The 68,070-nt window shown below is 42.6% G+C and overlaps 6 protein-coding genes across 11 annotated transcripts; 2 read left to right on the top strand and 4 right to left on the bottom strand.

Annotated features, from left to right (window-relative positions):
* Nucleotides 1-8,601: 8,601 nt before the first annotated feature.
* fmn1 (formin 1) lies at nucleotides 8,602-34,237 on the top strand. 2 transcript variants are annotated; one of them, XM_015947674.3, is made up of 17 exons: nucleotides 8,602-9,859; nucleotides 10,042-10,150; nucleotides 12,296-12,357; nucleotides 12,517-13,160; nucleotides 13,507-13,648; nucleotides 15,172-15,259; nucleotides 15,660-15,721; nucleotides 15,795-15,883; nucleotides 15,970-16,099; nucleotides 16,176-16,322; nucleotides 17,200-17,259; nucleotides 17,400-17,520; nucleotides 24,772-24,864; nucleotides 25,466-25,517; nucleotides 26,471-26,620; nucleotides 26,694-26,775; nucleotides 26,952-27,197. In XM_015947674.3, exons 1-17 carry the CDS (start codon nucleotides 8,822-8,824, stop codon nucleotides 26,988-26,990), a joined length of 3,108 nt encoding a protein of 1,035 aa, XP_015803160.3. In that variant the 5' UTR covers nucleotides 8,602-8,821; the 3' UTR covers nucleotides 26,991-27,197. The 2 variants fall into 2 exon arrangements, with proteins under 2 accessions (XP_015803160.3, XP_070400157.1); XM_070544056.1 differs by lacking the exon at nucleotides 26,952-27,197 and adding an exon at nucleotides 34,103-34,237 and having other exon boundaries at nucleotides 8,646-9,859.
* grem1a (gremlin 1a, DAN family BMP antagonist) lies at nucleotides 27,306-28,242 on the bottom strand. Its single transcript, XM_015947677.3, has 2 exons — nucleotides 28,155-28,242; nucleotides 27,306-27,987 (listed from the first exon to the last, which is right to left on the bottom strand). The coding sequence occupies exon 2, from the start codon at nucleotides 27,980-27,982 to the stop codon at nucleotides 27,437-27,439; it is 546 nt and encodes a 181-aa protein (XP_015803163.1). The 5' UTR covers nucleotides 27,983-27,987; nucleotides 28,155-28,242; the 3' UTR covers nucleotides 27,306-27,436.
* Nucleotides 28,742-30,945, bottom strand: scg5 (secretogranin V). Of its 3 annotated transcripts, none has more exons than XM_015947675.3 (6): nucleotides 30,876-30,945; nucleotides 30,267-30,489; nucleotides 30,034-30,183; nucleotides 29,713-29,825; nucleotides 29,116-29,169; nucleotides 28,742-29,017 (listed from the first exon to the last, which is right to left on the bottom strand). In XM_015947675.3, exons 2-6 carry the CDS (start codon nucleotides 30,487-30,489, stop codon nucleotides 28,895-28,897), a joined length of 663 nt encoding a protein of 220 aa, XP_015803161.1. In that variant the 5' UTR covers nucleotides 30,876-30,945; the 3' UTR covers nucleotides 28,742-28,894. The 3 variants fall into 3 exon arrangements, with proteins under 3 accessions (XP_015803161.1, XP_070400186.1, XP_070400185.1); XM_070544085.1 differs by having other exon boundaries at nucleotides 29,713-29,822; nucleotides 30,814-30,878; XM_070544084.1 differs by lacking the exon at nucleotides 30,876-30,945 and adding an exon at nucleotides 30,814-30,835.
* On the bottom strand, nucleotides 31,434-33,129 carry LOC107377970 (inactive Rho GTPase-activating protein 11B). Its single transcript, XM_015947955.2, has 7 exons — nucleotides 32,954-33,129; nucleotides 32,770-32,866; nucleotides 32,361-32,617; nucleotides 32,054-32,205; nucleotides 31,879-31,980; nucleotides 31,642-31,812; nucleotides 31,434-31,567 (listed from the first exon to the last, which is right to left on the bottom strand). Exons 1-7 carry the CDS (start codon nucleotides 33,127-33,129, stop codon nucleotides 31,467-31,469), a joined length of 1,056 nt encoding a protein of 351 aa, XP_015803441.1. The 3' UTR covers nucleotides 31,434-31,466.
* A 3,655-nt stretch (nucleotides 34,238-37,892) lies between the features above and the next one.
* On the bottom strand, nucleotides 37,893-41,112 carry actc1a (actin alpha cardiac muscle 1a). Of its 2 annotated transcripts, none has more exons than XM_015947673.3 (8): nucleotides 40,985-41,112; nucleotides 39,617-39,770; nucleotides 39,408-39,536; nucleotides 39,128-39,323; nucleotides 38,881-39,042; nucleotides 38,565-38,756; nucleotides 38,250-38,431; nucleotides 37,893-38,162 (listed from the first exon to the last, which is right to left on the bottom strand). In XM_015947673.3, the coding sequence occupies exons 2-8, from the start codon at nucleotides 39,743-39,745 to the stop codon at nucleotides 38,019-38,021; spliced, it is 1,134 nt and encodes a 377-aa protein (XP_015803159.1). In that variant the 5' UTR covers nucleotides 39,746-39,770; nucleotides 40,985-41,112; the 3' UTR covers nucleotides 37,893-38,018. The 2 variants fall into 2 exon arrangements, with proteins under 2 accessions (XP_015803159.1, XP_015803158.1); XM_015947672.3 differs by having other exon boundaries at nucleotides 39,617-39,797; nucleotides 40,985-41,090.
* Nucleotides 41,113-44,543: 3,431 nt separating this feature from the next.
* Nucleotides 44,544-52,071, top strand: ak7a (adenylate kinase 7a). Of its 2 annotated transcripts, XM_015947669.3 has the most exons (19): nucleotides 44,544-44,627; nucleotides 44,734-44,824; nucleotides 44,905-45,054; nucleotides 47,832-47,946; nucleotides 48,043-48,137; nucleotides 48,227-48,340; nucleotides 48,427-48,510; nucleotides 48,606-48,694; nucleotides 48,780-48,870; nucleotides 49,540-49,617; nucleotides 49,770-49,919; nucleotides 50,042-50,161; nucleotides 50,240-50,324; nucleotides 50,516-50,644; nucleotides 50,727-50,798; nucleotides 50,902-51,099; nucleotides 51,298-51,515; nucleotides 51,596-51,754; nucleotides 51,835-52,071. In XM_015947669.3, exons 2-19 carry the CDS (start codon nucleotides 44,756-44,758, stop codon nucleotides 51,868-51,870), a joined length of 2,052 nt encoding a protein of 683 aa, XP_015803155.3. In that variant the 5' UTR covers nucleotides 44,544-44,627; nucleotides 44,734-44,755; the 3' UTR covers nucleotides 51,871-52,071. The 2 variants fall into 2 exon arrangements, with proteins under 2 accessions (XP_015803155.3, XP_054604849.2); XM_054748874.2 differs by having other exon boundaries at nucleotides 44,621-44,824.
* Nucleotides 52,072-68,070: the final 15,999 nt, after the last annotated feature.

The following is a 68,070-nucleotide window of genomic DNA, read 5'->3' as shown; positions in this document are numbered from 1 at the left end:
ATGATTTATCCGTACCGGATACTCGTCTGAAATTGGACGAGAAAGGCGGGATCTTCCTTGGACATCCTAGAATTCCAAATGACGCGAGCGGCTTTACTCTAAATAAAGTTAATTAAGTTATTAAGTTATTATACAATAAATATATTTAAAGTATAAAATACGCATACATTTATAGTAGCTAATCAATAACGTCAGATACGAAACTATTACTTCTTAGTTCAATGGCCAATAAATACCCATGCACATCACAATCGGACACTGCCACACTGACACAGACAATGAAAAAAATAAAAGGTCTATATTTTGTTTCAAATGGGAAAAGCATTATTGTATTTTGATTTCACATTAAATATATAAACTATGCAAATAAATAAAACAAACAAATACAAATAAAAAAACACACAAAGTCTTCTGAAAAACCGAGTAAATGTTTGATCACAACAGCTGATTTTATTTGATAAACTGGTTTAATCAGATAAACATTGAAATTGTATGCTGTATATATAAATTGACGATAGTGCTGTCATTGTTGTGGTTTCAGTCACATGAACAGTGTTTTTGTAAATGCTGGGTGATCCATCTGGTCTGTGGCCAGATTAGCTCAGTGCAGCTCAGCGTGGTGCAGATGACCTAAATAGAGTCAACGTTTGACGAGTTCCAGCTTAACAGAAGTGATGTACAAAAATAACAAGCCTAATTTCTGTGAGTTCAACTAACTGTCGGATTAGTCATAACTTTACACAGATTGCAAGAACACATCCTGACAAATTTCCTCCAGAGATACCCGGTTTGACGCTGGCATCGACTGAAGTCCAGAAGATTAGACCAATTAGCCCAAATCCCCGTCTGTTCATTTCTTTGCTCCCCTTGATGCCCATCAGCCCTCAGGAGCACGGCGACAGCCGATGAGCCAATGGGAGCCGTTCCAGGTTGTAACTGGTAGGAAACTTAAAGGCATCGTTACATTTGTCCTCGGTTACCTGAGAATCGCAGCTGGGTACAAGGAAGGACCAACCTGCGTCTAAATGGAGCAATGCTACAGTTTGTTGCCAGTAAGTGAATTTAGGTTTTTGTGATACACGTGGCATCGTTTCAGAAGAAAATATATTAGAACTGATTCTTTGTGAGGCTACATTTAGATTAAAGTGATCAAATGTTAGAAAAACAGCATAAACTTAGACTTTTGTGCTGTTTTGTGCTAATATATGCATTTGATTTAATTAGGAAATGTTATACTTATTAAATGACAAACTCTACAAGTAAAAACATCTCATTCATGTGATGAAGATTGTGTCTGGATTGTTTCAGTTAAAGGAACATCGCCTACAAACGTCATGGAGAGCACTTACTCTTCTGTAAACCTTTATGAACTCCTTAACCAGAAGACCTGCAGGAGTCCACCCCTCTCCATCAGCAGGAGCTCACCTACCCCCGCCGGAGCTCCTCTCGGCACTCCAATACCAGCCTCAAAGGAGGAGGGTTCAGCCAGCCAGACAGACAATTTCAGCCTTGCAGATCTTCGAGAAACCCTCAAAGCACTGGATGACTCCTCTGAGATCCACAGGTTAGCGGGTTTGTTTACCTTCTGTTCAGCGTGCCGGGCTTTTACGAATATGGGAAACCAACAGGTCACAAAACCGAAGCCAAGCTGTTACGGAGAAAGCTGGGATGCGTCACCCAGAGTCTACATCCCTCAGAAGAGGAGGAGGAGAGAGGTGACACCTCTGAGACAGAACTCTTCATTGCTTGGAGAGGATTTCCCTGCAAGAAGACAAACGGCTACTAAGAAGGAAAGAGAGGACAAGTCGTCTCGGGCGTTAAAACAAAATTGGAACCAGAAACTTCCCGATGCTTCACCTGCAAGTCTGCAGAAAACACTCAGCAAGAAAGGTCAACTCTCTCCCAAAAAGAAGAATTCTGCAGACTCCGACAGCGACCTTTCTGAATACGACAATGAAGCGTTTTCGTTCTTCTATCCAAACATGGAGGTAAAGAGCGGCGCCGGTGAGAGCGAGAGAACAAACACTAAAGATGTCGACGCGAAAGCCTCTCAGGAGGATGCAGCACAAAGACTGATGAGCAAGATCGAGGAGGTTGAAGGAATTATACGGCGGGTCAGCCTCAGCAGCTCAGACTGGATGAGAGAAGATGAACCCCAAATGGATTCATCGGGGGGGACGCAGCAGATCATGGAGCAAAGATGCCAAACCGAATTCAGCATCCAGTCCCGGTTGGAGTCCAGCGAAGACAGGAATTGGCTGGGTGAAAGTCTCGACCGGAGTCTTCACCGGGACTTGACGATGGAGGGAGACAAATCAGACATGGAGGAGCTGAGCAACAGGCTGCCTCTAAATTCACACCTTCACCCCTTCATCCCTTCATCCCCAGCACACTCACCCACCCCGTCTGAATCCAGCAGCTCGGAGCGTTTGTCCCCCATCCTGTCGTCTCCTCTCACATCCAGCCTGACCGATGTCACTAAACCAAACGAGACGCTCGGAGTTTGGACTAACTCAGGAAAAGACGCACAGATCCTTAAAGAGGACGGAGGCTGTGAAAGTGGAACCAGAAGCTATGGAGAAACAGGAAGTGGTTGGGGGGAAACCCAGGAGCAGCTTCCACGGTCAACGCTGAAGCTGAAGGAGGAATATCTGCTCTCTTCAGGTAAAAGTGCAAAACTCCCAGTCTGTCAGTGGGATTTTATCATCATGAAAGAAAATATTAAAGATGCATAAGGGCAGTTTTACTACTTAAAATCAGACTTCACTGCAAAATAACTGTTTTTTTTTAGTGCTACAGAGAATTAAAAAGTCTGAAATGTCTCATTTACCAGATCAAACAGCCACCTGGCACCGTTAACCACACTGAAACATGACCTTTTAAAGCTCACCAACAAAACGGAGCTTTACTAAACTTTTCTGAAACACTTCCTAAATGTAGATCAGTTGAATCATGTCATAAATGTAAAAATAAAGAGTTTGTGCATCAGTTAAAGTCGATAAGTCAATAATGATTCATATGTCCTACCAAGTCCTCCAAACACACCCACATCACCCCGCTTCTCCTCCAGCTTCACTGGCTGCCAGTCAACTTCAGGGTTCATTTCAAGATCCTGGTTCTGGTCTATAGGGCCTTACATGGACAAGCACCATCTTACATTGGTGATCTTCTTAGTCCCTACACCCCCAGCAGGTCCCTGAGGTCCAGTGACCAAAGCCTACTGGTTGTGCAGCACCAGGCTAAAGGTCAAAGGTGACAGATCATTTGCTGCTGTGGCCCCCCAGACTCTGGACCTCTCTCCCCATGAGACTGAGATCAGTGGACTGAGTGATCTCCTTTAAAAGCAGCTGAAGACTCACCTGTTCAAGCTTTTGTATGACCTTCTTCACCCCTTTCTCTTTATTCTGCTCTCCCCACCTATTCCACCTTCCTCAGGATCCACTGATTTCCCTCTTTCCTATTCACTCTTTCTCTTTCTTTACATTTTTAAATTACAATTGTCTATTTTTGGCTCATTTTAAATATATTTTTAATCATTTTCTAAATCATTTTTTTATATTTTTACATTTTTTGTTTTTGTGAAGCGCCTCGTGATTTTTATCTTGAGAGGCGCTACAGAAAAGATCTTTTCTTCTTCTTCTATGCACACTGATAATTATCTTAACCAACTGCTCTTTTAGCTTCAGTTGAGATTCACTTCCTGTCCGTGAAAAATTTCTCTTTATGTGCTTCAGATATTCTGCAGGATTAAAGAGGGAGCCAGGAACAAAAAACACCCTCAGAAAGCCGTCAGACAAAAGTGTGTGTAGAAAAAACGTGACTGTGCTTTTCAGTGGATGTTCAGTCAAGTGAACATGAGAAGCAGCTCCCTGCTGAGTTCTGACCGTCTGATTTACACACACACACACACACACACACACACACACACACACACACACACACACACACACACACACACACACACACACACACACACACACACACACACACACACACAGAGACCTGCAGGATGTGAAGCAGTCTGAACATAATCACCACCTTACTGAGTTCACTCAGTCATGAATGGCTCAAGTTGTCCTCCTCATGCAGAAACTGTGAGTTTATTTCTGTAAATAAAAACAACAAACGTAATAAACAAAGAGGATTTAGAATGAATGATTACAACAGTAATGGTTTCCTGCAGATGAAGCCCTGCAGCAGCAGCAGGAGGTCTGGCAGCAGGAGGTGGAGGACTCTCTGTCTCGCTGCAGGTCTCTCTTTCACCCGACCAGACCAAAACACATCGACTTCCTGTGCATCACCGCTGCTGCTGATGACATCACTGACACACCCACGGACACGCCTGTCCTCCAACTCAGGGTAAGACAAATTAACGTCTAAACTGGTGGACTTGAGAACATTTTCATGATTTGAAAGTATGGATATCTTTGAGCTGGAGCTGAAAAAAAAACATTGCACAGAGCTAATCTGTAAATTATAATCCAAAGAGTTTAAATAGAGAAATGGAAAGTTTTGGGTACCACACGAGCATCGTCTGAGCTGCTGACATTTCTGGAGGACACACACAAACCATCCATCCATTTTGTTGCTACTAAGATGTGATGGTAACAGATCCAGGAGGAAAATCCAGAGACACTATCCAACTCATCCTGGACGATCCCAGGGTGTTGTCAGGTCTCTGGGGTAGCCAGATTGAGGGAAACCCCCTGAATGTTTCCTAATCACAACCACCTCAGCTCATTTCTTTTGATGCTGAGGAGCAGCGGGATGCGTCCGACCATACCACACAGAATAATCCTTTTAGATTCTTGTATCTGGGATCTTTTTTTCTTTACATCAGGGACCAACTAGGTGGGCCTTAGAGGAACCTCCGACACAGCTCAGGTCCTTCTTTACCTCAAAAAAGCAGATCAACACCTTCATCACTGCAGATGACTCTGGTCCTTTAGACAATGGCACCTGAGAAGCAGACCAAATAACCAGAACCCAACTCAGAGAAGAAGTTTCCACCTTTTTCTAGCCAAGAACCTCAGCCTCTAACTGAATCTTACCCTGGCTATACTCTGGAGAAGGTCAGGGCTTAAGAACCACTCATTCCTTTTCCCAAGGAGCCAAATACTCACTCAAACCTACGAACATTTCAATAAACCCTACATGCATGTTTTTGGTTGGTGGGCGGAAACCAGAGTGCCCGGAGAAACCCCACACATGCATGAGAACATGCTAACTCCACCCAAGGTTGAGCCGGGGTTTGAACCATCGACATAAATATATGGACAATGGGTTTCCACAGACTCCAGTAACACGTTTTTGAGGCCAAATGGGAGGTGGCCACCACCGCCATTTTGACCGTGTCACAGGTTCCATCAAGCCCAGACAATTCCATAAAAGGGAAGAGAGGTGGAGCTGAGGGTGGGGCTGTAAGGCTGGGATCGACTGACGACACCCGTTCGAACTAGCTACAAGCTAACCTGAAGCTAACCCAAAGCTAATGTGGAAGTGGGAGCTAAGCTAAAGGAGGTAGCAACCTAGCTACAACCGGAGTTAACTGTGCACAACACCAGAGCTTCTGAGTCAGAGATACGCCGGGCTGACCGCTGGGTAAAACCGGGTGGAACACAGAGGTCTCTGAGACCTCTGTGGAGGTCTCGGAGAGCGCCACAAGCTGGCAGCCACACAGCAGACAAGCGCCGCTGCGATCTGAGATGCGCAAAGCTGCCGCTGGGGAGAACCAGGTGAGAAAGGTTTCCATCCCAGACCTCCACAAGCCGTCAGCCCGTGCAGCAGACAGAGATGCACCAAGCTGCTGGGAGACGTGGTGTATTTTGGCGGTTCTGGCTTGCCATAAGAACCAGCCGTCAGCCCACGCACAGCAAACAAGCCGCGATCAGACAGAGATGGACCGGGCTGCGGGGAGGGGATAAGGGTGGAAAACGTCGGTCTCCCGAGAGCTCCACAAGCCGACAGTCGGAACCCAGCTCCACCAACATGTTATATTTCAACCCATTTTCTAAAGTGCAGCATTATGTTAAATGCACTGGGTTTTACCCTATTACATTTAAATTTCATGGTTAAACAGTACATGTTAAAATCTAAGCTCAGCTCGGCAGTGACCTAAAATACATAAATATAATATTACTTACCGAAAAAAATGAAGTGGAGACTCCTTGGACGCTCTATTAGTGCATTTAATGCCACAGCAAGTCATTTTGTCCAACAATTGCACAAATAATATCCAAAAAAGAATACACAAACACAGAGACTCAAAATCCCGGAGCAGTTTCCAAGCCAGGCCGAGGCTCTACTGAGGCCTTTCCACGGAGCTAGCTCTGTGGTCACGTGGGTCTGATGATCATTAATTATACAGAATTTAAGGCTTTTAATACACTTAAACAGAAGAGTGAGAAAAAAATTCACCCCCCTCAGAGTTGTCATGAGTATAAACTAGATCATTTAAACAAAAAACATGTTTTGGTACCAGGCTGTAAACATGTTTATTTCTGCTGTGAAATTGGTGTTTTTAACATGGGAGTCAATGAGGATTTGCTCGCTTCTGACACCAGCCCCCAGTGGATGAGGGTGGAACTGCAATTTTTGTCACTTCCGGGTTTGACTCAATTTCAGAGTTGCATTGTGGGGGCCTGGTTTGAACCTTCTTGCAGCCCAAACAGAATCACATCGTCTGCTATAGTAAAAAGCAGACATGGGACCCTGGGTTCCCAGACCAGACTTCCCTCCAACCTAAATAAACACACGACCTGGTGCATAAAGGCCAAAGCACCTTAAAGGTTTAATAATCTACAGCGAAGACGATCTGGAGCTCACTGAAGCGCTGCAGAAGCAAGAGAAACGCAAACAGTGTAATAAAATACAAACTTATCTTTGTTGCTTCATGAGAGCAAACAAGGGAGGAACCATCCCGAACATGAAGAATAATGCAAACACAAGTGAGAGGATGTTTAAAAATCACTTTAGCGACCCCTACAACCCTGCTACTCTCAGGCAGCGTTTATTTAGATCTTTGACTTGTAGATTAATGCTCAAAATTGATGAATTTTGTACATTTTCTTCTAGTTTTGCTTCAAGGTTTGACAGCCTTTTGTTTTTATTATGATGCAATTTAATTTAAACTGACTTTTAAATATATCTTAAAGCATCTTTCCGGAGAATTTCTCTTATCCGACGGTCACACAAAGTCTCTGGAACCATTTTTTAAGATGGCGACTTCACGTTTCTAGTTTATGTCCTTCTGTAGCCGACAAACAGCTAAAACGCGTAGTTTTACGAGTATTATTCTCATGTCATGTTGTGTTCTCATATATTTATATTTTAGAGACTTACTGTCCGTGAAAAGTTCATCAGCTCTGCAGCCGAAGCGTGTAAGCGGTGGTTAAATTGTGTGTTTTTATTGTTTCATGTACTTGTTGGTCTTTTCAGTCACAATCTTCTGACTTTTTCATCGGTTGCACACTTATTTCATTAAGCTAGTGTATTTATTTAAAATGCTAAAGGAAAAGTTTGCTTTCAACTAGGGCTGAACGAACGTGCCAAATTATTACATTTGGAGTCTAATAAAAAGTTAAAACTGCCATTAATCAAATAAGTACAGACAGATATTTTAGTAAAGCTAGAAAACCATAAGAGACTTCAACTCCACTGAGTTTTGGCTAGCAGCTGTGAACGTAACTGAACTACGGAAGCTCTGCATGGACAAGAGACGTCAAAAACTCTAAACACAAAAGACTTGAATAAATGGGACACACTTCTTTCCTGCTAATACATTTTCACAGTTGATTCTAATACCTATTCTCCTTCAAGGGATGTGCTCATGGCAGCAAAGCATTGCACCTTCAAATACAAGATGTCGTCTTTACTTGTGTGTGTTCATGAATGTGTAGACAAATAAACTTGTTGATATATGTAGATACACAAACGTGTTTATATTCAGTACAAGTTACATAGATCTTTTTTTGCTTCTGTTAGTTGGAAAATGAGAAAAGCCCCTTGAGAAAATAATTGTGAATTAAATCGCAGTTGCAATATTGAAGTAAAAAAAATTGCAATTAGATTATTTTCCAAAATCGTTCAGCCCTACTTTCAACTTAAATTTAAACAAAAACATTCATATGAACGTGTGAGACGGTGACAGATTGTGGGATATCGAGTCTGACTCTCAGATCCGACAGGAATCGCTCTCCACCTCCTTGGCTGGATATGCAGGACAAATGTTGAACAAGCGATCTGTGCGGTCCTGTGTGCCCTCCTCCAGGGTGTGGTATCCCTCCGCCTGTCCTGCTGGCTCAGGTTGGGATGTCCAGTTGTTGTCAGAGACACCACCCGCTTCCCATCGGAGACAACCTGCAAGAGGACGCCCAGTAGCAGCGCAGGTACAGACTAAAACAGAAATCAGAAGCTGGAACGTGGATCTGACTTTTCCTGCATGTGGCTGAACTGAGTCAACAAGCTGCTGCTGCAGGAAACTTTTCCATTATTTTGTGGATTTTTTTTCCAGCTGTTGCCATGACGAACCGCTGAGAGCTGGTTGGAAAATTAGACCTCTGGTGCAGTTGGAAACATTTGGAACAAAGAATGAATCCCTGGATCACCAACAACTCGGATTTTAAAGCTCGATTCAGACAAAACCTCCTGCGGAGATAAAAGCCTGACGCTGCATGAAGCTGAAAGAGTTTGTTTTTGTTTTTACTGCCAATGCGTTTTCTTTACCTTTAACCCGGAGCAAATATTTTCTGAATCCCCTAGAAGAAGACAGAAACGTAACGATGCTCTTGAGTTTTGTAAAGAATCCTTAAATTCTGCCAAGATGCTCCATGAAAGTCAGAAAGCTCCGGTCAAACTGGGAGGATTAGATTTCGGGAAGGAAGGAGCTGCCTCAGAGGGGGAGAACCAGGATTTAACGTCGCAAGAGCAGAGAAGCGATGCCTTAAATGAGGAAAGGGTCTTGGATAAAAACAGCTGTAGAGCAAATTGTGACGAGGAGGAGGATTCATCTCCGGATGGACGTGTGCTTCTGCAGAAACGTCAGGACGTTTCCTTCGGTAGCAAAACCACACAACGCGATGTTTTATTAACTATTGATGCCAAACAGGATGAGGCCAAAGAAACCAACCAGGAAGTGAAAATCGGCCGTGAGAAAGTTGATTCTGAGGCGTCTGGACAAGCTGGACAACTTCAAACCAAACATCCCATAATAATAGTGAAACATGTTGGTTATGCAGAACAGGACCGGGTGGAGGAGGACACCTCTCATGTCTCTGTCCACCATCCCGTCATCCCTCCACCTCGATCCACCCTCACCAGAGCCACCTTCTCTCCGGGGGACAAGCAGATCCAGCCCCCGGCTCTGTTCAGGGGCCTGAGGGCCCAGAGGGAGGGTGGCGTCAGATCTGAGCACCAAACCGCAGCTCAGACAAAATCATCTCCTCTGGGAGAGAAGAGGTCCGTTTCAGCAGAAAAACGGGACGACATAAAGGCTCAGGTGGGAATCCTGGACCAGATCTCCCAGTTTCTGAGTCGGGAAAAGAGGGCTGATGAGAAACAGGGTGCATCTTTGGGAGATGAACACCTCCAGGATGAGGGTGGAGGAGGATCAGACGGTGAAAGAGAAGAAACAGCAAACGTTTCTGAGCCCGTCGAGCCCATCAGAAACGTCTCCAGTGCAGAGGCGGCCTTCGATGCCTTCAAGGCCTTTTTCTCTCCAAAACCTCTGAAGAAAGACCCAGAAAATGGCGACCTGGAGGCGATGAGGAAGAAGATCAGAACTGATAAAGACGTGCTGAGGGCGCTTTTTGAGAAAAGCTCCAAAAAAACACCCGAGAAGAACGAAACATCTGACAGCAAAGTAAGAGAGCCTCGAACGCGAGACGTTTCAAGTCTGATTGGACCGCTGCTTCTGTCATGCATGAATAAAAACAGATCTCCCAAAACATTAAAGGCAATTAAAATAAATTAAAACCCATTTGGTGCTTTAATAAAAAACCCACGAAAGAGCAGAAAAGCAACAAGTATGTGATCTCTCCTCAGACAGACGCATGGTCTCCAGGAGACGGAGGGGAACGAACTCCTGGTCGTCTTCATGCAGTTTGGCCGCCTTTGAAGGTGGAAAAGGTCGGGCTAAAGTATACTGAAGCAGGTAAACCTCACCTGTAAAGATTCGTGTTTAGCGGTCTCATGATGAAGTGTTTGACCTGTTTAAATCTGATGCACAGAATAAAAACACTTAATAAGGATTATTCTAAATTCTGTTTGCTGAATATTAAAGATCTTTTATGCAGAAACAACGTTTAATGTTTTGTGCGTGCAATTTTAGAATATTTACAGATTATTTTAATTAAATTACACAGAAATAAACTGTTTTGTGCACAATTAAAATTCCAAAATCTAAATAATTTCTCTAAGCTTCAGAATAAAACATACATTTGAATTTCTTTAAATGTTGTGAATAATTAAAAATAATAAAGGTAAGACTATCAAAAATGAAACAGGGATGTATTTAGAAAATTCCATCTGTAATAAAAATGAAATCCATGTAGAAACTGCATTAGTTTGTCATCCTGTCGTCACAGCATTTTTAGTGTTTGTTTATTTATTTAGAATTAGTAAGACCCAGCAGACATAAAAGTCAGTCATTTAAAAAATATATGTATTCAGAATTTTCTTACATTAAAATAAAACTTTTTTTAATTTTAATTACTATCCAGTCAGTCTAAATTACTTTAAAAGTCTAAGCTAAGTAGAATAAAATAAAAAAGGGGACAGATAACATAAAGTTAGGCGTGAGGAGTGTTTGCTTTTGTCTGTCATACGGTGGATGTGGTACACAGAAAGCAAACAAAACTCCTCCCTGTTTGTCATCCTGACTCCACCTGAAGCTGGTGAAAGTTTTCAGATTAGATAGTGGGACTAAGGATTAAACTGTATACTAAAACTATTTCTGTGGCCAGAAGCTGTGAGATGAAACAGAAATGTTTAATAACAAGACACGTTTATAACATCAAACCACTTATGGCTTTAAGGCTTCCAGTCAGAAGATCAGGACTAGTACCTTCATCACAAACCTGCCATATGCAAGCCTGTACATGTGTACTGCACTCTAGTGGAGGATCTACTGGTGGCAAGGCCTCGTTTTATTTCATTATCATCGTTTTACCACCCAGAAACAAGTGTTTTCTGCTCAGACAGAATTATTTACTTTAAAGAGCAAGTCACCCCCAAATCAACTTTTTTTCTGATAAACTATATAAATGTGTGTCTAATCGTGCTGCAGACACATGTAGTCAATAATTTAGCTCTTTAGTGCATTTTAGTTAAAATTTTAATTTTCTGCCTAAAACTGTCAGTGTTGTGCCGTTGTCAGGTAAAAACTCTGCACTGCATTTGAATTTAAATCTGCCATCGCTATTGGCTAAGAGGTACCCTAGAAACGTTAGCTGGTACCATATGATGTCACAATGTCGTTGTGAGCCTGTGTGTGTGTGTATTTGTTAGCAGCTCCGCCCTCTCGGTCTGCTAGGCAAAAGCATTTGTAGCATTTTTCAAACAGGAAGTGGGAGCGGAGTAATACTCTGGTAGGTGGTGACTTGCTCTTTAAGTTTAATAAAGAACACCTTTAAGGTGTACTGAGGAGATACGCCTGGAGCCTGCCTGGTTCATTCAGCAAGAGATTAGCCGCATTGCAAACACAGATTAACAGCAGCCCTCATCCTGGTTGTTGCACCCGTCAGGTGCAAGGATGACTTAGTGACCTCGAGCAGGGCAACCAGTAAGAGCCTTAAACGTCATCAATAAAAAAAATCATAAAACGATATTGATGACATGTTATCTCTTTAATGCTGATGGAATTATCTCATTACTGTTGTGTAATCTGTTCCTCTGTGGGATTATTAATGCTATTTGAACAAGGATTATCTTCTCCAGTACACGCCCACATCTGTGTAAACACTTGTCAGCTGGATGATAGCAAATATACTCCCTATATTTGACCTCAAATGTTTATTTAGATTATTTAAGATGCCAGAAAGATAACCTGTGAGTTATGCTGCCATCTTCTGGTGATACTTGAGAGTTATTTTTAGTTTGACTTTAATTAAAATGTTTTTTCCTTGAGCAGTGCACAGATTTCAGCAGAAGTCAAATGTTTCTTTTAGATAATTACACGAAATTTAATCTAGTGCTAGGTTTTGTTGGTGTAAACGTTAGCATTTGCTTTATTTCCAGCTGCAGGACAAAAAGATGGTGCAGTAAAATAATTTTCTCTTGTTTTTGCCCTGGTGCTCAGAGCACCAGGCTGCACTCCTGCAGCTGAAGAGAGAACGTGAAGAGGAGCTGGAGAAGCTACAGGTCAGTATGAAGGAGAAGTTTAATCTGGTTACTATTTAATTTTAAAATAGTTTAACTAGATCCTACATCCTGCAGAGTTACTGAGGCACAAACTGAACCAAACCTGTAAAATCAGCTTTATATGTATCTTTTACTGACTTTTCCTCTTATGATTTGCAGGAGGATTATGAACTCAAACTCTCCAGACAGAAGCTGGAAAACAAGGAAAAGATATTTCGCCTGGAGTCCGTTTTGAACGACTTACAAGCCAAACTGTCCCAGGTTTGGACCCATCAGCCTGGAGAACAAAAAGACGAAGCTGTTTTCACAACAGACGACTTCCTGCACAAATCTTTCCGCACAGTGGGCATTCAGACAGACCGAGAAGCCTTCATAAGAATTTCCGAGGATGAAGATGTTCCCAGGAGAGCCTGCCGGAGCCCCCTGCTGCAGAAGGTGGCTCCAAATAAACTGGACATGGTGTCCATCCGTCTCAGCCTGGCAGGACAGAATGATGAGAGCTCGTCCTCCTCTTCAGCACCCGAAACTTGCGTTCACCCCCTTCCTCCTGAAGATACTCAGCCTCATTCAGAACCAGCAGGACCTACCAAACAGATCACACCTCCTCTACCACCATCTTTGTGTCCAGCTCCACCCCCACCTCCGCTTCCGCCTCCTCCCCCAGTACCAGGAGCAGCTCCTCCTCCACCACCTCCTCTAGCTGGGGGTCTCACTATTGATAAACCCCCCAGGAAACCAGCGTTGGAGCCTTCCAGACCCATGAAGCCCCTTTACTGGACTAGAATCCAGATCCAGGACGACAAGTAAATAAAATTACATTCAAGTGAATGTTGCTTTCATAAAACTTAGAATGTCAGCTAAAGCATATTTAGAAAAAGTGGGTTAAAGTGACCTTTATTATTACTATAGTTATTCTTTTAATTGTGTCTGCTTACATAATTCAAAGTTAATTAGGTAAATAAAGAAAAATGTAGCAACTTTTTAAACTGTCTTTTAGAAAAATTGGTGTTTTAAGTTACACTTGTGACAGGTTTTGGTACCAAGTCACTGTTTAGTTCCCAAAACGTTACACTTCTAATAAACACTCCAACGCTGTTGCAAACCCTGAAGTTATTTTGACAAGTTGAATAAAAATGTTCTCTCTATCAGCAACAACTCGCTGTGGAACATCCTAGAGGAACACCGCATAATCAACGCCAGCGAGTTTGAGGACCTGTTTGCTAAAACCATCACGAAAACCAAGAGAAAGCCGCTGTCAGAGGCTTACGAGAAAAAAGCCAAAGCAAGAAAGGTAACAAAACAACTTCAGTTTCATTTCAACACAAGCCTCGAACGCAGCTATGCACAAAAAAGTGTTGTTTTGGTCATTTTTAAAGACATTAATTAGGACCCTACCTGCATATGACGTCACTGAAAGCTAGCGGCGTCTCTAGAAAAAGGAAGTAGTTTAAAAAAACAGGAAGTAGTCTTCCAATGAGTCGTTTTCACTTGTCGATGAGCTATACTCATAACTAGCAAGTAACCTTAAAACCGTGTTAAATATTGTTTAACTGGGATGGCTGTGTGGAGTCAAAGTGCTAAACACGGCTAGCTACAGCGCTGCTAACTCAGTTTTTATTCACTTTATATAAACCAAAGGGGGACATTATCGCCTTCCTGTGGCGACAAGCTGGAACTACACTCTGGTTCTAATAAAAACATTAACCTCCACTCTTCAATAAAGATGGAAAACAATTTTTTTTTTGTCTGTTGGGGAGTATTTATTATGGAGTAAAGTTACAATAGTTACTTAGTGGGTTTCCTGTAAATTATTTTATAATAGCTATTTAGTAAAAATTGGGGATATTCGATTATCGGTCTCCCATTAATATTAGCCATATCAGCATTAAAATTTAATATCAGAAAACATTGGTATTGGATTTCAGTCTTTTAATGACACGACCTTTACATACCACACACGTATCTTACATCAAACTCTTTAGCTACATTAGTCTCTCAAAACATGACAGATCTGAGGTTTAATTTTTGAAAAATTTCAGTAAATTTGGCACAACTTGTGAAGTAGAAGTTTGCCCTGTGTAATGAACATAACTGCAATATACGGAAAGTTTCTAAGAATCCATTAATAACTAATACACGCATCTTAGTAACAGGCTCAGGGAGAATGAGATTCAGCTGCTTTAGGAGACAAAATAAAAATGGCCCTTTTCTTATAGCTGTTCACAGAAAATGTTTAAAGTTTAAGCATGATAGGAGATATGTGATGTTAGTGACCTAAATGTTTTAGTTTTCTTTTTTTTTTTGAGAGTGGGACACCGCATATGTCAGTATTGGTTTAAATTGGTATCTGGAAAAAAACAATATTGCGCATCCCTCTGAAAAACCTTTACTGTGAATTCTTTCAAAATAAAACACAATGTCATTTTGGCATGAGCAACAGGGAGCTCTCCGACATGACATATATGTGTGACATCCTTTGTTTTTAAATTTAATTTAATTTTATTTTGACATCAGACCAGATTTAACTGATAACATTTACAAAAGGCACACCCTACTTGTTCCAGCATGGTCACAGATGTAGGATTTGTGTAATTTGACCACCAGGTGTTTGTTTTACTCACGTTCACCTTGCTCTCTCTCACTAATGGTTTCTGGTGGTCATGTAGCCATGATAACTGTGTGTGTGTGTGTGTGTGTGTGTGTGTGTGTGTGTGTGTGTGTGTGTGTGTGTGTGTGTGTGTGTGTGTGTGTGTGTGTGTGTGTGTGTGTGTGTGTGTGTGTGTGTGTGTGTGTGTGTGTGTGTGTGTGTTCTAGATCATTAAGCTATTGGACAGTAAGCGTTCTCAGGCTGTGGGCATCCTCATATCCAGTCTCCACCTGGAGATGAAAGACATTCAGCAAGGTGAGGGAGAGTTTTGTCATGAATCTTGTCATACCGCACCTTTGATTTTAGATTTTGTGTGATTCGTGTGTAAAGTGTATAGTTCATGCAAATTTAACCCCAAAAAACAAACGCTCTAGGGCATTTTTATAAATTGTGCAAGGACTGCGTGCTGACATTTAAAAGTACACTAAGCATTTTGAGGTTAAATAAATAAATTTACCAGGAATAGAAATTATTTTACAAAAATTGCAGCACAGACTTATTACCTGCTAGAAAATGCAACAAAACAAACACAGGAAGTAAGCATCACCTCGCTAAATATTTTTCTAAGTAAATGAGGGAGTGGTTCCCTCCTTCTCTTACTCTGTTTCAGACATGTTCTCCTTATCAGATCTGTCTTATTTATTAACTTTTCCAGCTGTTGTAGCGGTGGATCATTCTGTGGTGGACCTGGAGGCCATTGAGGCGCTGTATGACAACGTAAGTGTTGCACTCACGTTTTATTAACCTGGAGCTTTGGTTGCTGCTTCAACATTTGACTTCACTCTGTCAGAGAGGTCATCCAGAAGAACTGGAGAAGATCAGGAAACACTACGAGACGTCAAAAGAAGAGGATGTTAAACTGCTGGACAAACCTGAGCAGTCTGTATTCCAACCAGCGTTATAACCGTTTATTCTCTCTGCTGTGGTTAAGCCGACTAAAATCAAATCGTGTGAATGCCCTCCAGGTTCCTGTACGAGCTGTCTCAGAGCCCTGCTTTTGCTGGCAGAGCTTGGTGCATCATCTTCAAGTCAACCTTCGTCGATGGGATCACCTCCATTAAACGCAAACTCAACTCTGTCTCCTCTGTGTGTAAGGTAAAAAAAAAATATATAAACTGTGCTGAAACCCAAATCATCGGAGGAAATAAAACAACTATAAATCGGTTTTAAGGTTCTGTTGGAGAGCAGCGGCGTCAGGGAAGTGATGGGGCTGGTGTTGGCCCTGGGAAACCACATGAACGGGGGCAACAGGGTCCGAGGTCAGGCTGACGGCTTTGGTCTGGAAATCCTCCCAAAGCTAAAGGACGTCAAGAGCAAGGTGAGACCTGCCACCTTTCCTCTCAGCATAATGGAGGTGAGGATAAAAGACAATCCTCCAGGGAAACAAACACCATTTAGATCTAGAATAATGCAAAATATCGCAGCAAAATTCAAACTTCTTGCATGTTTGTCACTAATGGACAAGAAGAAGAAGAAAGGAAGGGTTCAATTGGAGGTAATTGAATGAATCATCAGGTTTCCCATAAATAGATTATAAGCATGGACGTAATTTTCACTTTAGAAGTGGGGGGGACGGGGTGTATCTTTACAGTATGCTCTAATGGGAAACAGGCTTCAACACAAACGGTTGTTTTCTGCTTGGTCCTAGAGCTCAACCAGTGTCAATTTAACATAGCGTAATATTGTTTTTGGATGGTAAAAAGTGCAGGGGTCAAAACTTGACTTTGGAAAAAGTGGGGGGGGACATGTCCCCCCTGTCCCCCCCCAAAATTACGTCCATGATTATAAGGGTTCAGTAAGTTTTCACAAATGATGAATTTGAGGTTGTAATAAACACACAAGCAAATGCACAATTTCTTCTATAGAGGTTCAGCTATGCTCAGATTTTTAAGACAATCCAGCAAAATCAAAACATCTGTCCTCGGAACTGTCTCGGATGAATGAAGTCGGACAAAGGGAAGGAAAAAACATCGAGCGTAATAATTTACAGCTAGCTGGGGAATCCAGTTTTACATGTTTCGAGTGTCAATGTGTACAACCACGGTTTATAAAACCTCTGGGTGGTGCTAGCAGCTTCATCTGATAACGACAGAACTTCTCAGAAGATGCTGTGACACAAATATGATCTAACGGTTCATTGTGGTTTCATGACTTTACAGATTTCACATAAAAAGGATGATTTTTGTCTTTCTTAGGATAATCGGATTAGCCTGGTGGACTATGTGGTGTCTTACTACCTGCACAACGTGGACAAGGTATTAAATAATCATTCGTTCTCTTCTGTCGTTGATTTCTTCGTTTTACTCCAGCTTAAACACGTCCGGTAAACTGGTTTACAATTTCACTTTATTGATTTGGGTAGGAGTTGCCATTTTGACATCTTGTGTTCCATCAGAGCTCCGGCACAGACAAGAGTGCGTTTCCTCTGCCTGACCCTCAGGACGTCTTCCTGGCAGCACAGGTCAAATTCGATGACCTCAGCGGAGATCTAAAGCAGCTCCAGCAAGATCTGTCGAGTACGTGACACCCCCCCCCCCACCCCCCCCCCCCACCCCCCCACCCCTTCATTGTTGATGTGGAAACAAGCTCTAGAAACACCCCCCCACCCCCCCACCCCCCTTTTGACTTTAGATGGTTGCACGGCGAGTCTGGACCAGGAGGAGTCTCCACTTGTGGTCATTTTGCTGTGTTTTTGTTTGAAAGCCAAACCCGGTCCGCGTAATTCTATCACTGTTTTTTTCCCACAGAACAAACCTCGGCCCAGTCTAGCATCTTTTTTTTCATTGACGTCCCCCTTCCCCTCTAAAAACTCACCACCCTGGTTTCCCAAAGCCGGCCCCAGTCTGAGTGTTCAAGCCGCAGAACAAAAGATTTCCTCTCGTCTTTCTTATCCCTAAGTGTGCCCTCATGACGCCATTCTGCATGCCAGGGAGCCAGAAGCAACCCTGAAGACAATACGTACAGTACATGAGCAAATGTGCTAGTGTGTGTGTGTGTGCGTGCGTGCGTGCGTGTGTGTGTGTGTGTGTGTGTGTGTGTGTGTGTGCGTGTGTGTGTGTGTGTGTGTGTGTGTGTGTGTGTGTGTGTGTGTGTGTGTGTGTGTGTGTGTGTGTGTGTTGGGCGACTTGCAGGAGTCTAGCTGCTGATATACTTGCCTGGCGCCTTACAGATCCAGCTTCTAATCCCTCTGCCCATCAGATGTCCCATTGTTGTGTTTTTGCGCCCATGTCGCCAGCACAGGGGAGACTGTAGCTTTCTACTTATGTAATCTCCAGACCTCTGGTATCTGTTACATCTCTGCGGAGAAGCGTAGATTCTTAACCTGCTCGCTGGTATCGCCTGGGCACCCGTGTGGCCCCCAGATGTGCCCCACAGATAGATTTCTTTACCTCTCAACACAGCTTCATCTTATCGGCTCATCAACCCAAACTAGCTTGCGATCTAGATCGCCTGTCGCAGCTTCCCTTTGTTCAGTCCGTTTGAAATGCCCTCATGCCTGATTTGAAGCCTCGCTTTTGTTGTTCTTCACTCTCCCTGTGTACCCGTTAGGCTGCAGCGACTCTTTTAATGCGGTTTAGTTTCTCCCAAAGTCATCTGTTGAAATGAAATGATATAGAAGTTGCACAAAATCCAGACATGCACTTAAAGACATCGCTTTTTTATGCATCATCAATTAAATTTGTAAAAGAATCTTGTGCAGATAAAAGTCATTAAAGTGTATAACATTTACATTTTATTCCCATAATTGTTGCATTTTAAATGAACACCCTGCCAACCAGTGCACTTTTAGTGATGTGGTCCAAATGACCCACATACTGGTCTTTTTGAAAATAGTAGCATCTTACCTGTCGCAGATAGCTTCGAACTTTGGAGAAAAATGACTTCTGACTGAAGCTATCAGCTAATCCAGATGACAAAACCAAAATAGATTTCCATGGTTTTAAAGTTCTCATTCACTCATTTTTTTTCAATACATTTTCTGTGGCTTCTAGTATGAATGAATGAATGCCTTGTGAGTTGTGTTCTGTAAAAAAATAGCTCCGGCACACCGCGTTCAGGGGGTAAATATTTATTGCAGGAGAAAAATTACAGTCTTACCTTTTTAAAGCTGTTCTAGTGAATCTACAGAACAAGCTAGTTTTTGAACACAAACACGGGGTGTTTCTCATTGCCAAGGAACCTTGCCTTGATGTCTTGGCCCTGCCCCGGTTGCCTAGGAGATACGTCATCAGGAGCCGCCAAGTCATGTTCCAGTGTTCATGTTCTAAAGAGGCGTGTGTTCTCCGTTTGTTAGCCGTTTAGCTAGCTGTGCAAGGACACACGGGAGGTGTCTTGTAGCCTAGCCTTGGTCAAAAATTACCCAGAATACACCGCAGTATTTTCAGATCAGAAGCCGGTAGCTACTTCGGGGGCAATTTTCAAGTTTAAAAGTAAGTCAAATAATTAATAAATATTAATAAAAAATAAATAATAAAATGTTTTTTTTAGATCAGAAGAAGTTATCTATGGTTGGTTAGTTGCTTAGTAGTTGCAGCTTTAGTGGCTAGCAGGTAGTAACTCGCTTATATTTTTAATTTAATAAACATATACACAATGTGAATCGGGTGGCAGACCAAGGCGGGAGCCTTGGCGGTCTAATCCCCGGACAAGAAAACTAGTTTTTGGGACGTGGAACGTCACCTCGCTGGCGGGGAAGGAGCCGGAGCTTGTGGCAGAGGTTGAGCGGTACCGGCTAGATATAGTCGGACTCACCTCGACACATTGCATTGGCTCTGGAACCCGAGACCTGGAGAGGGGTTGGACACTCTACTTTGCTGGAGTTGCTCCGGGTGAGAGGCGGAGGGCTGGGGTTGGCTTTTTGTTAGCCCCGAGACTCTCTGCCTGTGTGTTGGGGTTTACCCCGGGGGACAAGAGGGTAGCTTCCTTGCGCCTTCGGGTCGGGGAACGGGTCCTGACTGTTGTTTGTGCTTATGGGCCAAATATCAGTTCAGAATACCCACCCTTTTTGGAGTCCCTGGGACAAGTGCTAGATAGTGCTCCATCAGGGGACTCCATTGTCCTGCTGGGGGACTTCAATGCTCATGTGGGCAATGACAGCTTGACCTGGAGGGGTGTGATTGGGAGGAACGGCCCACCTAATCTGAACTTGAGCGGTGTTTTGTTATTGGACTTCTGTGCAAGCCACAGTTTGGCCATAACGAACACCATGTTCGAACATAAGGATGCCCATCGGTACACTTGGTACCAGGGCAGCCTAGGTCACAGGTCGATGATAGATTTTGTAGTCGTATCATCTGACCTGCGGCCGTATGTTTTGGACACCCGAGTGAAGAGAGGGGCGGAGCTGTCAACTGATCACCACCTGGTGGTGAGTTGGATCAGATGGCAAGGGAACATGCCGCGTAGACCTGGCAGACCCAAACGCATAGTGAGGGTCTGCTGGGAACGCCTGGCAGAAGAACCTGTCAAGGCGGTCTTCAACTCCCACCTCCGGCAGAGCTTTGACCACGTCCCGAGAGCAGTGGGGGACATTGAGTCCGAGTGGGCCTTGTTCCACTCTGCGATTGTCGAGGCGGCTGTTGATAGCTGTGGTCGTAAGGTGGCCGGTGCCAGTCGTGGTGGCAACCCCCGTACCCGCTGGTGGACACCAGAGGTTCGGGGAACCGTCAAGCTGAAGAAGGAGGCCTACAGGGCGTGGCTGGTCAGTGGGTCTCCGGAGGCAGCAGACAGGTACCGGAAAGCCAAGCGGGGTGCAGCAGTGGCAGTTGCCGAGGCAAAATCTCGGGCGTGGGAGGAGTTTGGTGAGGCCATGGAGAAAGACTATCGATCGGCTCCAAAGAGGTTCTGGCAAACTGTCCGGCGCCTCAGGAGAGGAAGGCAGCAACTCGCTCACACTGTTTACAGTGGGGATGGGGAGCTGCTGACGTCAACTGAGGCTATAGTCGGACGGTGGAAGGAATACTTTGAGGAGCTCCTCAATCCCACCAATGCGCATTCCGAGGAGGAACCAGAGCTGGGAGGCCTGGGGATGGACTGTCCGATCTCGGGGGCAGAAGTTGCTGAAGTAGTCAAACAACTACACAGCGGCGGAGCCCCGGGGGCGGATGAGGTTCGTCCTGGGTATCTCAAGGCTATGGATGTTGTAGGGCTGTCATGGTTGACACGTCTCTACAACATTGCGTGGTCATCGGGGGCAGTTCCTAGGGAGTGGCAGACCGGGGTGGTGGTCCCCATCTTTAAGAAGGGTGACCTGAGGGTGTGTTCCAACTATAGGGGGATCACACTCCTCAGCCTCCCTGGAAAGATCTACTCCAAGGTACTGGAGAGGAGGGTCCGATCGATAGTTGAATCTCAGATAGAGGAGGAGCAATGTGGTTTTCGTCCTGGCCGTGGAACTGTGGACCAGCTCTATACCCTTGCAAGGGTGATGGAGGGGGCATGGGAGTTTGCCCGACCAATCCACATGTGCTTTGTGGATTTGGAGAAGGCTTATGACCGTGTCCCCAGGGGCACCCTGTGGGGGACGCTCCAGGAGTATGGGGTGGGTGGCTTTCTGTTAAGGGCCATTCAGTCCCTTTACCAGAGGAGCGTGAGTTTGGTCCGCATAGCCGGTAGTAAGTCGGACCTGTTCCCAGTGAGGGTTGGACTCCGCCAGGGCTGCCCTTTGTCACCGGTTCTGTTCATCACTTTTATGGACAGAATTTCTAGACGCAGCCGTGGTGTGGAGTGTGTCGAGTTTGGTGGCAGGAGAATCTCGTCTCTGCTTTTTGCGGATGATGTGGTCCTCCTAGCTTCATCCAGCTCTGACCTTCAGCTCTTGCTGGGTAGGTTCGCGGCCGAATGTGAAGCGGCTGGGATGAGGATCAGCACCTCCAAATCTGAGACCATGGTTCTCGACCGGAAAAGGGTGGCTTGCCACCTCCGGGTCGGGGGAGAGGTCCTACCTCAAGTGGAGGAGTTTAAGTATCTCGGGGTCTTGTTCACGAGTGAGGGTAGGAGGGATCGGGAGATCGACAGGCGGATTGGTTCGGCGTCTGCAGTGATGCGGACGCTGAGCCGATCTGTCGTGGGGAAGAGGGAGCTGAGCCAGAAAGCCAGGCTCTCGATTTACCGGTCGATCTACGTCCCAATCCTCACCTATGGTCATGAGCTTTGGGTAATGACCGAAAGAACGAGATCGCGGATACAAGCGGCCGAAATGAGTTTCCTCCGTAGGGTGGCCGGGCTCAGCCTTAGAGATAGGGTGAGGAGCTCGGACATTCGGGAGGGACTCGGAGTAGAACCGCTGCTCCTCCGGATCGAAAGGAGCCAGTTGAGGTGGTTTGGGCATCTGGTCAGGATGCCTCCTGGACGCCTCCCCGGGGAGGTGTTTCGGGCATGTCCTGCCGGCAGAAGGCCCCCGGGTCGACCCAGGACACGTTGGAGAGGTTACATCTCCAATCTGGTCCGGGAACGCCTTGGGGTCCTGCCGGAGGAGCTGGTGGACAAGGCCGGGGAGAGGACGGCCTGGAGCTCCCTAGTTGGGATGCTGCCCCCGCGACCCGGACCCGGATAAGCGGAGGAAGACGAGACGAGACGAGAGACAATTTAAAAAGTAAAAGGCTCATTATATATTTATATTGAAATTAATGCATATAAAATGTAATGTTATCTCCCATGTCACGTGACGTTACGAGGCCAGGCACCTTGACATTGAGAAACACCCATAGTCACAAAACACTCACCCCTCCCCCATCTTCCCTGAGTCGCTTCTACTGGAACTGGACACCTGCATTTCAAGGGCAAACAAGATAGTGCTAAACACCAGTCACTGTTTTCTTGGTCCAAATGTCTTTTGCTGTCCGTGACTTCACATGGTGTTTTTCTTTTTGGGACTCTGGTAGTTTGTCCTAAAGTTGAAGTGGTAGCAGTGGCTGTTTCTCCTTCTCTGATATTATTGTGCGAGGAACCTCTCTCACCAGTGGTGTTCTGCACGTGTGTGTGATGAGTGGAGGACCCAGGGCAGTGCATCGGTTTTGCGAGACCAACAACCATATGGTCCAATGGTTGCTTTCGGTCCGAAACATCTTATTGGCAGACGTTTTAAGACAAATGCGAGATGACCACTTTATTAATTTTTTCGTAATATATTTTTTTATTTTTATCTCCACCACATATTTGTAGCTTTACGATGTCAGAACGTTGGTAAGTAGCTTGATAAAAATGTTTTAAGACGTGCTCGGCTTGTAGAAACCAAATATCCATACAGCTTTCTGCTTTTGCAAGCCAAGGTGGGTGGGGCCATGGAAGCACATTTTTCATGTGATGTATAAGAGGCTTTTCTGAACCGATAGCTCCCCCGTCTATTTTTATTCTTCAGTTAGTTGAGACGATGGAGGTTGTAGAACTGTTTCACTTTCAGGATACTTGTGAAACTCGGTGACTAATCATGTTTGCAGACGACCAAGTATTATACGATATATTTGTGAACGAGACCTTTAAAACAGCTCCAGTCTCCAATGTTTCTGTGTTTTATGTTAATGTTTCTTTAAAAATAATTGCATTGCGCTCAATTTCTCAGTACACAGCTATTTACATAGAGCTTTCATTGCTACGTGCAGGTAGCTGCAGCAGGTGGTTGTAGCACTTCCTGTTGGAACGTTGTTATTTCTGCCAGACTTATCAACAAGGGTGTAATATTAGTTTAGAAAAACAACTCACCATGAGATTTTTGACTAAAATGCAGTTTGGTCTGAGCACCACTTTATACTTTGTGAATCAGAGAGTTGCTTTAAATTTATGTTAACCTTTTTAAAGCATGGTTTTGTTTAGTTCCTGAAGACTCCCAACTTTCCAGCCTGAGTTTAGTTTTATTGCTCGATTTGTCACTGAAGAATTCATGAGAGGTACAGCTCCAACCTATCATCATCAAACCTCTTCAAGAAAAACCATTTTCAGGCGATGAAACCATATTGGTGTGTAGTTTGTGTAATTGTAGTCTCACATCTGAAAGCACCACACTTTTCATCAGTTACCCATGTTTACGCAAAGGTCCCTGAGCCTCTTTGGTCTGGAATAAGCAAACTTTTGTTGGCACCAAATTCATTTGGAAAAAAGAAAACAAAAAGAACTGCTTCTTGCACAATGCATGGCGAGATACTCGTCTCAACAGTTTACACAAATCCCAAATGAAAACAGTATTCTTCTGTAATCTTATCTGGGAGATGTAGATCAGTCGAGCCCACGGGGGGGCCCAGGGGGTGGGGGACCAGGGGCTCGGCTCTATTATGGCTGGCTCTGCAGACTGGCTCCTCTGATCCACTGATTGAATGCAGAGCAACGTGAAGCCACAGACTAGCAGAGGAAGAGAGGTAGTCGCCATCTCTGGGTGAATCTCAATAAGTGATATCAGAAAGAGGAAGCTGTTCCGATAATCTGCTGCCCAGGTGGAGGCGGGGTTTAGTTTATGCCCAGATTCCCTTGTTTGTGTCAGAAATCAACCAAGAACCACATTTCCCTACAAATTTAACTTTTATGTACCAAAAATTATAAAAATGTACCAGATTTATTTTACAGGCTAATTTTCCTTCACAGGAAAATTAAAAGAAAAAACTATTAAAATGCAAACATGATAGAAAATCCTATATAATAGCACTTTTCGCACCAAATCTTTAAAAGTTTGGGGGGATAATTTATTTGTTTTGTGATCGTTTCATTTAAATAACTATTAACTCGTCTAACCAATTTTCTGTCTCAATATTTATATCTTTTTTGCTGGATTGTTTCAGAATGTGAGAAGAATGTACAGAAAGTCTGTTCAGATTCTCCCGAGGAGCTCCTGCAGCCATTTAAGGACAAGATGGAGGCTTTTGTTCTCTCTGGTGAGAAATCACATCCATGAATTTGTTTCTAATTCAAGGCCAAATTAAACAGTATTCATAATTCTTTGTTTTTGTCACATAAATGTTCCACAAAGGAGGCCTGGGGGGGTAAAAACTGGACCAGATTGGGATAAGGCAGATTTGGGAATAACCAAGCAAATCCCACCTCAGACGCTAAGACACCATTCAGCCATTTTAATTCCCCCACTTTAATTATCTTAATGTTTTAATAGATCTAATTCAGAATAAAACTAAAATGATCGTCTAGGCCACGCTTTAAAACTGCAGCTCTGGGTGTTTTTCTGTGGTCTGAAAAAGATTCCCAAAACCTTTATGGAGGGAGACGGGCACGGATGATCAGTAGCATACCTGTTATTTTGTCATGATGGCATTGAAAGTGGCCCCAAGAATGGCTCCATTGTTTAACAACTGACTATAATTGGTGTTTTTAAAGAGACCAAATGGTCGTCTGGCTCCATCAGCCGAGGTTACCGTCCAACCGCAGCCCCTTGCTCTCCTCTTCCAAATATTTAAAGCAGATTGGAAGAGGGCACACGTCAAACTATAGTGCACAAAGATTTATCTTTTGGTTTCTTTGCAGCTCGAAAGGAGCACGCAGAAATGTCTTATCAGCTGACCACGGCCCAGCAAAGGTGAGAAAATCACCCTTTGGCTTAACGAATGAAGAAACGAATGAATGAATGTTGACGATTTGATGAAATGCAGAGTTTAGAAAGAGTGGTGAATGAAAATTTGGTTTAAGGGTTTGAACTAAAATTAGTCCATGAGTTGGTGGAAGAGATCATAAAAAGGCCTCAGGTGTTATTTGATGGGTGGATAAAAATGGTAGATGGCCTGGGTTTGTATACCACCTTCTTAGGGTTCTACAACCCCCCAAGGTGCTTCACAACACAATCAGTCATTCACACGCTGGTGATGAGGAACTACGATGTAGCCACAGCTACCCTGGGGTGCACTGACAGAGGCGAGGCTGCCATGAACCACCAGCAGCATTCTCTGGTGGAAGCCAGGATCGAACCTGCAACCTTTGGATTACTGGACAGCCCGCTATACCTCTTCAGCTATGTGTAGGACCTCCACCTATCCATCCATAAAATATGTTTAGCTGAGTAATAAAGGAGCATGCAATGTGATTCTGTCACCTCACTTACTAGTTGGCTACATGTCCCATTCAACATGCAGCACTTCGTCCTTGAAATCAGACCAAGACAATCCAGCATGTTCAATTTCCACGGTTTATGATCTGAGAGGTTCCGATGTCCTTCTGAGCAGACCTGACAACTCTTAACACACCGCACAGCAGGAATATCTGATAAGATTATCTTTAGTTACAGTAATCGGGTGCATCCTTACAATAGTTGGAAGGGGAGAATCAAGTCAGAAATCTGCTTTATTGTCACCATGTGAACCGGGACCAAGTGTTACAAACATCCAACATAAAAACCTGCAGACAGATCAAAATTAGGCAACGTTGCTCTAACTGAACAATGTCATAAGATCAGAAATCCAAACTTAGTGTTTACCCAAAACTAGGTCATGGCTAAAAAATAAGCAACTTTGCTTTGATTGTTCTCTTTGTGTTCAGTTTCCAGGACCTGGTTCTGTATTTTGGACTGAAGCCCAAGCCTGGAGAGAAGGAGGTGACGACCAGTCACCTCTTCATGCTCTGGTTTGAGTTCTGTGCCGACTTCAAGTCCAGGTGGAAGAGAGAGAACAAGAACATCTCAAAGCAGAGGTACGAATCTGCCCGCAACACCAACAGACCACTGAAGCATTTGATTAAAATCAAGATTTTTATCCTGCACAAGGCTTAAAGAGGCTCAGCTGTCAGTGAAGAAAATCACAGCAGAAAAGAAAGTGGAGACACGAAAGATCAACCCCAACAGCCTGGTAAGATGATTTATTGACAAGGTGAATAAATATTGAAAATGTGATTGTTGGATTGTATCAAACATTCAAATATGATCAAATATAAACAGTATGGTGTGTTACAAAGACACGTCAGTCAGGCTGCTTAGGCTGATTGCTTATTTTGACTTTTTAATCCAATAATTTGCCCTCAACAGAAACAGCGACTGCGTCAGAAAGAAACCAGCTTGTCCTGAGAAGTTCAGGCGTTGGAACCAGGAGGAACACAATAAACAATATAGATGTGTCATGTTTGTTCCCACGTGTCTACTCGGTGCTCACTGCCGTTAGCTAAATAAAATGCTATAGTTAAATGTTAAAAGGCATCTTCAGCTGTAATTGTGATACAAACATTTTGCTTAGATTCCCCCCCCCCCCCCCCCAAATAAAATCTAATCGGATCAGAAACATGTGACTTATTTGCTGTTATTTTACAGGTGATGCAACAATATAATGATGCAGGGATTAGTTGCAGATGTTGAAATGTTTATAAAATTAAATTACGTTGCTTCAAACGTCCAGATGTGCTCTCCACCAGCCTTTATGTTATAAACAGTCAATTTCAAAGTCAAGGTTCAGTCAAGTTTCTCCATATTCATCCAAATTTGCAGTCCTTAACGTTTCCTATCAGTCACGTCCGGGTTTATTCCGTCTTAACGGTTGTGCACCGACACTGCTTCACGCGTTGGACGCGCTTCCTCCGCGTACTGGGCGTCTTTCCCGGACAAAAGAGGGTGTAGGTGACGGTGCTGAATGTTTTGGGCTTGCAAGCCGAGCAAGACTGGAAGACGCTCCCGTCCTGGTGCGTGTGCCGCGGGATGTAGAAGGAGTTGCACTGTCCGTAGCAGAACCGGTTGATGATGGTGCGGCTCAGGCAGCCCTCCTCTTGGATGGTCTGCTTGAGCGGCTGCGTTTTGCACCAGTCCAACCGGAGGTACCGACGCTCCGTAACGAGCAGAGCCTCCTGACTGGATTCCAGAACCTCGTCAGTTGATGACGTTGCAGAAGCCGTCCCGCGGGAGAGGAGTCCGCCGATGGGCGGCATGAGACAGCCCTCTGATTCGTTCGGGTTGTACTTGTTTGGATGAGGGAATGCGCCTTGAACTGCTCCGGTGTCCGCGCTGCTCGGTGGGATGTGAAACATGGCGAAGACTGCTGCAAAGATCCGTAATGAATGTGGCTGCATCATTAAAGCTGAAAGGAAAACCACAAGAGTCAGGCGCGGATGGAGAGCCCTTTACGCACGACTTTTACGCATGGATTACGCGTCCAAGAAGCTGCGCACATTGAGTTCTCCCTCTTAAATGTGCTTTTTTTATTCTGCAACAGGAAACAAAATGTGAAACTTTACGTTTATTTACCTTTAAGGCGACTTTACCCAGTTGGATCCTTAAGATGTGCTCTTTCTGGAAGTCTTGTGTCTTCTGCAGCTCCTTTATGAATGTCTCAGTGAGATTTTGAATTTCAGCAGAACACACCCCCAAATCCTGACCTTCGGAAGAAAAAAAACACTCGAGCAGAATTTGTGAATGCAGATAAATCTTTTATTTGACTTCAAGGAGTAACAGAAAAAATAAGATGTAAGCCAGATATGAGCTGGTGCAGCTTGCAGACTCCCAACATAAGCTCACAGTCATAAAGCTAGACTTAGTTTCCACAAACATGAGACATGACATATTAGTGCTCACAAACTAGAGTATGAAGGAAATGATGTCTGTGCAGCCATGAAACATTCCTCTAAATACTTATTTATAGAATAAACCGTTAGATTTACAGTAGCCTACACTGCCGAATAAGTGGTGTACACCACACCTTTCAATATTACGGGTTCAATATGGATTTTTAATTAGAGCAAGTCATTTAAAAGTTCAGGAAATCAAATCAAAGAGCCACCGAGTTAACAAAGCTGTTTCGGGTCGTTAAAAATGTCTAAAAACAACGACACAGAGTAGAATGTGCTCTATGTACACACCAGGACCTGAGCTTTTCTTCTGATAAATAATGACCACATTCAACACAAAGATGCCGTCCCTCTCAGCTATTGGTGTAAACCCTTAGTGTAAAGAGCTTTTATCACATCCGGGTTCCAGTTAGGATGGGTTTAGGTTGTTTGTTTGCTGGGAGACGGGCTGCTCGGCACGTCCTCTTCCTCTGAGAAGTGGGGAACGGATTTCTTGGCGACCACGTCGGCGAGCCTCTGACCCAGTAAATAAGGGTTAACGCTCTGTGGACACAGATGTAAAATGAAACATTCCCAAAGTGGAAACCGTCTGAGCTGCTGATGTTTTGTGGTTCTGTTACAACGATAATAAAAACGCATACCCTTTTTCTTCTTTTTGGTCCTCCCTTCAGTTTTTGGTACAAAAGCTCCTTGTTCTGAGGGAAAACACAAGAAAAAAATTAAACAAATCTTCAGTTTTACATCTTTTATTGTTTCTAAACCCCCCAAGTTGCAGGAATTCTGTTTTGAGGACAAAAATTAACTTTGGCCAAACTAAAAGGACAAAGATGCATCAATGTAACAAAAAAAATACATGAATAAATAAAAAGAACTCATCTTACTCATTTGGATCATTTTTATTTTTAAGAAACAGGAAGTAAGGCACTTTACAGTGATTGTTTTTTTCCTGATGACACTGAAGTTGCAGCATCTAGTTTAAACACCACAAAAGAGCTAATTTGAGTCCCTAAATCTCACTGAAACATGGCACAAACCTTGTCTAAAACAATTCTAAATAACGTGGGGATGTTTGCTGGAAAGAAGTTTACATTTCAACCCATTTCTATTATTAAACTATTATCTTTACATTATTATTACCTTGCATTTTATTAGAACCTTCTTGTCTCCAAATAAAATACAAAGGTGTTATATTTTTATGATTGCTGTAAAATTTAGGGTTAGGGCTAATCTATACTCACCCACTTTGCCAGAGCCGGGTAGTCATGCTCGGGGTCGAACAGGTGCTGGTGCTTTTGAAACTCTTTGCTGAATTCAGCCGTGTCCGGAACATTTTCCAAGCATCCATCTGCTGCTGTGAGAGCAGCAAAACAGACCGTCACCCTAAAGCGTCACTGAGAAATGCTGCAGGAAACCTAAAAATGGCCAGCAGCTTTAAGAAATTGATACATTTAATAATGCAGCTTAAAATATTTTCTCCAGGAAAAACAGAATAGATGCTCTTCCCACATGAACCCTGGCAATAGCAACATTAAAACAGGATCTGGACTGGGATTTTGTACCTGACTTTCCAAGAGGACAGGGGTTTGGGGGGTCTGGGTAGCTGTGATCGTCGCTGAAGTCTTTGGGAACATTGTCACCTGTCAGCTCAGCCACAATGTTGGGGATGTTCCCGTAAGGGCCGAGGTGCTGCAGCCCTTCGTGAGCACCGCCTGGTGGAGAAAACACGCGATGCAGTCATAAATATTCCGTTTATCCGCTAAAAATGCTGAATATTTGAATCGTATTCACTCACCCTGTATGCTCTGAGGCCCAATGATGTTTGTGGCCTGATGCGCGGGGTACTCCACCCGAGGCCGAGCGATGCCCAGCTGCTCCATGACGCCGTGCAGCAGCCGCTGGATGTCGGCTTCTGACACCTGGTCCGCCGTGCGGAGGCTGCGGGCTGGAGCTCTGCCGAGCTGCAGGCACAGGAGGCCGAGCAACGACAATCGAACCGTGAATCCCATTTCTGTCATCTGCGGGATTAAATACACTGACTGAGCTTGCAGATGTCAGCAAAGCGTGTCATTTTATAAACAAACACAGCTGCTTTGGTCATTTACACACGTTACGTTAGCTAATTATTGAATAAAAAACCACAAACACCTCACACAGGTAAACATTTATGGTTAATAACGCAGTAAAAACAGACTTTTGTCTCCAAAATGGAGTAAAGCGTTGAATATGCGCCATTCAATGTAAACAGAACCATTAACGGAGATGCACTAAAACGGTTCATACAACCCCCCAAAATATATGAAATTATTATTTTTACAGTAAATTCTATTTACTTCTTTTACCTTCATCAACAATTATGTTGTTAAAATACATCCATAAAGTCCGAAATCATTTTTTTTATTACCTTGAACAAGCTGGTGAACCTGCTACTCCACCATCAAGCTGCCGGGAAAATGACCGAGTTTCCGGTTTTCAAAATAAAGGAAATAAAAGCACAGGCAAACATTACAAAAGTGGAACGCTGTCTGCTGAACCAACTAACGGATCACGGGTGCTTTGTTGCACCTATGTCCTATGCACCTTTCATTCTATTTGACATCATCTTAGTGCAAATACTCTTCGTTTACTAGGGATTCCCTATAAGTGCAGGTCATTTATCATTTATATTGTAGAGGGAAGACACAGGAACTTGGCGAAGCCTTCTTTTATTGTTTTGCACTCTGACTTCCGTAGGCGTCCAACCTGACTCAGTGTTTTGCGATAATCCGATGGTGGAGTTGGATGGTTTCAGATTCCAGGCCTGAATTATTGTCCCTATCCACTCCTGGACTGAAGTAACAGAAAACCAACACTCTTTACATAAAAATCATTTATTAAAAATAAATGCAGCTTTTTCCACTCTGGTGTACAGTAAACCATCAGAGGTCACACTCTAAAATTATACAGAGAATAAGGAACAGTGCAAAAAACAAAACAAAAAAAACAGCACAACATGTTAAGGTGAAGAGCGTCTTCTCCAGTTTGCAGGTTGCATTTTGTCCAAGGCAGAAAGGGAAGGATTCTTGCACAACTCATCTGCAGACTTGAAATCCATCCCTTGAGCCAGAAAATGGTTTTCATTACACAGTCTACAGAAATAGGAACATTTAAGTTCCACACTCCATTTTTACCTGTATGAGACACGCAGGTCCTGAACAGCTGGATGTTGGGGAAGCTCTCAAGGCCGAGGCTTCTCCTCAGCTTCTGTCTAGCTCCAGGCGGGGTCTCAAAGCTCGGCTCAGAAACTCCACGCTTGACCTTCGGCTTATGAATCCAGGGCCCAGTCTTCACAAATCGAATCGCTGAGAGAAACAATAGTGTCAGTGGAATTCCCACCTACATTTCTGTGCAGAAAAACTGTTGGTTACCTTTTAAGCTGTGTCTCTTTTGGTTTGCCTTCTTTGTGTCTTTCGGAAAAGGAAAGTTCATAAGAAATTCTATGCTGTCCATTACGTCCTTGGAAATCAAACCTGGTGATCAGAAGCAGGATTCTCACTCCAGGACAATTCTTTAAAATAGTGCGTTGATGGTTTGCCTCATTACCAAATGAATGGGGGTTCTCAATGAAATTCTGCAGCACAAGAACTCTGAGTTCGATTCTTTCTTCAGACATTTCTGCCTTGTTTGGAGGGGGTAAAAGACAAGGTGCAAAAACTGTAGCCAGATTGGAACTGGTCATCAGGTTGTCAGTGCATCTGACAATACAGAAGACAACAGAACTATTTGGTCTAGCAAATAAATTTGTAACACTTTAAGGGCAATCGTGGAAAGGAAAAATAAAACATTGATATCCATGCTAAACTTATATAATTTAGGCCAAGTGGTTACTAGGATTTGTGCTTTTTCATACCTCTTAGAAACTTTGCATAGGAAGTTGAATAGGTACTGTAGACAGGAGGAATTTCTTGCTGGAAGAAGACAGGACAGTAGCTGGAAGGCTGACGTCCTGTCCCGCTGGTTGGACAGTTCTTGGGCTTTGAGCAGAGCTGCATGGAGTTCAGAGGGGATCAGCGGCTCTGGAAGCTCCCTGCAAAACTGTTTGACGAGGGTGGCGATGTCGTAGGGGAAGGATGTGGACAGGCAGCCCTCTCCACGGTTCAGTTTGGCCTAAACCAGACAAAAATCAGCTTAAACGCAGGATTTACAACAGTTAGCAGCAGTTTTGAGAAGGAAATAACTGGGACTGATGGATTATTATCAAACCACTTGATGGCACTGTTGCTCCTGATAAAATGTCATGATTTTAAAAAAAATGTTACTCTGAGGATCTTGATGCGATGAAGAGAACCTGGTTTCCTGAACAGGCCGACAGTCCCAACACGCTCCAGCAGAAACGAGCAGGCATCCACTAAGAAGCTGCAGAAAAAAATTGAAAAGCTCTGGTTTCATTTGGACATTTTCTCAATTGACATCAGCTTCTCCAAACTTTCCATTTCCACTTACCAGGGCACGAGTCCTAATTCAGGAATGTAACATCTGGACAAATTTTCCAGAGGGACACCAAAAATCTTTGCACCACTAAAGACTTGTCGCTCCTTTTTCTCCTCTAAATTCTTCACAGATATCCCATAAAGAGCTTGGAGGTGAAACCGAATCACATTTTTGTTGGTGAGCTTCATAATTTCACCAACATACAGAAGATAACAAAAGTCTGTTTCAATGTGTGACCATAATGCCTGAGTAAACAATAGAAGTGGGCCTCATTATGCCCATTAATGTCACCTGTGACAGCAGCTGAGGAAGAGTGGTGCATTCAAATGTCACGAGCAAGATAGTAGAAATGAGTTTTAGTCATTTCATAGTGTCAGTTAAAATTTCAGACTGATTTGTGTTTTAACTACAACTTTGAGGGAAAGTGTTTAAATTATTAAATATGCGATGATTATCATATATTTGAACAACAGTAACAAGATTTAATTGGGTAACAATAAAAGTCATTGTGATATTTTTGTATTAAAATGACCAATTATTCAGAAAAACAAGTTCAATGAGTGCTTTAATTTATAATAAAGAATATAAATATGCATTAATAATGTTTACACCAAGGAGCAAACTCCACCTGTCAAAATGCAGCCCCCCCCCCCCCCCCCCCCCCCCCCCCCCCCATCCACTAGGGGATGGCTCCAGAGAGGAGCAAGTTCCCACTGACTCCAATGTTAAAAAATGTCAAATTAACAGCAGACATAAACATTTTTACAGCCTGGTTGAAAATAACATTTTAGGTTTAAAAAATCAAATATGCCATCATGACAACTCTGAGGGGGGTGAATTTTTTGCAACTCATCCGTTTAGGTGGAATTAAAACTTGAAATCATGAATAACTAAGTAGGGACATGTCCATTTGATTGATAGGTAGCAGATAAGCCATCAGCGCTAGCTAGTGGTTTGCCCCCCTGCTTGCTCCAGGGAAGACCTTAACCTTGGCCTCACGTTGCTGCCTAGTAGGTGCTAAAAGTGCCAGCCAAACTTGGTTAGCTTAGGTTAGCTCAGTTAGCTTGTGGCTATGTCAGCTCAGACTTTGATGGGTGTCAATCATCTACCCACACCCTCACAATCCCTCTCTGACTGTAGCGTCATTCTTATATTTTTCAGGAGTGATAAGACATGTGACGCGTCCAAGATGGTGGTGGTGGGAACCATGCCCTGGGTTTCAATTCAGAGACCTACAGATGATGGAAAGGAGGGTCCATCCATCATATACACTCAACAAAAATATAAACTCAACACCTTTGTTTCTGCTCCGATTTTTCATGAGATGGACTTAAAGATCTAAAATTCATTCCAGATACACAATATTACCATTTCTCTCAAACATTATTCACAAATCAGTCTAAATGTGTGATATTGAGCACCTCTGCTTTGCTAAGATTATCCATCCCACCTCACAGGTGTGCCACATCAAGATGCTGATCCGACATCATGAGTAGTGCACAGGTGTACCTTGTACTGCCCACAATAAAAGGCCACCCTGGAATGTGCAGTTTTGTCTCACAGCAAAATGTCACAGATGCCACAAGCATTGAGGGAGCATGCAATTGGCATGCTGACAGCAGAAATGTCAACCAGATCTGTTGCTCGTGCATTGAATGTTCATTTCTCCACCATAAGCCATCTCCAAAGGCGTTTTAGAGAATATGGCAGTACATCCAACCAGCCTCACAACCGCAGACAACGTGTAACCACACCAGCCCAGGACCTCCACATCCAGCAGGTTCACCTCCAAAATCGTCTTGTGACCAGTCACTCAGACAGCTGCTGAAACAATTGGTTTCCAAACAATTTCTGCACAAACTGTCAGAAACCGTCTCGGGGAAGCTCAACTGCATGCTCGTCGTCCTCATTGGGGTCTTGACCTGACTCCAGCTCGTCGCCGTAACAGACTTGAGTGGGCAGATGCTCACATTCGATGGCGCCTGGCACGTTGTGTTCTCTTCACGGATGAATCTTGGTTTACATTGTTCAGGGCAGATTTAATTATTAATTTAATTTATTTATTTAAACATAATTTTATATGGAGGAATAACCACTTGAGATGAAACATCTTGTTTTCGCGTGGGTCCTCCTTTACAACAAAAAGAAGAACAAAAGTTAAGAGCAAGACAGCAGAGCAAAAATCAAAATCAAAACATTACAACAACCATTTACAGACACACACACACACCCACACACACAAACCCTCAAAGGCTCACAATACTTCACCCCACACTACACGACTCCAACTAACAAGGACAAAACAAAAGCAACAGCCAGTTAAACAAATACAATTAGAAACATATAGACAATTATTCCTGAAGATGATCGACCAGAGCCCTTTGAAAAGTAGTGAATGATGATAAACAACAAATAGATAAAGGAAGATTATTCCAATCACATGGCGCCTTAAAAACAAAAGCATGTTTCCCTACCTCTCTTTTCACTCTAGGAACAACAAAAAAGAGCTGGTTATTATGCCGCAGGCTGTAAAGTGAATTATAGGGAATTAAACGTATTTAAGATAATCCGGATAATTAAAGTTAAAAGTTTTTAAAATGAACTGAAACCAGTGAAACTGTCTCCTGACAGCAGGTGCGAACCAGGATAACTGTTGATACATCACACTACTATGTGTCCTAAATGCATTTATGTCCATGGACAACGAAGAACAAAATGACAGAGACTTATAAGCAACATCAATAGAGTGCAAGCAGGAGGATGAAGTGTTGTGATAGATAATGTCAGCATAGTCCAGAATAGGCAGAAGCAGCTGTGAGGCAATTATTTTCCTAACCAGAAAGTTAAAACAATTAACAGATTTATAGAGGATTTTAAGACGAGAATTTAATTTTTTTGTAGTTGATTGTATGTGTTTTAAAGGATAAGTCAGGTTCCAGCCAAACACCAAGATATTTTATAGTCTCCGTGGTCTCCGGAGGAGAGGAGTGGAGAAAACAAAGCTTCAGGTTTTTTTCACCAATATCTAGGGCTTTCTTATGAAACAATAAGGAATATGATTTTGACTTATTAAGGAGAAGTTTATTAGCCAACAGCCACTGCTGAATAGAATTAAAGTCTTTTTGTAGCGAAAAATGTATCTCAGTGAGAGTTGGCTTACTACAATAAATAACTGTGTCATCAGCATAAAGATGAATATTACAGTCTGTGCAGCACAGGGGCATATCATTAACATAAATAGAAAACAATGAAGGTCCCAAGGAAGAATCTTGAGGGATGCCTTTAGATATTCCAGTCAAATTTGACTGACAGCCCCAGTACAACATACACTGGCGACGATGATGTAGGTAAGAGTTCAACCAAAGTAAGGATGATCTTGAAAGGCCAATAGCATGCAATGTTGTGGATAGAGTGACCCATGGTGGTGGTGGGGTTATGGTATGGGCAGGCATCTGTTATGGATGAAGAACACAGGTGCATTTTATTGGTTGCATTTTGAATGCACAGAGATACCGTGGTGAGATCCTGAGGCCCATTGTTGTGCCGTACATCCATGAACATCACCACATGTTTCAGCAAGATAATGCACGGCCCCATGTTGCAAGGATCTGTACACAATTCTTGGAAGCTGAAAATGTCCCAGTTCTTGCATGGCCAGCACACTCACCAGACATGTCACCCGTTGAGCATGTTTGGGATGTGCTTGACTGGCATATACGACAGCGTGTACCAGTTCCCACTAATATCCAACAACTTCACACAGCCATTGAAGAGGAGTGGACCAACATACCACAGGCCACAACTGATAATCTGATAAACTCTATGCGAAGAAGATGTGTTGCACTGCATGAAGTAAATGGTGGTCACACCAGATACTGACTGGTTCTGAGTCCCCAGACCCCAAATAAAGCTAAAAAAAACTGCACATTCCAGGGTGGCCTTTTATTGTGGGCAGTATAAGGTACACCTGTGCACTACTCATGATGTCAGATCAGCATCTTGATGTGGCACACCTATGAGATGGGATGGATTATCTCAGCAAAGCAGAGGTGCTCAATATCACACATTTAGACTGATTTGTGAATAATGTTTGAGAGAAATGGTAATATTGTGTATCTGGAATGAATTTTAGATCTTTAAGTCCATCTCATGAAAAATCGGAGCAGAAACAAAGGTGTTGCGTTTATATTTTTGTTGAGTGTATATATCAAGATTCAAGATCATTTTATTGTCATTGTACAATGAAAGGACTTCACGCTCACTAAAGACTGCACACGTAAGAGGTAGTAAAATATAAGTAAATTAAAATAACAAGGCTAAAATAGACTCTCTCTCTCACACACACACACACACACACACACACACACACACACACACACACACACACACACACACACACACAGCCAGTTTAAGATCCATCCATCCTTTTTCTGAACCCACTTGTCCACATAGGGTTGCGGGGGGGGCTGGTGCCTATCTCCAGCGGTCAACGGGCAATCAGGTGGGGTACACCCTGGACAGAGAGCTAGTCCATCGCAGGCCAATTTAAGATGTAAAAGTATAATGTAAACATGGTATAAAGACAAGTATAAACTACAAACTGATATAAAGTGAACATACGGTAATATAAATGTAAACAGTCACATGTTGATGTTTCGCGATGACTTAGCTAAATGTAAAGGTGCTGTAGTGCGCCATTATCCAGCAGAATCGCTGTTAGTGTGACCTCCTAGCAGCAAAATTCTTAAAAGCTGTTTTAACAGCCTGATGGTGCACATGTTTATTGCCCTGCATCGTTTGCCAGACCGAAGAAGTTTGAAGAGATTGTTAGCAGGTTGGGTTTGAGTCCTTTAGGATGTTTATACATAATAAATACCAGCCCAACAAGCCTGGATTTATCTTAAGCACACCGCCTCCACTTGCATCTTGAGAAAAACTCCAATGCTCAGAATTACTTTTTAAAAAAACTATTTTTTATTACAACAATACATGTATATACATCACAAGACACAGTAGAAACAAAAATATGGAAAGAAAGAAAGCTGGTTTGGTGGGAGTTCTGGCAACGACTGGAGGCTTAGAAGCACTTCCTGTGAACGATGGAGGGACCAGCCTCATCGTACTCCTGCTTGCTGATCCACATCTGCTGGAAGGTGGACAAAGAGGCCAGGATGGAGCCACCGATCCAGACAGAATATTTCCTCTCAGGAGGAGCAATGATCTGCAGGGAAAGGAGGAAAAGAGTAAGACATCTGGTTGAAGGCATTTTCCAACGTGCACGTTTCTCCTTCTAACAAGTCCTGCACACCTTGATCTTCATGGTGCTTGGGGCCAGGGCAGTGATCTCCTTCTGCATACGGTCTGCAATACCAGGGTACATGGTGGTACCACCGGACAGCACGTTGTTGGCATACAAGTCCTTACGAATGTCAATGTCACACTTCATGATGCTGTTGTAGGCAGTCTCATGGATGCCTGCAGACTCCATACCTGAGAAAGTAGGTTGACATTAATTTTGTTCTCTTAATTTTCAGATCAAAATTTTAAAATTGCATTGACTTTTGAATTTAACTATAAATTCATACAATGTTTTCCTTTTTTTTTGTGATTGGTAATTGCTCACCAATGAAGGAGGGCTGGAACAGGGTCTCTGGGCACCGGAAACGCTCGTTTCCAATGGTGATGACTTGACCGTCGGGCAGCTCATAGCTCTTCTCCAGGGAGGAAGAGGAGGCAGCGGTGGCCATCTCATTCTCAAAGTCTAGAGCAACGTAGCATAGTTTCTCCTTGATGTCTCGCACAATCTCACGCTCAGCTGGAGGGACCAAAAAAGAACTCGACTCAGTCAAAAAATCCCTATGATTTGATGAAATGCGTTCCGATCCAATACCAAAACATCAACTCAAGGGCAATTAGCTAATGCTGAAGCCCAAATTTACCTGTGGTGACAAATGAGTAGCCACGCTCTGTCAGGATCTTCATCAGGTAGTCAGTCAGGTCACGACCTGCCAGATCCAGACGCATGATGGCGTGGGGCAGGGCATAGCCCTCATAGATAGGCACGTTGTGAGTTACACCATCACCAGAGTCCAGCACAATACCTGTCCAGATAAAACACCGCTCTCTTAGACAACATAGAAAACGCTGAGTTTACTGATCCTGTGATAATGCAAAGTGTTGACTCACCAGTGGTACGTCCTGATGCATACAGGGACAGCACAGCCTGAATGGCCACATACATGGCAGGGACGTTGAAGGTCTCAAACATGATTTGGGTCATCTTCTCTCTGTTGGCTTTGGGGTTGAGGGGGGCTTCGGTCAGCAGGGTGGGGTGTTCTTCTGGAGCCACCCGGAGTTCATTGTAGAAGGTGTGGTGCCAGATCTGTGACACGAGTAAGAAGATTAACTTTTGTCTATCATTATTCATTCGTGAGTCAATATTTGTGATTCATGATTCATTTCCTACCTTCTCCATGTCATCCCAGTTGGTGATAATGCCGTGCTCGATAGGGTACTTCAGAGTCAGGATACCCCTCTTACTCTGGGCCTCGTCTCCTACATAGCTGTCTTTTTGACCCATACCCACCATCACACCCTGAAGAAACAACAGTTCCAGTCTCAGCTTCAACGCACACATGGCAGCATGTTGATATCAGTCCTACACAGATGTCAAACCTGGTGACGAGGGCGTCCAACAATGGATGGGAAGACGGCACGTGGGGCATCATCACCAGCAAACCCAGCCTTGACCAGGCCAGAGCCGTTGTCGCACACCAAGGCGGTGGTCTCATCGTCGTCACACATGTTTGATTGGTTCTGAGCTGGCCTTCTATATGAGAGAAGAAAAATGGAGGATCTGTGAGAAAAATAAATGCGTTATTCATACGAACATTGCATAAAACGTTCTTGTTCACGTCAATTAATTGAGATGAAACCAAACACAGAGAAGCTATTTTGCACTATGCTCACTATGAAAACACAGCTGAGTGCTCTAATCTCCTCTGAGTCAAGCAGCTGTCTGAAAATCAAAAATAGAAGGAGGCCCAATCCTGTTGAACAAACTCATGGGTCTATTTTAATCCTCAGGCCCCCCCTTGGTCCTCCCACCACCTCCTCAGTAACTTATTGTTACGTCAGAGCCAGTTAACAGCTGAGGCAGTGAGTGTTTTCTGGACAAGTGGCACTGGAGGCCTGGGTCTCCTCTCAGCTGTCACCACATAATAAGCTCCTGTGTGTATGCAGACCAAGTGCTGCCCTTTACAGGATATCTGGCACCAGGCTGCAGAAGATGCCACCATCAGCTGTTCTTACAGCCCCCCCCCCCCCCCCCCCCCCCGAAAAAGGCATCTGATGGTTGGGATAAATGACTGATGTCTGACATTACCAGATAATCAAACATCAGAAGAATGGATCCTGTTTGTTTCTAAAAATATGTCCAATTAAACAATTTCTGGATCGCACGAGGCCTAGAACCATCTATTGTCACTGATAGAAATCAATGAATCAATCCTAAATAAATCTATGAATCAATCCTAAATAAACAAGACATAAGGTCAAGGGTCAAGTTCATGTTTATTTAGGATAAGTAGGCGAGTTCATGGTTAAGCCACACAACTCATAAATGACTGAAAATTTGCTCATTTGTCTATTAAATGAGAAAAATGCTATTTTCATATCTCTTTCAGCCAAAAAACGTGGATTATGGATTATTTACCCACTAAAAATGACTCACTTAACAAAGCTCAGTCAGCCTTGACTGAACCTCACAAGCTTCTGTAGTTATAGCATCCATCCTGCATCCTACAGCCTGCCCATTTCACACTTTTTCCCCTTTCAGATAAAAAAGTCTTTTTTTTTGCATCTTGCAGGATTATCATCTTTAAAATGCCCTAAATCAAGATGCAGAAACAACTGAATAATGCAAGTCCCACTCCACATCCATGTTGCTGTTACTATTCTCCTCTGCAGCAGCATCTTCTCATCCTCTCTGGCCTGAATGCTCTAATGAACGAAAAGCCAAATCGCAGCAGTAAAGAGACTCACCAAGCTGTTGCCACAAGACTGGAGTTTCCACTGGGACAAAGTGGCAAGGCTGTGATGAGCTCCTTAAATATGCTTCAGCGTGCTGCGGCTGGGGGCTGGTGGGCGTGCTCAGGTCTCCACACAAGTCCAAATTAAGTGTTGCTCAGCAGAATGTAAAGTGGATCCTGTCAGGGATGCCTCCAGACGGATTTCACAACAACAGGCAGAAATGAACTGTTAATGGGAATTTCATTGAAGATGGACTATAAATGACAACATATTATAATTAATTAAAATATATACATTTAAATCCAAGAAAGTGAGAGTGATTTAAACTTTTTTTTTAAACTAATTCATTCAGATTCGTGCAGAGACCCCCACCACATAAACCAGCCCCCTATGATGAGTTAATATGACTAAGCTTGAACAGGACACTGGGGGTGTCTGCAGACAGTGGTGGTAATGTGAGATTTTGTTTGAGTAATACACTTAAGGAGCCATCCAAGGGGAGCCTGCTGCAGGCAGTTTGCTCATGGTGAGGTATGTGTTGGGGGGGGGGGGGCATGCCTGACAGCTGAGATTCAGTGTTGGAGAGGGTGGGGGTCCAGACCTCCAGCAGCCGATGGAGTGGCATGACGGCTGATGCTTCTCTGCTCTCATTGGATCTTTCGCTTCCTTTTAGGGAATTGGACTGTGTTCCGTGCCAGTGGCTGCACGTCGCCGCGCACCGAAGGTAGGAAGAGGACAGCTCAGGATCCTTATTTGTCACCTTGTACTGCCTGCACACTTGCTCCATGCTGGAGCCCTATCAGGTCACAGTTAGGGCAGTAGGAATGCAAATACCCCCCTTACCCCCTTAGCACCCAGAACTATTCCATTTGAAGTCATGTGCTGCAGCATCTCAAAAAGATGGACTTTTACATAAAAACGACATCTTTAATTTTTGGCTGTTAACTTAAAAAAAACATTTTTGTTATATTTGTACAGTCCGCAGATTTTAAAACCCCATTTTTATGCCATTTTGAATACATTGTAGAGTGAAATATAGGTCCAGATACTTTTTTAAAGACGGAATAGCAAAACAGGAGGGCTAAATCCTCACTGATGTAGGATACCAGACACAGATTACATGTGGTCATACCTAAAGTCTCCCTGTGACAGCAAAGCTTCTATATTTAAAGTTTTACAGCAGCAGCATCAGAGATAGTGGATGAGGCTTTTGCCCCAGGATGGCCAACAACACTGGTCAGCAGCAAAATACAGATAAAAGAATGAAGGAGTGAAACCACAGCGCTGCTAGACTCTATCATAGCCACTGCTAATGGAACCCGTACATCTGTAACATATAACAAACATCACCATCTTTCAAGACATGTGCAATATTAATACTACTACTCTCATTATTATGTGCAATTGTTATCTTAATTTACAATAGCTATAAACTCTTGCGTGATATCTTGAGTGCTTCTGCTATCCTGCTTACCTGAGCTGTTGCAATAATGCAATTTCCTCACTGAGGGACAAATAAAGGTATTCTTATTCTTATGAGTTCAATTCTAAGAAGCAAAATTGAAAAAGGCTGACATCAGGTCAGTCTTTGGCTGTGCTTTGTCGACAGCTCCGTTCAAATCGAAGGAGCACTTTTTGGCAGAGGGATGAAGCAGATTGTTGCTTCTAAACGGGTTATGGTTTTGAGGACCATTCATCCTTATAAGGTCGTGTAGGAAGTCCCTTGTGTCTGGACAGCTGTCTCCTCTGCACCCCCCTACACACACACACACACACACACACACACACACACACACACACACACACACACACACACACACACACACACACACACACACACACACACACACACACACACACACACACACACGCACGCACACGCACACACACACACAGTCAGGCAGCTGTTAGAATCCACTGCTTTGTGTCAACTGGCTTCACAGATGGGCGTCAGTTTACTGTTTCACCGATGTTCTTAATTCAGTTAATATTACCCTCAAGTTTCACTCATGTACCTGGATGGTTTAGATGTTATAGCTTTAACTGGAACACACAAGAAGAACGTAAAATCCACAGAATTGCAAAAACAAACCAAACAGGCCATTCCTCCATCTTTATCACTGTCCTTTAAATGTGGTGAGAGCCTCAATCTGTAGAGAGCAGACGCTATCACGCAGCCGTGTCACAGATAAAGTCAGCTCTATAAATATAGGAGGTGCATTGAAAGTTTCCATGTCAGCGCTCCATTGTCCTGCAACCGTGAGTGGATCTACATGCAGGACCATAGGTGTGTCTGGTTTGTGCAAATAAGGAGGCAACAGTGGTTTGTTGCACAGTGTGAACTGGAGGATGTAAAACTGACTTTTCCTGCAGAATTGGTGCTAAATAATCTGCAGGAGATAAATAACATATTACTTATCAGAAGAGGTCAGTTCCAGAAACACTAACGACAAAAACACTTTATAGTTTAGGTCCTCCATCACTGTGGTTGCTTCCTTAGACTCAGAAATAACAATACAATTTGGTAATGCTGAATACAGATAGGATTGTATCAAGAAACTAGAACAACCTGCCCATGATTGGAAATGTTCTCATCATCTACAAGTATGTCATCTACATTTTTGACAAGGTGAGAATCCAGCTGTGAGCAGGAGGAGCTGCACAACCACCACTGCCTTCCAAAGACAGAGAGGCAGATAAATGCATTAATTCATCCACAAATTCATCATAAAATAAATGAATGTTTACTCTCCTTCACTGACAATTAGGTTGCATGGTTTTAACTGGCTTTAATATTAAAAAATAATATTGTGTTCAATAAATTTTTAAGTACAACTTGTTTGAACCTGTTTGTCAAATAATAAAAATCCAATAAAAAACAAAACAAGTACTCAAACTTTACATTTTTCCATTTATTCTTTATGAAAACGGGAAAGCTTGATTTGACAGTGCTGTAAATATATATTCTGCCACTCATTTTAATAAATGTTATTTTTGTTCGCTTTGCATTATGTCGCAAGAGAAGCATTTGCTGATATGCTCAAGATGTGAAAACAATTGTGTAACTCCTTAATTTTATCCTGTTGTTGCAAGTTAGTTAAAATTATTTTGCATTAGTTAAAACGGACACATTGGCTTTTTCCTAAAATAGCAAAGACCTTAAATATTCTATAGTCAATCAACAGACTGATAAATAATCCAAATAACAGAGACTTTCTGGACTTCTCTTTTTTTAAACCAAATTTAATAAAAATCTGTTTACACAAAACAAATAAATAAATATGACACATGCTAAAACAAATACATCAAATCTTAAACTTATTATTATTTAGTATGGGGAAAGGCGTCCAAATTAATGCATTTTTTATATTATCAATAATGTTTTTATTTTGTTGCCACATATTAATCTTTAAAGTTGACAAAGCATTTATAAAACAGTAGATTTTTGTCTAAGTTCAATTTTGTTATCTTAATATTACTTGTTATGCTTATAAAACTTACTGAAAAGTTGAAATCGTGAGTTTATTCCTAATATTTTTTACGTAAAGTTACGATCTAACGTAACGCCATGGTGGTGTTTGCGGTAACGAATTTGATTGGCTGAACGTTAGCAACCATTACTGAGTGCATAGCAACGGTACGGACGAGTAGGAAGGTAGGAAGCTGTTGTTTTGGGTTTTATCGGTTTTATCGCAATAAAAGTTATAAAATAGACATTTTACTCGCACGTTTAGTCGTTTTGATTACACAACATAACGCAGGCGAACTTCAAATGAGCAACAAATGGAAAAAACGGTAAAACGAGTTTTTGTGAACGACGTCGACAGGTACTCTTCGAAGCGCATCGCCGAGGTAATAAAAGGGTAAAAGTGAGTTATTTACTGTTGTTCTCTTAAACATTTAGCAGTAACTTCTCTGAATTTGTTGAAAAGTTTTTGTCAGCGTGTGAAGCTGAAGTTGCGTCTGAGGATGAAGCAGCGAAGGACACGTTCTTCTCCCCTCGACACAGACCCGTTTTTCAGGTCGTGGGAACAGTTTCCTCCAAAGATGAAAACATCATCTTTCTTCACGAGCAGTACAATGTAAGTCAACCTTTAAACCCTTGATGTAAAATTAGAACAATCAGCCTGTCATTCAGCTCTATGAACGACCTAAGTTTGGAGAAACAGAGATGAGCTTTCACAGGTTAACAGCTACTTACTATGGAACCAGATAAATACTTAGGAAAAAATGTGGGTCTTTATTTGATTTTATCTTTTAAAGCTACAATGGTAAATTTGGAACACAAATCAGCTTAAAACAGTTTTTCATTGCTTTTAACTCATTCACTGCCAGCCATTTCCTGATCAGAAAAGCCCTCTACTGCCAGCGTTTTTCAGCGTCTTCACCATTTTTCAAGAGTCACAGAACGTTGCGCGCTAGGATGATGTTGATGCCAAAACTAACAAAACAAAGAGTAAACTCACTTCTTACATCAGGAAGAATCTGCGCATTTCAAGTGTTATCCGTTCTTTCATAATCCGTTGTTGAATTGTGATCGGCAGAAGCTTTTCCGGTTCGCGCCTCACTTTTTTTTACAGCAGCGGCCCAAAACGATCTCCTAACACACGGATTTTCTGCTTCCTGATCACATGACGTGTGACGTACGCGGATGAAGATCGGCTTTAGAGCTGGGATGTTTGTTCTCACGGTGCTGTCATGACTTGTGGGAGGCGTCTAACCCAAGACATGCAGAATCAACACAACAACTCGGAGTAAGTAAAAATAAAGTCTTTTATTATGAAAACGGGAACAAAGGATGCACTAGTAAGTCCAGTGAGTAGGGTGCCACAAGGCGTTAGTCCAGAGTTTAAGTTCCGTAAACAGCGGGGAAGGTGGCGAGCCGAGGTGAGTAAGGACCGGGATCCACTTGAGTGAGGTGGGTGAGAAAGCGGAGAGGGGAAGGGCAGGAGCCGTGGAGGAGGATGGGATGAAGTCCTGGAGATCCGGGGTTCTAGCGGTGAAGGTAATGGATGTGGTAGTGGTTCCTAAACAAGGCAAAGCAGACAGGGGTTCAGAGACGAGTCCAAAGTCATAATCCAAAAACAATCCAAGGTCAGAGATCCAAATAATCCAATCACGAATACACAAGCGAGCAAACAGGCGAATACGAGTGGCAGGGGCTAACCAAAACTGTAGCAATCATCCGGCGTCGAGTGGTGTCTCCATCCTCCCTTTATACCAGAGCCTCTGATTGCGAATCCAGCTCAGCTGGAGTCCACTCCGCTCTTCACCTGTGGAAAAGAACCTCAAAGATGGTTTATTGAGGAAGAGCACTCACCTCGGCTCGTGAGTCACGACAGGTGCGGGGGCTCGTTCCGACGCTCACATAGTAAAAAAAATGCAAATGGCGACTAATGATGAGTTTTGTCGTCACTGGCAGTAAATGAGTTAACGTTTTAACATAGTATAGCTATGAATACATTGTGAACCACCACCAAAAACACGTTTTGGACCAAAACCAGCCATTGGACCATCAGGTTGTCCGTCTAACCGAACCACCGCACTCATTACACACTCACATATTCATGAACAGAACACCACTGGTGAGAGAGGTTCTCCGCTCAGTAATATCTGAGAAGGAGAAACAGCTGTCTGCTACCACTTCAACTTTAGTACAAACTATCAAGAGTCCAAAAAAGAAAACCACCAGTTGAAGTCCTGACAACAAAAGATGTTTGGACCTACAAAATGGCGACTGGTGTTTAGCACTATCTTGTTTCATTTGGCATCACGGGTTTCTGGTTCTGGCAGAAGCGTCTCAGGGAGGATACCCAAAGTCAAAATACACCGAAAAACAATTTATCACAACTTTTTTTTCTGAATCTTCATTATCATCAAATAATCCACATAAAACGCTAAAAACAGGATTAGAGTAGGGGTGTGGAGAATGTGGCCCATGGGCCACATGTGCCCCTCAGAGTAATTTTGTGAGAACCTCGACTGAAGTTGAAAAATGGTAGAACAACACAGGCTGTTTACGCAGATAGATCCTGGTAAAGTAGAACCTTATTAAATGGAAAAGATGCAATGCTAATATTTGTCTCTGGAGCTGTTTTTACAGGACCATAGCGTTTGCAAAATGGGATTTGCCGTGGTTCGTTGTGGAGGATTTTGGCATTTATAGTAGCAAAGCTGAAGCTAGAATAAACTGCCATCAGGCACCTCTCAAACCAAGACGGGATAAAAGGAGGTCGCCGGGCAGCCCCCCCCCCCACCCCCCACCCCCCGCCCGCATGTGACGTACAGGGTTTCGCATTCAGCGTCAGACTGATGAAATTTCTTTTTCAGGACATTTAGCTTTGATGTGACCTGCTTTTTGTGCCACTTGACGCCCCGCTCAGCCAGTGTTTTCACCACTCTGTCGAACAGCTGGTTGTCTTTCACCTTGCCCGTAAAAAGGCGACTAATCTGTTCGTCCGCTCGCACGGCCAAAAGCTCCATGGTCTCCGCGTCCATCCAGTTTGCCATGTTGTAGGTGGTTGAAAGATACTAGTGAGAAGCCATGTTTATCTGTGTTTATATCCCTTCCGGCCGGCACTCGGCACCCAGTATACGTCATTAACGCGGCCACTCTTTTGCGGGGGGGCCTCCCACAGTCGCTCCAAAGGGATTAGCGGGGCTGACACGTGTTTAGCCGTCAGAGGCGAGGGGCTCATGCGGCAATGTTACTTCATGGCTAAGCGCATCAGAATTGAGTTTTATCACCTTTCCCCTTTGCTCCTTGCCGCATTTACGAGACCCACAAATTTGGATTTATCACTCTGTAATGACGCAATGGTCTGTCTTATAAAAGAGGCTATTGTCATTCTTCTGTTAGTCCCCAACCAGAGATGAGCTTTTTAGGTGTCTGCTGGAATGTGATGTGGTGGTGTATAACATCTCAGAAGGTTTAACCCAACAATTGGCTGATGAGGCGGCATGGGCACTTAAAGGTAAAACCATCAAATATGTCACTTATGAAAAAAGAAGACTGAAGTCAGTTAGTGAACATGCAGAATACCTTCTCATTTTCTCCATTTTTGCTGTAGCCCTTCATGATGAAAGGAGGAAGTTCAACTCCCGAAAAATCTTCATCTTGGTCTCCTCGGTGGTGCCACGGGCCATAACAAAATTAAACAAACCGGTAAAGCTTAAAAAAATGTTAGAAAAGAAGAAATTCTGAAGCCATAAATATTTTTATGAAAACCCAACATGCCTTTTTTTTTCTTGAAGGATGAGGAGCCAGAAGATGTTATATCTGAGCAAGAGTTCACGCAAAGAGAGCCTCATCCGAAGTTCGGAAACCACAAGAAACTGGAAAAGCTTGTGCTCACCTTGACAAACAAGGTTGGTGTTTTTGACACTGTGATGAATAAATCAACACACATAGCTGAAAATGCTGCCATGTTCTTGTGATTTCTCCATTTTTTCAGGGAAAGACCAAACTCAGAGGTTACATTATAGCTGCTGGACTTCAGTATGGAATGGGAGAAAATTTATTTCACTACTTTTTTAAGGTCATAATTCATATACTAATACAAAAGTAGATTTTTATCACCATATCTCCATCTGTTCTGCTCACCTCTATTGGCATTTATTCTGTTTTTTTTAGATTTCCTGGTTGATGCAGGTCCCACAGGTTCCCGTTTTTGGAGCCGGCACAAATTACATCCCCATGATTCACGTTTATGATCTTGGACAGTGAGTTTAATTAACTATAGTGCATTTATTTATTTGGAAATAATCACATCCGGTCTGAACTCACTGCATTTATTTATTTTTGTAGAGTAATTCAAAAAATTATCGAGCTGAGACGAGGGCCGACGTTCATTTGTGCTGTTGACGATTCCAAGAGCACTTTAGAGGAGATTATAAAGGTAATGTTCACAAATAATTAAGGAACTGAATACGTTTCTGTGATTTAAAGGTGTAGAACACTGAAAAACCATTTTTAAAATCTTATTTCTGATTATAATCTCTGAGTTTTTCATGCAGGCTGAACATGAAAATAGTCTCCTACACCTACCTCCTGCACTAGCTTCTGATAGAAAACAGACGGTGAAACTCTAGGATTAGAAAAGCCTGACAGATCTACATCACACTGTCATTAAAGATACTCACCCATCTTGACTCACGACGGGGAAGGCTGTTGTTGGTTTAGCGTCCAGGAAACAGCAGAGAACATCTCGGCTAGTAGAAGCTAACCATTAGCATTAGCAACTCCACCACACAGCAGAACTCCTTTAAACTTGCGTTATTTGTGGAGGAAAAACATTAATGTTGCAAGTCAGTGGCAGAGTCGTGTTGCTGTTATCCAATCCGGGGCAAGACGTCCGAATATCAGGATAAGACTCCTGCCGTCTGAAGCTCAGCTGTGATGTGGCTCACTTCTAGTTCCTGGAAATGCTGCACCGGTGTCCCCCATCCCTACTAGAGACCATTGCAAATATATTGATTGCATGAGTGTTCCACACCTTTATACTATGACCTGAAAGGACGACATTATTTAAAACTGTGAGAACCCTTTGTTACCTTTGACCTTATAGGCCATTAGTGATGTTCTGGGACCAGGAGATCTTCACACGTCGACCCTGGAGGATGCCATCAGAAAGGGGGGTTTTACGGTAAAGGGTTTGAACCAAATTTTAAAATACACATGCCTTGATGACTTTAGATGGAATCAGCTGCTATTTACGTTTGTTTGTGTGTAATGAAGCCAAGTCTCAGTGTTACAGGTGCAACATTTGTACGTAAAACCTTTGGTGTCTAATTTCAGCCAGAGGAAGTGGATCAGCTAAGTATCGACCTCCGCTTGCAGACTTCAGTGATGAATGACATTTTGGATCTGAACTGGAGGTGTAAAACTGGGATGGTTGACAACATAGAGGACATTATACAGGAGTACAAAGACACCAGACAACTTCTTGTGAGTGTTAAACAGGTTTAAACATGAAAAACACATCAACAGTTCCACGTTTAATTTTCCTGGTTTTATATCTGCAGATTCCGCTTGTTTTACGCTTTCCTTTATTCTGTTTTGTTCTTTAGCCAGTTAAAATCTGCCTGCTTGGACCTGCTGCTGTGGGTAAAACTACTGTCGCTGCAAAACTCTGCAAGAAGTACAAAATACACCACATCAGCGTTAAAGAGGTCATCCAAGAGAAAACGGTTGGTGGAGGCAGATGTTTCAGATTCTCATGCTGTCTTGTGGAAAACTTCCAGCATTTTTCTTTCTTTTTGTGGCAGAGAGACATGAGTGGAGCTGGCTCTGACTCTGGGGGTTATGAGGAAGCAGCGGCTGCAAAAGACAAAGACTTAGAAGAGATCCAAGGTTGGCTAAAAAAAGAGTTGAACTAAACAGCTGATGGTGAAGAATATTTGTGTATTAGACGGAAATTGACTTAGGTTTTTCCAGGGAAATCCTGATGACATATTCTGAATATGAAGGTAGAAGACTAGCACTTGGAAATGTTTGATGATAAATCCTGTGTGTGTGCTTTGTTTAACTCTGTATCTCCTAAGGCCAGCTGACTGAACACCAGATTTCTGTCATTCTGAAAGAAAAACTCAACTCCAAACCATGCAGAAACCATGGATTCGTCCTTGATGGATTGCTCGAGACTTATGAGCAGGCAAAGATGATTTTCTCTGGTAAGTTTAAGCTAACTGTAAAGTCGTCGATTTATTGTAAAGTCCTTGCTTTGTGATGCGCGGGGGCGTTTATTTTGTGCAGACGAGGAACCAGAGAGAGAGGATTCAGGTTTGACCTTTGAAATCTCTTCGTACAACAAGCTCACTACTCCAGGTTGGACGTCAGACATGAACAAATGACCAAAGTTAAAATGTGCACAGGTATTAAACACTTCACCTGCATGTTTAAACGCTTCTGTTTACCGTGTGGATTCCAGAGTACGTGTTCGTCCTTGATGCATCCGATGATTTCCTGAAAAGGCGAGTGGAAGGACTTCCAGAGATCAGACGGGGGGAAAGGCGCTACAACTGGGATGAGTTTGAGTCTCGTCTGGTGAGATACAGAGAACTCAGTAAAGCCGAGGAAACACTGCAGGACTTTTTTGATCATCGCAAGATTCACCTAGAGCACATAGGTAATGCCTGCAAAACTCTGTCTCTTTTATTTAAATCAGGAGAAAATGAGTCCTCAACGAGTCATTTTGAAGGAATACAAAAAGAAACGTGAAAACAAAGATCCTTATTCCAAGATGAAGTAGAAATATATTCATGGAGCTGATTTACATTACAAATGCTTTTGTTCATCATGATAAGGGAGTCTTGTTCTTCTCCAGAGGTCAGCACAGATGATTTAGAGTACACAGGTGTTATGAGAAAGATCACTGAGATCGTTGGGGCTCCCAAAAACTATGGCCTGAGTCCAGTGGAGCAGGAGGAGGAGAACCGGAGGAGAGAAGATGAGAGGAGGCAGAAGCAGGCGGCAGAGGCAACTGAGAGGAAACAGAGGAAGGAGGCCTTGCTGGCTGAGATGGCTGCTCAGTACAAGGATTGGGTAAGAGGAGAGAATAAAGAACATTATGGAAAATAATTTAAGCATCTGTAAATTAAAAAGAATATGTTTGTGTTTATCAGCAGGAGAATCTGTTCAAGATGAAGCGGCAGGAGTGTGAGCTGCTGGAAGCTCAAGCTAATCCTCTGAGGAACTACCTGATGAAGTTTTTGATGCCTTCGGTGGTCGAGGTCACGACAGACTGCCTGAAAATCAAACCAGATGACCCTGTTGACTTTCTGGTATTTACACACACACACGCACACACACACGCCATCGGCAGCAAAATGGTAGAAGTGTAAGTCTTGTTTTGTTTTTGCAGGCTGAACATCTGTTACGGAAGAACAATCAAGAATAAACCATAAAGGTGTTGTGATGCAGCAATGTTACATAAAATGTTAGACGATTTTAGTCCATTTACATTTATTTCATTTGGATTTTCTGTCAAAAGACATTTTTCCTGTTTTTCTTTTACAAAATAAACTATTTCAGTTCAGAAAATTTGGGACTCTGAAAAATAAAAACCAAATGGAACAAAATAAAAAGCACTGAAAAACTGGTTAGATTGCTTTTTACTTGTTCAGTCATCAAATGCAAATATAACATCTTTAAAAGAGAAATGTTGGTTAAAAATTCTATTGTCTTTAAAGGGATTTTACTGAGTTTTGAATTTTTATGCTCGCGATTGCCCCCCCAGGCCAAAAGCTTAACGACAGCTTCAATAGTAGGCTCGTGCACGAGGCGCGCATGCTGTACGTGCACACTCCTTAAGGAAAATAACAGCTGAGACAGTCCCTTGTGTGTGTGTGTGTGTGTGTGTGTGTGTGTGTGTGTGTGTGTGTGTGTGTGTGTGTGTGTGGCCCGGAGGACAGAGGAAAGGAGAACACGCAGCTAATTAATTAAATAATTTGGTTCTGTACCTTTCTCTTCAGCACAGCCGACAAAGGTTTATGATGGGTCAGTCCTCCTGCATGCTCGGATCATGCCCTTCCCTTGCTTGAAAAATTGTTCCAAAATGAAAGTTGAACCCACATCTTTTTTATCTGTGAATTCAATACCGTTCGGCGAGTCTCAAATAAAAATTTGGGCATCTTACTGTAAAAAAAATACCATTAATGTAAAAAAAGAAACTCTAAATAAACTATGTTCATATCCAGAATTGAACCTGGGTCTTCTACATGGGAGTCAGACATCTTAGGTGAGCTACAGCGCCAGAGACATTGTTTGTATCTGTAACATTTATATCCTTGATGACACCTGAAACAACGTTCAAAGAACGGTTCAGAGCGAAAATGGCAATTTTGTTGCTAATTTGCAGGAAATATCTAGAAGAAAGTTCCACAGAAAGTAGCTAAGGGTCCTCAGAAATGTAGCTAGCTTTGTCACTAGGCGTTAGGAACAGCGACAAAGTGGCACTGCCTCTCTCTCTGCTGCTAAAGCTACGGATAGCAAATGCTATGCCTGAGCGTGAACGCACATGAAGCAGCCTGCTCGACCCGAGCAACTCTTTTTTTCTGTGATTTTACAGAAAAACAGGCAATCACAGTAAAAATGCCAGGGCTCATTCTACAGGACCAGGGCATTGCAGGAGAATGTATGAAGAAGAAATGTATTATTTCTATACGTTTTGGCTGTCAAACTTCCTTATAGTCCCTTTAAATTTAATGGTTTGCTGCATGTATAAATTACTTGTTTTACAAAGACACCAGAAGTCACCAGCAGATTTAGTTAGTTTGTCCATCCATCCATTCTCTTCCGCATTTGGGGAGCCTCCACATGTGTCTGCTGGCCTATAAACCAAAAGACGGGGAGAAGCTGGGAGAAGGTGATCTGAAATGAGGGAGCAGAATATTACATGTAGGGTTGAGAAAAGCTGTCATCGTTGTAAAGATAAGGGTTAAAAGCTCTGGGATCTGCACGTGACAGAGCCCTCGAGACATAATTACAGTATCAGCCTGAGAGACAGCTTCATAAAGTCATGTGACATTCAATTAAACCACATCCTGAGAGACTTGAGAGGAAAATCGATGTGAACATGGTGATTGGAAAGAATTTTTTTAATCAATAGATTTCCACAATGAGCGTTTGTTGGAGAATCTCCACAGAGTTATTAACAAACAGACCATTAAACACCAATTACACTCCAATTACTCCACAATGGCACAATCATGAGGAGCTTCCTTGTCCTGGAGCTGGTGTGGATCAGTCGCCATGGAGATGCTGCAACTGCTCAGCCTCCAGCAAGGGGACAGCGTGATGGTGTTGGAAAAATAAACATTTCAATCTGTAATAATTCTGATGATATCAGAATTATTAGATATGATAACACTCAGAGGGTTCATCCACATTCACACAAACTGCACATGGTTGTGTTGGAGATTTTAATGAGACACAGAAGGATTGATGCTGTAATTAATGCAAATGAAGCTCCAATGACCAGGAATGCTAATGGGTCTTTTAACATGCATGAAAGTTTCATTTACACTAAATTTAAAGCTCCTTGACTAGATCTTCATCTTCACTCCCTCCTTTATCTTCATCTGTTTGCTTTTGTCTCATTTTGTATCTAATAATGTCCTTTTTATGTTTAGAGTTTATGAATGTGTTTATCAGCTAAATTGTGAAAATATGAATGAATTCACAAACATTTATCTTCATTTAAACATGTATTAATCCTCTTCTTGGTAATTTATAGAATCATCAACATTCAGATTACAAACCGGCAGGACAAAAGGAATCTGACAGGAATTTATATGAAGTAAATATAAAATGCAGTTTGCAGATGATGATTTCATTTTTTACCGTGAATAAGCTTTTCAAACCAACCTGTGGAAAAAGGAACTGATCTCTAACCCGAGCTGGTCGTAATGTTTTGTTATAACTGGTAATGAGTCACACATCATACTCCCGGAGTGCCCCCCACAGGGCCCCCCACAGGGCCCCCCGAGGGACGCGGTCGAACGCCTTCTCCAAATCCACAAAACACAAGTAGACTGGTTTGGCAAACTCCCACGCACCCTCCAGGATCCCCCTAAGGGTATAGAGCTGGTCCAGTGTTCCACAGCCAGGATGAAAACCACATTGCTCCTCCTGAATCCGAGGTTCAACAATCCGACACACCATCCTCTCCAGAACCCCGGAATAGACTTTACCAGGGAGGCTCAGGAGTGTGATCTCCCTGTAGTTGGAACACACTCTGCCATCTCCCTTTTTAAATAAGGGGACCACCACCCCAGTCTGCCAGTCCAGTGGAACTGCCCCCAACGTCCACGCGATATTGGAGAGCCACGTCAGCCAACGCAGCCCTAAAACATCCAGAGCCTTAAGAAACTCTGGACGGATCTCCTCTCTGAGGAGCTTTCAGTTTTCAGTGACCTCAGCGGGTTCAGGGGTAGCTGCCACAACAGGCATAGGTGACCGTGTGGCCACAGCTTTGGTTGGCTGCCTCAACAATGGAGGCATGCTTTTTGTTTGTGGCCATTGAATCTCAAATGTTTCAAACTGGTTAAAATCCACAAAAGATAAAGTAAAATTCTGCAGCTGAAAACTGATTTTTAATAAACTAAATGTGCATTCAGTTAGAGCTGTTGCCTTGCAGCAAGAAGGTCCTGGGTTCGCTTCCCGGCCTGGGATCTTTCTGCATGGAGTTTGTATGTTCTCCCTGTGCTTGCATGGGTTCTCTCCGGGTACTCCGGCTTCCTCCCACAGTCCAAAAACATGACTGTTAGGTTGACTGGTCTGTCTAAATTGTCCTTAGGTGTGTGTGTGTGCATGATTGTTTGTCCTGTGTGTGTCTGTGTTGCCCTGCGATGGACTGGCTCTCTGTCCAGGGTGTACCCCGCCTGATTGCCCGTTGACCGCTGGAGATAGGCACCAGCCCCCCAACCCCCCCCCCCCCCCCCCCGACCCTACATGGACAAGCGGATTCAGAAAATGGATGGATGGGTTTGCTCAGATGGACACTAGGTGGTGCCAGGTCCTCATCAGAGCAGGGCCTTGGACTAGAGCTGGTGTTGAAGGTGATGTATCTGCTGTGTGATTTTCATCAGTGTGGCTGCAGAAACAAAAGCCTCTTTGTCCTCATATGGTTGTAAAATGCATCATAAAGTGAGAATGAGTCTCTCCAGTTGTTGTGGTCTCTTCAAACTGTCTGGTCTAGCTTGTTATGGAGGAACTGCTTAACAGCTCGCGTAAAATAAAATAAAAACTGGTTGTGTTGCTCTGAATTATTCCCAGTTTTATTTCATTTCACCAGTTTTTGTTTTAGCTGACAAAGATGTTAGCAGGTTCTATTTTATTCCTCATCCTTGATGTAATGACACGCAGGTGTTTCTAGTTAAATACTCAGTTTGCTTTTTGAAATGAAAGTCAAATAATCCTCAAAAGCAGCCTGAAACGTAATGGTTCGAGCCTCAAAAATCAAATGTAACTGTATTCAGTCAGCGCCAAACGGATACAGAACACTGATAACTTCAGAATTAAACCATATAAGAGGAGAATGAGTTAATGTGATGAAACAAGATAAAAACAAAGTGACCCCTGCTCTGTTTTAGGACATTTTAATCAGACACAGTGTGTCTTTAAATCACAGTTTTGCTTGTTTGTTCTTATATAATTACCTGAACAGACGGCTGGAAGAATTCCTAATAAGAAAAAATTGCTAGTGACATTGCGAAAAGCTCGGCGGTGCAGCATAAACAAATTAGGACAGAGTTTCCCTGCAGGAAGCAGGTGCAGCTTTCACATTTATGCAGGAAAGCAGCAGGCTTTAACCCCTAACACCTTCCCTCCCCTGCATGTGTGATGTTTTACTGGACCTCAGAGTCACCCAGCTCCTTCATTATTGCACATATTTTACTGCTGCCAGAGATTATCATGAAATATTTTTCTACTGTGCCCCAAAACAAGTTAGAAGTGAAGACAAATGCAATGATGTGTTGTTGCTTTTTTCTTGATAATTAAGCTTTCTATTGCTGTCTAAGAGGAGATGCTTCACTGGAAGTTTTATGCTGGTAACACAATTAAGCTCAATTGTATGCTGCAGGTAAACAACGAAAGGAGCGTGTCAGAGGGATGACAAACATTTTATTATAGTTGCTGCGTATTACTGGAAATATTTTAGTGGTGCTACAGGTGGTAAAGATAAAAATAATTCTGCATCCATCCATGCATTATTTATATTTTCATCTGACTGTGTGATTTTAGCTGACTTTTCACATCAACATGAACCAACAAACTGTTCTGTGTTTTCATGACTCTTCCTTAAAGAGCAAGTCACCCCCAAATAAAATTTTTTTTGCTGGTAAACTAAATAAACGAGTGTCTAATCGTGCTGCAGACACGTGTCGTCAATAGTTTTGCACTTCAGTGCATCTTAGTTAAAATTTAAATATTCTGCCTAAAACTGTCAGTGTTGTGCCGTTGTCAGGTAAAAACTCTGCACTGCAGTTGAATTTAAATCTGCCATCGCTATTGGCTAAGAGGTATGCTATGATGTAAACTGGTACATTATGATGTCACAATGCTGTCGTGAGCCTATGTGTGTATTTGTTAGCAGCTCTGCCCTCTCGATCTGATAGGCAACAGCATTTGTTGCATTTTTCAAACATGAAGAGGGAGTGGAGTAATACTCTGGTACTGAGTAATACTTCAGTCCTGAGGTCATCTTCTAGTCCAACATGGCTGCTGTCCAGTGGAAAACCTTTCATCAAGGATAAAAAGAAATGAAGGAACAGTGAGAATTTTCACCTGTATGAGTGAAGCAGCCATCCACACAGAAGGAGATTTATTCTGCTCACTGGTTTTCACTTAGTGGTCTGAAAGTTTTAGTTCTTCCTGTTTCAGATAAGAAATGAGTCTGACTTCTTGATATGTGTGTGTGTGTGTGTGTGTGTGTGTGTGTGTGTGTGTGTGTGTGTGTGTGTGTGTGTGTGTGTGTGTGTGTGTGTGTGTGTGTGGCTGAGTGGGAAATATGTTGTCATCCTCTTCATACTATCCATCATCCAAATATTACTAGGAAGGGACAGAGGAGTTTTATGGAAATGGAAAGTGCTCTTTACTTAAATAAACTAGTAAAATTACCCATGGTGCCTTGCAGTCTGAAAACAAACATGTGTCTGTGTGTGCAGGTATTACTCACACTCATGAACCAGTTACACTTTTTAGGTAAAAAACTACATATTTGTCTGTTTTTGCCAGAAAGAAGCAGGTAGAATTTGGTTTAGATCATTTATAAAAAAGGAGATCTCTGTGTGTGTTTGCGTGCGTGCGTGCGTGCGTGCGTGTGTGTGTGTGTGTGTGTGTGTGTGTGTGTGTGTGTGTGTGTGTGTGTGTGTGTGTGTGTAAGGGTCAAGAGGAAGGCTTTGGTGGTCTGGTTCCAGCTGCTGAGCCTTTGCCACCCCTGTAGTGGTCTATCTTACATGCACACACACACACACACACACACACACTTTGGAAATTTGGAAATAGCCTGGACCGCCTTTGTGGTGGTCACTAAAGCATCTGCCCGTGGTTGGACATAGAGGACCACACACACACACACACACAATTATGATAGTTATAAACTATTAACCCATTCCGGCTCCACGTGTCGGCCATATTGCCTCCTTCACACCACAGAAACACTTCATGTTTACTTTTGTTGGAGGACTGAACTGACATAACAGCATGGCCCATGACCGCGTGTGCATGTCAACACCAACATGCTTTACTGTGCATGCAACCCAGTCAACCATCAGAAGCACCCAAAAGGTCAAACCTTAACTGTTTTCAAACATTCATGTGTGTTCAGCATACACAGCCTGTCAAAATAAAAGTCCAGAAGGAAAACTGGAAGTGCTAGCTCTGCAACAGCAGAAGGTAAACAGGTTATAACCACAAAATTGAACTCAAGGCCAGGTGTGAAATTACGACAAGGACATAAACCAAAAACCATTACCTGCCAAAATAAAACCGGAGTGAAGCTAACCAAACACTAATATGGGATTATGATTATAATTGCACATAACATATTTACAATTACAAGAATCCACAAATGCAGCATGCATTCTCTGCTTACTATAATCTGTCTTTTAGAGACAAATAAGCCATAATTAACTCATAACTATTAATGTCACACAAACTAAATTCAAAGATTGCATCAGTTACCTTTATTTGGGGGGGGGGGGGTGTGCATGTCAAACGTGATGAATTAAATTATAGATTGCCATGAATGTCTTTTGCTAGAAAAACAACCTAAAAGTGAACTAAACATGTCCGCCTAATTGTTCCAGGCAATTGCTGCTGTCTTCTGCTCAACGGGGACCCCCACTGGTCAGATCACTTAATTGTTTCAGGTTTATAATTATTGCTTTTATACTTCTACGACATTTTCATTCTTCTATGAAACTAATTTCTTTTTCTTAAAGTAACACTAGACAGTTTCCTGCTCCTCCACCCTACTGGTTGAAAGTGGAATTACACGGTCATAAACACCCTTGCTGCAGCCTGCTGTAGCAAGTACTAACAACGAGCTAACACTAACATGAGCCACTTAACTTACAAGTCCAGTGGCAACAAGGCCAAGTCACCATCAGTAATGTGATTTTGTAGCCTCCTTTAGCTCCCTCCGACTAGCTTAGGCCAATGTTTACTCTGGTTTTTGCTCTTTGCGTCACCTCCAAAGACATTATCCTCTTACTTTTACTTCCAGGTTCCTTCATGATGCTAACATAAAAAGCTAACTTCTTCTTCTTGTGCTTTCTTTTGAAGATCGGCAAACTGAAAAAGCTGGTTGCTAGCATGGCAGCTAACAGCCATAAAGCAAGTAAAGAGTGCCCTCTATAGAGCTCCGGGAGTTGACGTCACTTCTCCCGACATGCAACAGTTCAAATCAAAACGGCGCCATAAGGCAGGCAGAAGCCGGCAGCTGGACTATTTGTTATTGTCAGAAAACTCAATCAAACGGGAAATATGGTAGATTCCTGTTGTGCCCCAGGATGCAGAACAGACGCGGACGACATAAGGAATGAGCCATCTACAGGATTCCCCAAGATCCGGAGTGCCGCAAACGTTGGATTGTTGTAATAAAACGCGCTAGTGACCGGGCTAAAATGAAGCTGTGGGATCCCGAGAGTAAAGGTTTTCACTTATGCAGCGACCGCTTCATATCAGGTACACCAACGTTTCATCAACTGTGTATGGTATTTATTTGAAATGCTTTTATTACGATTCTTAGTGGGCTTCCTAAACTTATTTTGGCGTGCCTTTTTCTGTCTTATTACTCATAGCAACGAGTAAACGTCACGTAAAACGTTGCCTCGTGAGTTCTGCGTGCTGCCATTTACGTGTTTTATGGTCACAGCAATTAACCGGCTAAGCTGTATTTAATTTTTAAGCAATGGTTGATCAATTGTCAGATCACACATAAAAAGCACTTTGGATTGCTATTATCTGTCTCACCGAGTCAGATCTCAGACAGATCCTGAGACGCTCCTGCCTGACAAATTTATTTTGTTCACGAAAAAAAATCAAACTAGTGATTTCTCTTGCCGTTCAGTTTATACATTCAAACAGCACAGCACTCTATTTAAACTACTTACATGTAAATCTGTTATTTGTCCATCCATCCATCCATTTTCATCCGCTTATCCGGAGTCGGGTTGCGGGGGCAGTAGCGTCGAGAGGCCCTGACTTCCCTCTCCCCAGCCGCCGGAGCCAGCTCCTCCGGGTAAATCCCAAGGGGTTCCCCGGCCAGGTCCAGTAAGAAGTCCGCCCTGACAGCTTCTGGCGTCGGAGCGGGCAGTAGCGTCGAGAGTCCCAGACCTCTCCCCAGCTCCTCCGGCCGGGGGAATCCCAAGGGGTTCCCCGGCCAGGTCCGGGTCCGCTCCGACAGCTTCTGGCGTTTTTAAAAAGTATCCCAGGGGCACGGTAAGGGTCGGAGATGTTTAGTCTATTTAATTTCTGACTATATAAAACGATTTCTTCGGTTTTAAAGTGTGAAGTAAACTCAGACGAAGTAAAATCCAAGCGGATCCCGTTCACGTTCATGGTTACATCCGTGTTTGTTTACCTTTTTTTCCTGCCAAAATGGCGTCTACTAACTGAGAGTCACGTGGGGTCCGGAGCTCTATAGGGCACTTACCTACTCCACAAAACTATCAAGTGTGGTGTTTGGTCAGCAGAAGGCTGCAGAGTGTCAAATATGAAACTGTTCAACTGAGACCAATGTTAAAGCTCTAGCTCAGGGGTGTCAAACTCATTTTAGCTCAGCGGCCACATTGAGGGAAATCTAGTCCCAAGTGGGCCGGACCGGTAAATTAAAAACAACTTCAGATTGTTTTCTTTGTTTTAATACAATCAATATAAAACAAAGCTGGAGCCTGAGGACAGTGTATCCAAAATAGTACAACACCTGAAGTGTACTTGAAAATTTGAATAAATAAATAAATAAATAAATAAATTAAACATTCCTTAGTGATTCAAAGAGCTTACAGATCACATGGCTAGATCAGTTTCATGCAGCACTTAAAGTATATTTGACTCATTTTACTTAACATCTTTTAGCTTTCACCAGCACATCAATATCAGAAGTCACATCCTGAGTGGCGGCCAACTTCAGGATGTGACTCAAGTTCTTGTGTGAGCCTTGAGCGCAGCTTTGTTTTATTTATACTCATTACAGAGGAAACTTGCTCACAAAGATACGTTTATTTTCACTCTACATTGTAAAGTATGAAAATAAAGTTTACACAACCATCCCGCGGGCCGGATTTAACACATTTGCGGGCCGTATCCGGCTTGCGGGCCGCATGTTTGACACCCCTGCTCTAGCTTAAAGTTAAAAAAACTATTTAGTGTTACTTTAAGTCAAAAAGTTGCCTCATATCTTAAAATACAATCATGAAAAAGAGGTGTTGAGTCATTTTAACTCTAAATGATTTTTTATTTGCGATTTATCATCATATAAGAGACTTATTAGAAGCGAGCGGTTAACTCAAACCAGCTGATATTTGGCTGTGAAGTCCCTCCTGCTTTTAAGCATGTGGGATCCTGCTGTTCCAACTGGCAGCCGGTGATGTTCGTGTGTGCAGTTTATGTTTATAATTATGTGGATATTTGCCGTAGGGGCGCTAGGGATGTTCTGCTTATTTCTACTGGCTGTCAGATTAAAGGATCAAGTATAAATAGGAAAGGCACTTTTCACATGTTGCATGATAAGATTTGATCTATTTGCAAAGATTCAAAGCAGGACAACTGCAGGAAAAATGCTGGAAAAAAATAATAAATATCACATTTTATGTCTGTTTTCGATTTTTTATTTAATCGATATATTGATTTTCATGCACAGAGAACATCCAAAAAACTAAAACAACAATGATGGCTTTAATATGAAAACCTTCTAATTGCAGTTTGCATTCTTCTGGACATTCCTTATCAATCAATCAATCAATCAATCAATCATCAATCAATCAATCAATCAATCAATCAAAGATACTTTATTAATCCCAGAGGGAAATTAGAGTTTCAGTACACACAATTCAGAGATCAGACATACATGGGCAAGACACATGACAAGAATTGGTGACTGTGGTCATTCGCAACCATGAGTCACGCTACCTTAATAGAGATCAGAGGGGTTTACATGAGGGTTGGTTCAGGTGGAGGGGAAAAAAGGCACTTCAGAGCTACCCTCCATAGGGAGGGCAGCTTTGCTCTGCAAAAAAACCACCTCAAACATAAATGCAACAGACTTCAGACATTACACAACATAAGTGTCCACTAGGTGGGGAGGTGGGTTGGGACTATCCCCACTTCAGTTCCTGCAGCCACGATAGAAGCAGTGCATGTCACTTCAGTGTGGATAGGGGGAGGAGCATTGAGGGTTGGAGTGTGCAGTGACCCTGGAACGTTTCAGCGGCCTTCCCGCAGTCCTGCCCAGGCTGGGATAGGTTACAGAGTTGAGTTGCAATAGCAACGGCACATTTCACATATCTTCTGAGGGGGGAGTTTTCGTTGTAGCCTAGCAGGCTCAAGGACGCCAGATTCCGATTAGAAATTGTTTTGGGGCCAGACAGAGATAATTTCCTCTTTGTCTTACAGTTTGTTGGTCCTCAACCTCTCAAAATCCCAATAATGGACATTAAACTATCCCAATCCGTGCTGATTCGTCCACTCTATCCTTGATGGCATCCATCTTTGTGCCAATGAATGAAACTCGGCCAAAGTCCCAAGCTTACGATTCATCTTGACAATTATGTGAGTCTGTGAATTCACAGCGTGGTGCAATCCATCTCTGAGCTCCGGGATCTGGCCAATATTCCTCGACAGCTCGTTAATTTTCCGGTATGCCAGGTAGCCTCCAATGCCGATCAGCAGTAAACCCGTCACCAACACCACAAATATCCACACATCTTCAGAGTCCTCCACAGACAGCTGGTCTGTCCCGGAGGGGCATCCGGGAGCCCCTTCTCCCGTTCTCATCGTTGAAAAAATTTTATCAACCGCATTGAGTGACCAACTGACCACTAACCACTAACTTATCTTATTATTACTAAAACATCCCTGAAACACTCCGTTATCACATCTTCTTAGCAGCTTAATGGAGCCTTTTAGTGTTCGACAGGAGCCAAAAACTCTAATATTTGCTTTGGTTTGTTTAGCAGTATAATGGATTCTTCAGGGAACAAAGGGCCATCATTAATCCCAGAGGTCAATATGTGAGCAGTTTCCAAATACTAAAAGAATCCAAACAATTCTGCTGAAGCTTTGTCTGGTGGGGAAACACTTGGACAGTTGTAAAAGTTTTCATGTGAGAGGAAATGTTCACTTTGGCTTTCTTTGTATCTACTTAGAAGACATTTTGGGGGATATATGCTTTGAGCTTATTCAGAAAATGTACTTTTAACATTTGCAAATTTCTTTATTCTCTCCACCTCTCTCTGTCTGTTTAAACATTTCTGTCTTCGAAAATGCCAAATGAGTAGGCAGCTGAGTGTTCATGTTTGTGTGTTTAAAGCAGACATCCCATAATCATCTCTGATTGCTTAGATGACCTCAGAAAAACAGTCACACAGCTTCTATTACTAAAACCAAGGCCTCATCACTTTTTATACAGAAACCATAATCTGATCATACGTGTCTGCAATTTGCTGGTAAACCCATAATCTAAAGGTGACCCACTGATGGACGTGCACAGCATGATTAAAAATGGCGTCCACAGCAATATATAGAAATAATTAATTCAGAAAAATTATTTTGATTTGTTTCTGTTCAGGAATACAAAAACATTCAATAATTTAAAGAAATGTGTATGACTGTAGATCAGAGAAATAAAAAGGGTCTTATACAATAGTCTTAAAGAAATTTAATAGACTGGTTGGTAGTTTTCTAGTGGTTTTGGTCTTATAGATTTTCGTCAACGAGAAAAAGGATCTTGGTAACTCTCTTCTGTAGATTTAGTTAAAATACATGAATTATTATCACAAGTCTTTTTTTAAACAAAATTCTGAGGATTTATGATCCAATTTACTATGAAAAAGATTAAATAAAAAAAGCCGGTTAAAAATACAATAAGTACAAATTTTACAGTGAAACCATAAAGTTTACATTAAAACCGATTTCCTTCTCAGCTGGCTAGGGGGTTGTCAGTTTTTCCCTTTCTCTTTTCTCAAAATGGCTGACGAGCAATGCAGTACACTGGGGAGCCTAAAGCTTGGTTTATGCTTGACACATTCACTTTCCGCTTGGTGATGTGGCTCGCAGATGGAACGTGCTTCACAGCTCGCAGCATTTATGGTTCATGCGGCTTGTCTCTGCGGTGATACAATATTCTCCCAAACTGTAGGGGGCAGCATGGAGCTCTACGGCATGCATCCAACACTACACCATAGTAGAAGTAAAAATTACTGTTGTTTACAACATGGCATTCCAGCATTTCTTAACAGCGTCCTTGTCTTTTCTGACAGTGCGAGCTATTTCTCTCCAAGAATTGTAAACAACATGTTGATCACGGTGATCTTTGAGAGCTGAATCATATAAATGTCTGTATTTACTAACCTCTGCCATAACTAGTTCTTGCCAGTCCGCCATGTCTTTCCGTGTTTGACCGTCCGAGTGGTTAGAAAATTTCCTAGGTGCGCAGTGCGGAAAGTTTGGGCCGTGCGGAGGCGCGGTGGAGGGGTGTGGTTGTTAAAATGACGCAAGTTTGCTGCACGGAGCCAAGCGAACCTCGCGGACGTGTCAAGCATAAACCAACCTTTAGTCACTTCCGCATCATGGGTCCCCGGAAGAACGAAAAAATGAATGCAAGTCAACGGGGCTAAAAACTCTATTTTGTAATTCCGCTTGTTTTGTGCCATGGATTTCACATATGATGTCCGTGAATTTTAAAGACACATTTTGATAATAAGAATGCGCTAATTTTCAAACGGGGGAACGATATTTTAGGTTTTGTGTGAAAATAAGTCCAGAACTACAAATGCGCTTCACGAAAGTGATGTCATCGAACCAGACATGGAGAAAACTGAGGGAAAATGGCTGTAAGTAAAATGGCGAGGCGCGCATGCTGTACGTTCACACTCCTTAACAAAAATAACAGCTGAGACAGTCCATTGCGTGTGTGTGGCCCGGAGGACAGGAGAACGCACAGCTAATTAATTAAATAATTTGGTTCTGTACCTTTCTCTTCAGCACAGCCGACAGAGGTTAAAGATGGGTCAGTCCTCCTGCATGCTCAGACCATGCCCTTCCCTTGCTTGAAAAATTGTTCCAAAATGAAAGTTGAACCCATATCTTTTTTATCTGTGAATTCAATGCCGTTCGGCGAGTCTCAAATAAAAATTATGGCATCTTACTGTAAAAAAATATACCATTCATTAATGTAAAAAAAAACTCTGAATAAACTATGTTCACATCTAGAATCAAACTCAGATCTTCTGGGCAAGAGGCTGACATCTTACTTGGTGAGCTAAAGCGCCAGTGATGTCTGTTGTATCTGTAACATTTATATCCTTGATGTCAGCTGAAACAACGTCAAACCAAAGAACGGTTCGGAGCGAAAATGGCTGTTTTGTTGCTCATTTGCAGGAAATATCTAGAAGAAAGTTCTACAGAAAGTAGCTAAGGGTCCTCAGAAATGTAGCTAGGTTCGTCACTAGGCGTTAGGAGCACTACCTCTCTCTCTGCTGCTAAAGCTACGGATAGCAAATGCTACGGGCTGCGCCTGAGCGTGAACGCGCATGAAGCAGCCTGCTCGACCCGAGCAACTCTCTTTTTCTGTGATTTTACAGAAAAACAGGCAATCACAGTAAAAATGCCAGGGCTCATACTACAGGACCAGGGCATTGCAGGAGAATGTATGAAGAAGAAATGCATTATTTCTATACATGTTTTGGCTGTCAAACTTCCATAATGTCCCTTTAAACTTTTAAAACTTATCTTTCTCTCTCTTTTTTGACTCTGGGTTAAGTTGAAGTGTTACCTAATCCCTGCAATAAAAAGTTCCGATCTTCTGTTTAAAGTAATATTCAAAGATACATCAAATTGATTTCATATTTTCCATGGAATCTCACCTTTGATGGTTTCTCACGTAAGACGTTCCTATTGAACCACTACACTCACTTCCTCTAGTGCTGGAGGCATACTGTAATAAGTGTAGTAAATATCTTTTGTGTGTTTCTTCTGATTGCTTGGTTCTTTTTTTAACGCAGAAAAAGGTTGTCTTACCTTTTTTGCTGACAGTTTTGACCGCTCCTGCGGTCTTCTTCAGAGCTAGCCGCTATTGGCGGCATCACTTCCTTCTTTGAAGTGTAGTAAGTGCTCACTACCATAAAACACCCAAGAGTAACGGATATGATAATGTACTTATCTACCTATCAACTTACTGTGTATGACATGTCTTTGCTTCTCATCTAGAATCTTCTGGTTCTGATCCATAACTGGCAACAGCCATGAAACTCAGGCGAGAGTGAGAAAGTGACTTGTGTTTAGAAAAAAAGGACTGCAGTACCCACATTTGACCACATGATGTTTTTCTTATTGAATTCCTACATGTGGACCATTAAATTAAAAAATTAACCATTTTAATATTAGGAATAAAATGAGTGACCTGTGTTTTTGTTTAAAACAGTTCAAGTCAAACACATTTCATTGTAATGTTAGCTTTGTGTTAACCTCCAAACAAGTATCATAAGCTAGTCTGAGACTGTTTATTGTGATGACACGTGAGACTGTTTATGCATCTAGCATTGATGCTTTTAATGCAAACTGAGCTATAATAAATTTAAAAGACAAAGAGCAGACGGCAGAGGAGTAGAACAGCCTGACAGCAGAGTAAAGCGTCTGAGAGCAGCAGTTTCCATTTAGAGCAGCTGGATTTCTGTTTTTCTCAACACAAGAAGGAAAAAAAGAGGAAAGGATTTTATATTCCAGCTCCTCCTAACAACACTGGCTGAGGGTTAGCTGAGGGTCTGCGTGCGATTGTGCGTGTCTGGACAGGGTCATGTGTTGGGATCGGTTTTTAAGGAAAACAACTGTGTTTTAGGAAGAAAGAAGCAGGATAAACACACACACATGCACGCATTCACACGTACACGCGCACACACACACACACACGCCCAATCTTTATAATAAAGTCCAGTAACACCACTGGATCTGTCCTGCAAGAGTTAATGTGATGCAGATGGGAAAATCACACATCCATTTTGATTTTACTGTACCAAAATCTCCTCACCAGTGCTGTTTTTTTTATCTAAGAAATTGTTACAAGGCCAGTTTGATGTCACAATGTCCCCAATAATGATGACAGAAAGCTCCAAAGATGTTGCAACTTTGTCAAACAGCTTTTCATCGAAAGAGCAACAGATTTGTTTAGAAATACAAGAATCAGAGAACCCTCGCCAAACCACAAAAACCACCCTGTTGCTGCTAAATTGCAGTGATGTTAACCAGTAAACTCTGAGATTTAGAAAATTACACTAAAGGAGCTACTTTAGTTCATAAACAAAACATTCAGATGAGCAATTTCCAGCCTAATTACAAAATCTGAGGCACCACATTTAACGAGCCCTCCCACAGATAAACAAAACAACCTCATCCACCTTAAACCTCCTATTTCATTGCTCTCTACATTTAAATTTAATCTAGAGTAATGAGTTTAACAATGAAACATTTCTGTATTTTAAAACCTTTTTTTTTTGCAAAAACTTTGTAAAAATTTGCTGTCATTTCTGGTTCTAAATTTGCTCAGAAAACTAAAGGTGAGGCAGCTTTATATAACTAACACAGTTGTGGTTTGTAAATGTTTTTGTTTTTAATAATTAATCATTTATTATTGTTACTATGATTTAGTAAATATTTCTCGCTTTCATTTATTGTGCATGGTTATGGCTGCCTTCTGTCGTTTGTCTTTGCTTTCTTTATGTTGTTTAAGAGGACCCCTGTGAAAACGAAATAGCACATCTCATGGGGTTACTCCTCTTTAAAGAGCAAGTCACCCCCAAATCAACTATTTTTTTCTGATAAACTATATAAATGTGTGTCTAATTGTGCTGCAGACACGTGTAGTCAATAGTTTTGCGCT

This window comes from Nothobranchius furzeri, chromosome 2 (genome assembly GCF_043380555.1).
Source record: "Nothobranchius furzeri strain GRZ-AD chromosome 2, NfurGRZ-RIMD1, whole genome shotgun sequence".
NCBI classification, from domain to species: domain Eukaryota; kingdom Metazoa; phylum Chordata; class Actinopteri; order Cyprinodontiformes; family Nothobranchiidae; genus Nothobranchius; species Nothobranchius furzeri.
This window is presented reverse-complemented; position numbering and strand designations above follow the sequence as displayed.

Coding starts and splice junctions, on each gene's coding strand:
- fmn1 (XM_015947674.3), top strand. CDS start 8,822: ATGCTCCATGAAAGTCAGAAAGCTCCGGTCAAACTGGGAGGATTAGAT. Junction 13,649..15,171: donor AAAAAGCCAAAGCAAGAAAG/GTAACAAAACAA, acceptor TGTGTGTTCTAG/ATCATTAAGCTATTGGACAG. Junction 26,621..26,693: donor AAGAACATCTCAAAGCAGAG/GTACGAATCTGC, acceptor ATCCTGCACAAG/GCTTAAAGAGGCTCAGCTGT.
- grem1a (XM_015947677.3), bottom strand. CDS start 27,982: ATGATGCAGCCACATTCATTACGGATCTTTGCAGCAGTCTTCGCCATG.
- scg5 (XM_070544084.1), bottom strand. Junction 30,184..30,266: donor TGGGCCTCAGAGCATACAGG/GTGAGTGAATAC, acceptor TTTCTCCACCAG/GCGGTGCTCACGAAGGGCTG. Junction 29,826..30,033: donor CTGTCCTCTTGGAAAGTCAG/GTACAAAATCCC, acceptor CTGCTCTCACAG/CAGCAGATGGATGCTTGGAA.
- LOC107377970 (XM_015947955.2), bottom strand. CDS start 33,129: ATGAAGCTCACCAACAAAAATGTGATTCGGTTTCACCTCCAAGCTCTT. Junction 31,981..32,053: donor TGAGAACCCCCATTCATTTG/GTAATGAGGCAA, acceptor TCTGATCACCAG/GTTTGATTTCCAAGGACGTA. Junction 31,568..31,641: donor GACCTGCGTGTCTCATACAG/GTAAAAATGGAG, acceptor TTCTGGCTCAAG/GGATGGATTTCAAGTCTGCA.
- actc1a (XM_015947673.3), bottom strand. CDS start 39,745: ATGTGTGACGACGATGAGACCACCGCCTTGGTGTGCGACAACGGCTCT. Junction 39,537..39,616: donor TTGGACGCCCTCGTCACCAG/GTTTGACATCTG, acceptor TTGTTTCTTCAG/GGTGTGATGGTGGGTATGGG. Junction 39,043..39,127: donor TGCATCAGGACGTACCACTG/GTGAGTCAACAC, acceptor TTATCTGGACAG/GTATTGTGCTGGACTCTGGT.
- ak7a (XM_015947669.3), top strand. CDS start 44,756: ATGGAAAAAACGGTAAAACGAGTTTTTGTGAACGACGTCGACAGGTAC. Junction 47,947..48,042: donor GGCGGCATGGGCACTTAAAG/GTAAAACCATCA, acceptor TTTTTGCTGTAG/CCCTTCATGATGAAAGGAGG. Junction 49,920..50,041: donor AAGACACCAGACAACTTCTT/GTGAGTGTTAAA, acceptor TTTGTTCTTTAG/CCAGTTAAAATCTGCCTGCT.